We start from the raw sequence: 72089 nt of genomic DNA, 5'->3' as shown, positions 1-72089 counted from the left end.
GTAAAGGATAAACAGCACAAACTAGCATAGTGTGGTCTTCTTGGTACCAGTGAGAGTCGAAATCTTCCACAGATGCAGCCCCCCCCCCCCTTTGGCGCCGTTTAGGCGTCTCTCCATTGTGCTGGTAGCATTGTTACAAGATTTTTGAAGAAGCTTCTCTGAATTTAACTGGTAAAAAATAAATGGTTTTGTTAGGTTACATTCAAAATGTTCATCTTCTACTTGTTACCTTAAAAGCGACATTTCCTTTAGCAACTCTACATCTGTGTCCAGAATTTGGTACTTCAGTTTATTATTAATATAAATTGTAATGTAATTCAACTAAGCACAGAATTCCACCCCTACCTATATTCAATCAAGTGGACTGGAGGAATATGTTCATTGCTTTCAGGCTTTTTATTTCTCCAAGTCTGTGGTCTTGAATCAGGGCAACGGGCGTCATTGCAGTTAAAAATCAGCCGGACAAAATCTATATGATTTTTTAATGCGGTGACTTTTGATTGGTGTAACAGCCATGCCAGGCTGCCTGTTAGATCCATTTCGGTTTTTTGGACCCATCAGCGATGAGGAGTGTGACTTGACTATTCCCATTATTACTACCTGTTGATCTCCCAAAGGAGATGGCAATATTTTGCCCAGATGTCGCACCCTGTGGTGAGAAATGGAGATAAACTTGCCTGCATATTGTTTTTCTTTTTATTGTTTTTTGTGTTGATGTTAACTACCAAAGAAATGTTGTTATTTGTTTCTTGAGAAAGTGTGGAGCCTGTGCCGATATCAGGAGCATTTCTTCTTCTTCTTCTTCTGTTTTTTTCCTAGTGCACCACAAAATATTGTTTTTCTCCCAGCAGTAGTGATGATGACATGTGTCAGTTCTTGCTTGCGTGAAATTGTGGTTATGTGTCCGGTCTTTGTTTGGTAAGGGTCTGTTTTTGGACTTGAACTTCCAGGAGGGGAACACAGCTGTTTCACAAGGCAAACAACAACAGCGAAAGAATGAAAGAGAGAAAGAGACTTGTTTGGAATAAGTAGAGACATATTGCATTTGTCCCGTAGTGGTACATTGTGTCTCAACTTTGTCTAAAGAAGTTATATTTATTATCTATTCTGTGAACCTGCTACTCTGAGGGGTATCAGTGGCTTAATGTAATTATGAACAAAGTGTTATGATTATTACTCCTTAACGTCACTTTGATTTCATAGAAATTGGCTTGAAACTGGAGTAAGGAGTAATATGGCCCTGTATTAATTTTAATGCCACACATTTTCTCCAGATACTTTGTGAACAAAAGAAAGGCTTTCCTCTTTTAATTGATATTTGCCATGCTGATGAATTTGTGGCCACTGCCCAGTGTGTACTGTAACATGTGAGCTATTCACTGCACAGCCCAGTGTTTTCAGTGTGATTTACGGTTTAGTGCTCCACTGAAATTTACGGAGAGCATTCAGGAGAGGCGATAAAGGTGCGTGCGCGCACCGTAAATCAGGAGACTGGGATTCACCAGGCATTGAGGCTGTCTCTCGGCCATCTCATTCTTAGCTCTGCGACTGATCCTCTTTGCAGTGTGAATCCTGTGTAGCCGTGAGTGCCGATGCTCGTCAGTAAATCAGGGCTGAAGGAGCAGAGTGTAGAAGCTGAGCTTGCTCAGAGAAAGGAGCAACATCGGTATCACAAATTGGTCCACGCAACCACTTGTCTCCAAATGCTCTCCTGTGCATACTTTTAAACCTTCTAATGAACCATCATTATTTTGTTTGTTTTGTTTGTTTTACTAGCATTAAAAGCATCAACACGACTGAAATGATATCGACAAGACAGGTCTTCTTTCAGCATTGTTTTTCCCAATAAGTTCCCCACCCTGAAATAAAAGAAGTGACAATAATGCACTTGCATGCCCCATAATGCCTCAGCTATGCTTCAAAATGCCATGCCTAATATTTCCACTCCGTTGCTCAGTCTTTAAGCAAGCAAGCAAGCACTCTTCCATTATTGGCATTGGCTTTCACACCAACAGTGTGCTGCTATGTCTAGCATGGGAATTGAAGTTTAGTAAAACTTTCCTGACTGTCATGCATAATAAATGTCAAAAAAAAAAAAACCCTCATGCAGACAAAGCATTACAAACCCACTTACCTAACTTGCCTGGGACATCTGAAACTCATTATTGGGCATGTGATGTGAATGGGCTCCTGTCTACCAAAAGTATGGGACCTGTGCCCAAATGTACAGTCTGGCAAGTCAGAGAAATTTTGTGATTGTTTTGTTCAATGCTCACGTTGAAAAGAAAACTAACAAGCAAAAAACGTAAGGAGTTTAGCCCCGGGACTCTTAAAATGCAATCTTAATGCTCCATGTTGTATTATATCAGCCTTGGGTTTCCCTTCTATGTGCCTCCAGACATGCTGTATGTCCTCCATAGACAAGAATGAGAACAAGTCTGATAGTGAAGATGATCAGTTTGGCTGTTCATATTTGATTGCTTGCCGTAATCCCAAGGACAAATGATGCTCTAGGATTTCTCTCCTTCTTCCTCCTCTGATGCTCCTCTCCTCCCGGCACTTGGAGGTATCGGCATGGTAACAGGAAGACAGTGTTGGAAGCTGAAGAGTAGGAGAGAATTAGTCATTTTGTGTATTGTGGGTTGGATTGAGCAGGGGTGGGGGGGGGGATGGGGGTGTTCAGAGGAGATAGAGGCCAGTTAAGTACTGGAAAAGAAATCATTTCAAAGAAACAAGGAGGATGGAAGTTATGGGCACGAGTTTGGAGCTTATCTGATTCGACAGTGTTTGAGTGGAGAGGAAAAGAGATGGAGTTGCAACAAAGTGGCAGTACGTGATACAAGCAGGACTGACAAAAAGGGTGGGGGGTATAAGATGTGATCGATATCAGCAGGAAGGTCATTAATGGAATGGAATTATGAAATATGAGAAATTAGATAGCAGATAGGAGGTTGGAGATAATAGAGCAAGAGAGAAAAGTTGTGCAAGAGCTGGCCAGTGAGATTGCAGTTAGAGTGTGTGGAAAGTCTGGATGTAAAGAAAAAAAAAATTAAACATTGAATGCACATATTGTTCTTCCATTTCAGTAAAATGTTTGTTGTTGCTGTTTGTGTATCATTGCTCGATTCATAAAAATCAACTGCCATAAAGAATGAAGTGTTTCCTTTAACATTATCTTTCCAGATGATCACATGGTACTTTTTTAGATGATCACATTGCACTTTTTTTTTTAGCTCACCTGAGCCAAAGGCTCAAGTGAGCTATTGCGATCGCCCTTCGTCCGGCGTCCGTCGTGCGTCGTGCGTCGTGCGTCGTGCGTCGTCCATCGTCCGTCGTCCGTCGTCCGTCGTCCGTCGTCCGTCGTCCGTCGTCCGTCGTCCGTCGTGCGTCGTGCGTAAACTTTTTACATTTTCATCTTCTTCTTGAAAACCCCAGGACCGATTTTCATCAAACTTGGCAGGTAGCATCCCTAGGGGGTTAGGAACTCAATTTGTTAAAATGGGCACCATGCCCCACCCAGGGGGCCCCCAGGGGGGCCCAAACCCCCCAAAATTAAGGAATCTGTAAAAATCTTCTTCTCTAGAACCAGAAGTGATAGAGCTAAGTTAATACTATGAGTTAGTACATTGATGACTTTAGTTTTAAGTTTGTTCATGGCAGAATCAGGGGTGCCCCCCTTTGGGACCCAGGGGAGGGGGGTGGGGAAGGGTTCTAATGGGGCCTAAATTGTACATTTTCATCTTCTTCTTGAGAACCCCATGACCCATTTTCACAAAACTTGGCAGGTAGCATCCCTAGGGGGTTAAGAACTCAATTTGTTAAAATGGGCACCATGCCCCACCCAGGGGGCCCCAGGGGGGCCCAAACCCCCCAAAATGAAGGAATCCGCAAAAATCTTCTTCTCTAGAACCAGAAGTGATAGAGCTAAGTTAATACTATGAGTTAGTACATTGATGACTGTAGTTTCAAGTTTGTTCATGGCAGAATCAGGGGTGCCCCCTTGGGACCCAGGGGGGGGGGGGGGGGGGTGAGGAGGGGTCCTAATGGGTCCTAAATTGTACATTTTTATCTTCTTCTTGAGAACCCCATGACCCATTTTCACCAAACTTGGCAGGTAGCATCCCTAGGGGGTTAGGATCTCAATTTGTTAAAATGGGCACCATGCCACACCCAGGGGGCCCCCAGGGGTCCCAAACCCCCCAAATGAAGGAATCTTTATAAATCTTCTCTAGAATCAAAAGTTATAGAGCTGAGATAATACTACAAGTTTGTTCATAGGAGATCCAGGGGTGCCCCTCTTGGGTAGGGGGGGGGGGGGGAGGGGGGGGGGGGGAGGGGGGAGGGGGGTGGGGGGGTGGTTGGAAGGGTCCAAATGGGGGCCTGAATTGTACATTTTCATCTTCTTCCTGAAAACCTCATGATGGATTTTTGTCAAACTTGGCAGGTAGCATCCCTAGGGGTCAATATCTCAATTTATCAAAATGGGCACCATGCCCCACCCAGAGGGCCCCAGGGGGCCCCAATCCCCCCAAATTAAGGAATCTTAAAAAAATGGGCCCTTGATATTGTACATTTTCATCTTCTACTTGAGAATGCCTGGTCAAATTTTGGTAGAGCTGTGAATGATTTAGATTAGTGACTGCGTGAAAGGTGAACTTGCGATACTCAGGTGAGCGCTAGACCCGCGGGTCTCTTGTTTAGATAAAGAGAGAGATGTTGGAGAGAGGAGCAAGTGCAAATTTTGACTGAAGATTTGGAAGTTTGATGCAAAATGACAAGGGGGGAGGGAAAGAAAACTGTTCGCACAGATAATGATGGGAAGTATAAAGGTGTTTAACTGCAATTACTCATCCTACCCCACCCCCCAAGGAAATGGATGTTTGGAGTGTATGATCAAGAGGAGGGCTTAGAAGGTCAAGTTATTGCCTGGATCTATGTATGACTGTTTGGATGTTTCGTATGAAGTGCCGGCTGGTGCATAATTCTGCAAGATTCTACTTCTCTTCCCCCCCCCCCATGCTTTATCACATCCTCTCATTCAGTTTTTTCACTCTTTCTCCCCCATTATTTTGGCACTCATATTCTCACTCCCTGAGTTGCTTTCCTCCATTTTCCTTCTCCTGTATATGTCTTCATTCCACTTTTCTCTCCCTATCACCACTCGCCATGTCTCCCCATGCCTCCTCTATTCCAGCATCCATCTATCTCTCTTCTCTCTCCTTCTTTATTCCACAATCCATTCACCTCTCTCTCATTCCCTCTCTCATAGAGTGCTCTCAAGACTACCAACTCCACCACCTCCTCCTCCTCCTCTTCTCCATTCTCCTCTCTATTTGCCCACCACCGCTCGCTCCTTGTTCCTCCTCCTCCTCCTCCTTCTCCCCCGTCTCCTCTCCCAGCCCAGCCCCCGGGGCTCCGGCCCCCCTCTTTGATCCTGCCGCCTCTCCCCCGTGGCATCCAAATGTTAGCAAACATTTTCCACACAATGTATGCTGGTTTGGCACACTATTCCACCAAGGGGATAGGAGGAGGGAGGGGGGGGGGGGTGGGGGAGAGTGTTGGAAATTGTGGGAGGGGGGAACACTACCTAATACTCATGCTGAGCTCTTCTCCATGAACTCCCCACCCCCACCCCCAATAAAATGATGATTTCGTGAAGCATTTCTGAACAGACAACTGCTGTAGGGTCAGAGGAGTCAAAAGGGAAATGAACAAGGTAGAACTAGAAATGAAATATGACGAGATAATCTCTATTTGATTTCTGACTCACCACTCTCGGTAGCAAATGTGGCAAATTTTCAGCTAGTATGATGGGAAGTACTTCCTCATGTGTGGTTTTGTTTCTTGTTTCAACACAAGTGACGATTTCTTCAGGTGTATTCATTTTTCTTTCAAAAAGACAGAACACTTCTTCTGCACCACAATGATAAAATGTTGGACTTTATTTTGGTACTTTGATACTTCTTTAGCAAACCAGACACTCCCCTAATTCTAAGTAAGGGGATTAAAGAAGAAAGAAAACAACTCATCTCAGACTTGCTTTGAGTTGCCGAAATGGTTGAATACTAGCTAGCACCAAGCACTTACACACACATGGTGTAAGAAGGGATGGGTGTGTAGGGGTGACTTGGTCCCCACAATGCAAGCTCTGCAAATTAGTAACCTACCTACATGTATACTTTATACTATCTACTGTAAAAGTGGATATTTCCGCATGAGTAAATTTTCGTGCTCGGCAGGGTAAAATAGATTTTGTGTATTTTTAATTTTGTGGAATCAGGACATTCACTACTGGAACATATGGCATGCAAAAATATTCACTTGCTTTTATTTTCACGCTAGCGTCTGGTTGCACGAAAATGGGCGAAAATTTCCACACTGCGAAAAATTTCCACTTTTACAGTATTGTGTTGGTGACTGGCTCTTTTCTACTTTACTCTTATGTTGAGGTAACAGCAGGATCCTGCAAGGTATAATTTTGATGCAATGCCTAATGCAATGTGCTTTTTGCATTTGGAGGTGAAGATACATTTAACATACAATTCTGTGAAATTAGACATGGCTAAAGTAGATACATACATGTTCATCATTTAAGTCATATCTACAAATTACTGTTTCTGGAAGGAAACATTCCAAATGGTTCTTAGAAGGTTCAAAGGTTTTTGGACAAGTTGAAAATGATGGGATAAGTTGCGAAGCTGTGAGAAGGTTTCGTAGTTGGAGACTGTAGAAACAACTTTCATCATATTCATTTCCAAGTTGGGTATGTCAACATTGATATCTTGCTTACTTTTTGTCTATCATTTTTAACATGGCATGATATTTTGCTTTCCTCCCCCCCCCCCCTTTGTTTTAGCTGCATCATTCTGGAGATAGATGTTCCTATGGGCAAACATTGTTGGTTTCACTTGCCCATCGTCCTTCCTTGTCGGGCCATTTCAAAGTCGGAATTTCCGGAGTAAACATTAGCAGGGAAAGAAGTCGTACATTTCTCCATGGGGAAAAAGAGTTTCCCCTTCCATCTTCAGCGGTTTTTCCTGATTTTCTGTACACTGTGATCTGTCTTCTACCCTAGCACCAATGTGACATTCATGCAATATTATTTCATAATGTTTGTTTGTTTGTTTGTTTGTTTGTTTGTTTGTTCAGTGATGTAGTTTTACTTCAAGAAAGAAACAAAACCTTAAAAGAGCATGTTTCTGGATGATCTCTGCGTCTTTGACATAAGAAAGTGTATTTCTCTGTGCCTCTATCAGAATTTATTCATCGCATATTGATCCATTTCCCCGTGGATAAAATGCATTTTTGTGTGTATGTCTGTGTGTGTGTATGTGTATGTGTATGTGTAACCCTCTCTAGGTACTGACTAATCTTCTAGCCATAATATTGCTTTCCTTTCAATTGATTTTTGTTTTCTCTCTCTCTCTTTAAAAGAAAGGGAGAAAGTTGTGGAGTGGAATGGACTATATTGCACTTGAGGAACAGTATTGGTCCCTGGAAGTTTTACCCCCGTTTGTTGGGTTGGAAAGCACCCCTATCGCCCGGGGGCCTGCCTTCTCTGGTAGCCCCCTCAGAGCCTACCTGTCAGCCCCAGCAATTATGGCACCACATAATGGGAGCCAGGGTTTATTACCACCACAACTCTCTCTCACTTGAAAGGAGGAAGGGAGAGGTAAAAAAAAATAAAGGGGAAGGGGGCAAGAATCAAGATGAAAAAAAAAAGAGGGAGAGAGGATGAGAGAGGAGACTTGAAGTGGAAGGAGTAGAGTAAGTAAATCAGTAGAGAAAGCTTAGATGTGAAGTGGTAAACTTTTTCTCTGTGTAGTCTTGATTATGCAGTCCTCACTCCTCCCTCATGCATCTCTGTGTTTTGTACTGGACATAAGGCTCCCCTGTTATATTGTTACAGTCATTGAGTGTTCAGAAGTGCATAATCCAAGGTCTGCTTCCATCCTCCCTAAATGATTACAGAACTGTCAAGTTTGTGAGTTGATAGGAATGCCCATTCTTTTGTCTTGGTAGCTAATTTGTGCTCTTACAGCCATGGGGCGTGGCAAATGGCAGGACATTCTCACAAGCAAAATCTGTCCCTTCGACTTTGTAAAAGCTGTTATTTTTGTGAGGGTTTTACTTTCCCGAATTTTGCAAATCACTGTTGGCCCACGAATTTAACAACACGTGAAAATGTAACCACACGCTAGGGTATCATCGCACATACTGCAGCATTGGTGTCAACTGGCGGAAAAAAAAGCATTGCAAAAATGTCTGTGCCCTCCTCATATGCAAAAGTAACAACTTTTACAGTATGTCATTTATCTACAAAGGGGGAATGGCATTTTGGTCATGCATAGAATTACGAATCTTGAGCCCATGTACCCAACAGACCAATCACTCGAACCACAGGACCTCTATGCTCTGTGATCTTCAGATGACATTCAAGTCACTGATTTCCTGAAACGTTTTTATTTCTTGGTCACTGTAAAAGTGGTTTCTTTCACGGTGGTTTTATTTTCGCGCTTTTCACGCTTTGAGGTTGAACCGCAAATTTGACATCACGCGAAAATGTTTTGAAATCGTCGCTTGTTACAACGCTATCATTACCAACCACAAATTTAAACACACGCGAAAAAGTCGGCACCGATGGAAACCGCGAAAGTTTCTGTACGCAAAAGAAACCACTTTTACAGTATTGATTTGACATTTTCAGTAGAATACCAGTGTTTCTGTCAGAGATGTAAAAGGAATAGTGCACAATTAAAAACGACAAAATTGTGATACTGATGTTAATCCTTGGGCCAAGAGATGTCATGCAAGCCAGTTGGGCATCCTCTGGTGAATTTGTAGAACTGAGGAAGATCTGCTAAAGAGGGCTGGCTGCTGATTTTAGTAATTCACCTTGCTTGCATTCATGGGTGATGTTAGCAACCGGGACTAAGCCCAGAAGACTATGGTTGCTCATGTCTCTTGCTCTCTCTGTCTTTCTCTCTCCAACAAAAGTGTGCCTCGCTGCTGCGGCACGTTTTTTCAGCATGGAGGAACACTCGCAAAAACTCTCGTTCCAACGCCTCGCCAACGAGATGAGGCGCGAGGTGTTGGTTCAGGGACCGGTGTTGTCAGTGCCAAGAGAGACTTGGGCTCAAAAAACAGACCTGACCTCGTGTGACCCCCCCCCCCCCCCCCCCCCCCCCCCCAAGAGAGACTGAGAGAGAGAAAGAGAAGGAGTATGTGTTCATCCTCCCAGGTTTTGGACCCACAAACCCCCATGAGACTGGCGTTTAACCTCCTTCGTCTATTAGCAGAGAAAATACTGAGGTGTGAAGTTGGTTCACCCAGGGGATCAGTGTGTGACTTCAGTCTCCAAAGTTCTGTGCCTTGAGTGAGCTCCCTCACTTTCTCTTCCACCCAATCTTCCTCCTCCTTTTCCTCCATCTATCTTCTCTCTTTCTTTATCTTCCTTCCTTTTTTCTTTTCTTTATGCACCTTTATACCTTCTTTTATGTTTTTCTCTCCATTTTTGCATTGGCATGTATAAAGAAGGTATCTCTTCTCCATTACAACTCCCTTTCCTTCATACTTCATGTCGATCTTTTGCATGGCAGAAAACTATCTGTATCGCCTCTCCCCTCAAGGCTCTGTTGGTTGCCTCATTGAGGAACTCCTCAATCTCAAAGAGACCAAAAGGCAGGGATCTGGGACCCTAACCATCCCCTACCTGGCTGGTGAAGAAACATGGAATTGGTTAGACGTGGAATCAAACTTCTTCTCGACCCGTGGGGACGAAGGAAGGGTAGACAGGCCTGTTCAGGGCTTGGCTCTAGCCTGCTTCTCGCCATCATCTCATTGGGGGAGAGAGAGGCACCTGCCAATGGGTGGAAATGTTACCCCTTTCATGCTTACGAAATTTCCACCCCAGATTTTTCTAGGAAGTCGCGGGTGATGCTGTAGCATATGAAATGCATCGCGGGTAAATTCTCGGGTAAAATGCCAGGTGACTTTTCGTAAGTCTTGCCCTAGAACCATCCGTGGTAAACTTGCGGGTGTCCCCGCAAATTCCTGGGTGAGACTGTAGCATGAAAGTAATTGCGTGTAAACTGCCAGGTGAAATCAAAGGTCAGCCAACCAACAGCATCTTGCAAGCCATTTCACGCATGCGCCACAACATGTACTTGCACTGCGGAAGAGCGGGCGAGAGAAATTCAAGCAGGATCTCATTCGCTAGTTTGAAAGATATTTCTCCCGAGTATTCATTCCCCGTTTGATTCCCCGTCAGATCTCCCTGGTGATCACCCCAGCGACTAGCGTGAAAGGGGGATGTTTCTACCACATCCGTAGATCTCATGAAAGCGATGGAGTCTGGACTGCTCTACTTTCCTTATTAAGTGGGTTGTGAGTCCTTGACTAGGTCTCTGACCAAAGTTTTACCCACCATGCAGAAGAAGACTGACAGGTTTGAGTTTAAAATCCAGACCACGTGCCAAACCAGCCCCTCTGTTTTCTCTATTTCCCTCTCTAGATTTTTTTTTGTTCAAAAATCTGGTTTCTTATGCGCTCTTCAGAAAAAAAAAAGAAGAAAAGATTGAAGTACTCATATGGTTTTTACATTCACTCATATGGCCTCTTTCTGCCAACCTGAGGTTTTGCACGATCAAGCTTTTTTTCTCCCCCCTTTTTTTTTTCATATCATTTTGAAATTTCATATGAGAATAAGTTCAGAACTGGTCTTGGCTGTGTATCTTATCTTATCTGCCCTAAAAATCCCCTTTCCCAGCTCCATCGTAATCTATTCACTCTTATAATTAACAAATCTGTAGCATAACAGCTCACGTTTGGAACCCAACCTCAAAAGTCCCGTCAAATGATGATACCCCACTGATTGGTCAGTTTTGGCTTTGATAGTACTTTGCGTTTCCCTTTGTCCTTCAGGCTGTATGGATGGCATCAATTTGGTGGGAAAGAAACATTTCTTTTACCTTTTTATCTCTATTTCTTCTCTTTTTCGTCTAATTTTGTCATTGTTTGGTGCATTCCCCCCCCCCCCCCCCACCCCGACTCAGTTGGATTTGACCCAATTTTCACAAGAGTGGGAAAAACCTGTCACAGTTCGAATTTTTTGCCCAGCAGTATTGTGATGGATTAGATAAGAATCGTCCAGTTGATATCAATGGCACTTGCATTCATGATTTGAAAATACATGTATCTACTGTGAATGAGGTTGTATTAACCACACTATCTTCCCTGCTGAAACGGGTCAAAATTAAGGGTGTGGTTTATACACCATTGCAGGCTTTACCTACTACTAGTACTAGTCTACATGTCTGCATATAGTAGGCCCTATGCAGACAGTGTTCACTAATGTGTACAATCTACCATTCTTAGTGTGCCTGTGGATTGTTAAGGTCCTGTCACACCTTTCCGGGCAAGCCTTGCATGTGATTGGTGAAGAGCAGTCTTTGCTACCTGGAGATCCCCGCAAATGGTCAGCACATGACAGTACCAAGAACGTATCTTGTCCGTATTCACCCGGAGGTGCGCACGCAAATCCTATTTACCTGCAGCCATGTTTAGGCCCTGTCACACCTTTCCAGGCAAGCTACGCGGGCTTCTTCTTTGTGGGGATTTTCCAGCATACCGGGCAATTTCTGAGGGTGGACAAGGATTTTGGGCGAGTTTTGCATGCGTCTTACTCCCTGGACGTGTGCTACTCAATGAAGATGACGGAACTCAACATCTTTATTCCATTCTTTAGTGAAAATGAATTCCTCTTTTTTTACACAGTTATGACTAGAGAGCATTTAGCGTAGCTTGCATTCTCAACATGCTGGCAACTGACTTCAAATGGATATGAAATTCGGCAGTACAGTATTAGGGACATATTTCTCTGACACCTGTTCAGAGATAACACCAGAATGGATGGTATAGCTTGAAGAGGGCTGGCCCCTTGATTGAAGCACTGGTGGGTGGGAAGGCAGTCTATCTCAAGCCGAAAGAAGATTTGTTGTAGCTGCCTGCAGCGTTTGGCTTCATGATGCTGGTGGAGCATTTGTCCAATGAAGTCGATTGTTTCCTCTCAAGATGACCGGCTGATGCCTTTAAATAAGGATTCAAACATGAACAATATGTAGAAGGAATTCTGACGTTTTCTTAGTCGTCAGCACCCCTGTAGACAATTTCCACTGAGTGGTGTATTCTTCTGATATGGGATACAACTTTGAAAATGAAATATACTTCAGAAAAAAAACAAAAAAAAAACAAAAAACAGAAACCGTACAATGGGTACAGCTGGCAGACATATTCTTCTGGTATCAATTACAACTTTGAAAATGAACTTCGGTAGAGAAGAGAGCACGTAAAAAACAGGAAAGCTAGCTATCCCTTTTAATTGGTAGGAAGAGAATTCAGGAGGGAAGTTAGGGATGAAGAATTTGAAAACCTTCGTTGATTTCATTGAGGAGAGACCCTGGGTGTGCGCATAGCACTCCACTGTGGTATGCTACAACATTTGCTCTAGGTAAACATGGGGTATAGGAAAAATAGAGGAGATCGCTGAGAGAAGAGAGAAAGGGGGGCCGAAATTCAAACCTCTCCAATTCAGGCGCCCAGTGCACTCACCAGAAAGAGAGAGAGAGAGAGAGTGGGGGGGGGGGGGGGGGGGGGGGGAGAGGAAAATTCGGACAAAGCCCCTCTCATTTGCATATGAATTGTCCCAAATCTATGCTTGTCCTTTCAAGACTGTCCCTGTGTGCAGAGTCTGTGAAATGGCAGTGGATTGTTCATGAATTGGCAAAACAGTGTGGACCTTACAGCTTTGAATACAGACACTCACTCAAGGGGGGGGGGGGGGAACATAGAATGAAAAAGTGGTCCTCTTATGATGTACATTTGTGTTTGTTTGTTTGTGTGTGTGTGTGTGTCTGTGTGTGATGTGTTTGTGTTTTCTTTCTTATCCTGAAGTGGCTTGCTCTTGTATGCCAGTATTGATTTATTTATTGTTTGCTTGAGTGTTTTGTTGTTGCAGAAAGGTGAAGAGATTTTAAAAGGGTTGGTGAAAGGGAAGAGGGGAGTGAGGGGGGGGGGGGGGGGAGATTGGTTTGGGTAAGAAAGAGAAGAGGCGAGCTGACAAAAATTGGCCCGAGCTTAATGGAGCTTTTAACGAGGACAGGGTCTTCGCACATATCTATCAAAGGGTGGTGCTGAATGGAAGGAGAATAGGGTGCAATTAGGAGGTGAGGAATTTTTGAGGAATACCCGTGTTTGGTGGGCGTCCTCCCTAACACTTTCCAGAGCAGGCGCATCAGTAGTCGTTCGTTCAGATTGACAGGGTTTTTTTTTTTCTTTCTTCTCTTCTCCCGTCGAACTTATTTGATAAAAGCCCACCTAGAAGTAGTGAGCCCTCTGTTGATAGCTTTGGATGCAGACACACTCTCTTCTTTATTGTCTTTCAGTCTGATCTTGCATTTGCAAAGTTGTTTTCCATCTTGTGTCCCACGTGATTTATGACCATACTTAAATTCCTAAACTCTTGACTGGGTCAGTGATTCTTGGTATTAGATTACTTTGCTTAAAGAAAACAACAACCACTTCAGTTGAAAATAAAGATGACTTATAATGAATGTTAATTTGTGCATATCTTTCTGCCTTTTCTTGTAGAGCGTTCAAGCGATCCAGACCCAGAAACAGAAGTGGAAGAGCCAGAAGTGGACGAAGGAGTGGACCGACCAACAGCAGGAAGTAAGTATCGCCATGGCAACTAGCTACAGGGTGGAAGAGGGTGAACTATAGCCCTCATTTGGAGAAAGGGGATTTGTGTCGTGCCTGAAATATATCCACAAATTACTTTTCCATGGGGTGATGACAAAGAGTACTGTCACCTTAAAGGAGCTGGGGAAAGGTGAAAGTTTGTGGAAGGAGAAGGGCTGATCACATCTTCTTACATCGAGAGATGTGATCTTGAGTTTGCAGACCAGAGGACCCGATGAATATGATGAGAAGTGAAAAGATGCATGCCATCTTTGGTGAAGACACCTTCTGCCATTTGATTTGATGGAGAAGGAGCCCCCCAAAGAGATGGTCATTTTTCTACCTACCACAGAGGGCAGCACACACATATGACAATTTGAATGTATCTGGACAAGTGATTAGAAACTTCCCACCACTTCAGTCATTGAATAAAAAGATATCTTGGTTCGTGACTGTGATATTACTTGCATATTGGTCCTCTTATACTTTTGATAAAATCCAACTGGCAAATATGAATTATTGTCATATACTAGTAATGGAACCATTGTAGGAGGTGTTCCTAATTCATCTGGAGCAAAGTCACAAAGATACAGTTTTCCGATTAAGAAATGTATAGTAAAACTGAAGCTGGCTGGCAAATTTTAATCAAAAGAGTGACTCATTTTTGTTAGTCCTGATATGTGGGGCTTTAGATTGTGCAGTGGATTTCAATGCTCATATTTCAGGATGTTTTTCCAAGTTCACTTGGATTTTCATTGATCTGTTGCATATTAATGTCATCGCCTTTGCATAATATCTCTATACTTGTTGATGCTCCCCTGGGGGCAGCCTAGGTAGGGAAAGTGGGGGATGGATCATCACATCATAGACGATGGTCCACATTTGAGTGGACAGGGTGGCTACTGTCAGGTGGCACAAGTGATGACTGTTTCAGATTAAAAAGCTCTTGAAACTGGAGTGGCCGTTTGTGTCTGCTGCATGGCCTGTCTGTCTAGTATCGTAAGGGTGCAAAGTCTTTGGATTTTTTTTTTCTTCTTCCCTTCAAGATGTCTTTCTTGTTGAGTGTAGATCTTGCATTCTTGGTTGTTGTCATTGGTTTGATTTTTTTTTTCCTCATTAGTGGTGTACGACTATTGTTCCCATGAATGAAATCTTCACTCATTTCATTTACCCTTCCATACATACTCCACCCAGTCTGTTTTTTTTCCCCCTAACCTTCATATGAAACATTTAGTCTCATTTAATGTCCCCCGATCAAGCATAGAGAAATTCATACTTTTTAGTAAACTGTGCAGTTGTCACATTTGTTAGAAAACAAAAAAGACAAACTTTGTATCATTATTTCATTTCTCCCTCTCTTCTTTTCTGTTTTCTCTCTTTCTTTCATTTTATTTTTGTCTGTCTCCTGTGCATGTCTGTCTTGTCTGTCTGTCTGTCTGTCTGTCTGTCTGTCTGTCTATCATTTTTATTTCCACTTCTGTAGCAAAGCCTCAATTTTCTGAGACCGGCAAAATGACGAGAGCCCATAAGATAGTGAAGCCGCTGAACAGCTCAGTCAGGCTAAAGTGCAAGTCCACGGGACACCCTAGGCCCTTGGTGACATGGCTGAAGGACGACGCGGAAATTGTCAGTGCGGACGGCCAGCGCCCCCGCCAGTTCACTCTCAAGTTGAGCCACTTAAAACCGGAAGATAGCGGCACCTACCGGTGCATTGTGTCAAACGAGCATGGCCGCATAAACGCCACATATATTTTAGACGTTGTAGGTGAGTCGCAGGGGAGGGATTGTCGGGGGCAGGAGAAGGGGGTGGAATTGGTTGGAGGGGAAGAAGGAGGGGGTGCTCCTGGCATCTTCTGTGCCCCTCAAGCTTGGTTCACTTTCAGTAGCCCTTGATCATGGGAAGAGAGATAAAAGGGGAAGGGATATATTTGGGTGTGTGAGGTGGGCTTAGCAGGTCCCTTATAGTGGAGCTCAACCCCTGCAACTACTGAAGGGGCAGGGGTGGGGGAGGACAGTGTTGTAAATACACTCAACTCTTTTCATTTATTCTTGGTAAGGCAGTGGCATATTGTTGGCTAATATGCAACATGACCATAGATCTTTCTCTAGGCTCTCGATGTCAGGCATGTAAATCTACACTTTTAGGAGCTTACATCGGGTTCAATTCAAAATTTCTTTGCCTGGTACGTGTGAGAAGCAAGATATTTATTGGAAACCATTTGTTGATTTAATAAGAAAAGGGAGAAAAAGTTATAAACCGTAGTTCTGCCCTGAGTAGGGAAGGAATTGTGATTTTCTTTTTTAATCATCAATATCATGTGGAAAATTGATGAACCAAAGGGAAATGCACCTGCTTAGTCACTGAGTAGAAATACACTTTCAGCTATTCCTTTACTATGCATGATATTTCTTGCCCACTTGTGTGGAGTTGTCTGTATTTGTGTAAAACAACAGAAGAAAAAAAGCAACCCAACTCACGTTGAAGTCCCGCTGTGTGAAATTAATTTTGTTTCTTCATCTCAAAATATGGCATCGTCCCCTCTTAAATTTGATGTGTGTGCATCCCCCTTAACCTGTGGTTTGCAATGCGTATCCCGTCTCTTGTTTAGCTCTCAGTCTGTGTGGAGTAGATAGATGTAGTTAGCATGACTCTCTTATGTTTCTGTGTTTCTGTGTGTTGATTCTGGTTGCATGTAGTGATGACATAGCACCCAAACACCAGCTAGAAAAGTAGTCTTTGGTTTTGAGGTGGACTTTTGAAATGTGTCTGCCTTCCATGGTCATATATTTTGTATTCTGGTACAATTGCATGTCACGGGAAGTGTAACAATTTTGCATTGCAACTGGATTTTAGAAGAGGTTCAAGTTGTGGTTTGAAGCGTAAGACACACTGATGACACACCATGTGTCTTCATGATTTAGTAACCATTGCTCCATTTTTTCTGCCCCCATCCCTCCCCCCACCCTCTTACTCATTCCCATCCCGCCTTCTTTATTCCAGATAAAATCAATAAGAAACCCGACCTGGTTGGGGAGCACCCGGTCAACACGACGGTGGAGTTTGGCGGCACCACCTCGTTCCAGTGCCGGGTGCGCAGCGACATGACGCCCCACATCCAGTGGCTGAAGCAGGTGCCGAGCGGCGCCTCGGCCAAGCACGCCAACGCCACCATCCAGATGAACGGCCAGTACTTTGTGGTGCTACCCGCCGGGGACGTGCTGGTGCGCCCAGACGGCTCCTACCTCAACAAGCTGATGATCTCCTATGCCACGGCGGAGGATGCAGGCATGTACATCTGCCTGGGAGCCAACACCATGGGCTACAGCTTCAAGAGTGCATTCCTGGAGGTTCTGCCAGGTAGGTGTCCAGTTATGCCACCTCCTTTTAAGACCTGGTAGCGTGGGAAGAGAAGGTTTGCTGAGATGAATTGATCTTCGTCGCTCCTTGCTGCCCACCAGGGAACATTCGTTAATCACGAGTAGCACATGCCTGCTAGAATAGGATTGCCCATCAGTGAATATGCGCACCGAAGCATATGCTCATCAGTGACGTTTGCCTCTGGTTTAGATTTTTCAGCTGAAGAAACAGTTGAGATTCTTCGGCTGCGTGTGTGTTGCATTTTAAGCTGTACATAATTCATTACTGTGATTGTAGAATTTGTCCAAGTTTGGGCTAGCCTTCCCGTTGGCTCGGTCTCCCCATTCTACCAAGTCCTTTTAACCTCTCTCATGACCACCAACCACAACGCAAAGATGGTTTGCTTGATGCATAATAGGCTTGTACTCACAACAGTCACAAGTTTTATTGGAGTTTGCCAATCCTGAAAGATCAGGAGCAGTGAGATCACAGACCATCAGGATTTTGTATTCTTTCTGAAAGTCGGGGAATTGAGATAATTGCAGTAAATGACCTTACTTTGGCAGTTGTGAAAAGGTCAACTCAGACCCCCCTTTTCTCATACTGTGCAAACAAACCCAAGCAGGGCACTAGGTTTCTTGTCAATTAATGAAGTACAGTGTGGGAATGCATGTTTGTAACCTGATACTATCATAGGCATCCTGTAGAAAAACTCTATGTAACTTTTACTCTAAACCAATCCACCCCTCTCATGTTATTCTCTGCCTCAGACCCCAACCTGAATATGGTGGACCCGAGTCAGCACCAGACACCGCGGAGCCACCACATCAACCAGGGCAGTTGGGGCCAGACGGAACAGGGTCTCCTCATCGGCATCCCGGTCGGACTCGCCCTGGTCTTCGTCGTGGCCGTCATCGTCTGCATGGTCAGTCGCAACAAGGCCGGCGAGCGGCGGCGCACCCCACCCCCGCCCCCTCAGCTCCCAAACCACCACGTGGCCAAGAAGGACTATGGCAGAGAGTACCTTCACCACGCTAGCCTCTCCTCCCACCACCATCCCCACGGCTTGGACATTGAGCAGTGCGCTCCGCTCACGGGCGGGCCGCAGTGCCCGCCCATCGCCTCCCAACAGACTCTGCACATATACCCCGTGCCAAGCCGGGAGAACGCCCTCAATCGCTACCAGGACGTCCACTCACCGAGCAGCTTCTCGGACACGATGAAGAGCAACAACAGCTTGACGAGTAGCCGGGCCAACATGCACCATCATTTACACCAGCACACAATCCTGCACTGCTAGCAGCTCATTTGCCTTTTAATTTATTCCCAAACATTCACTGTTTCTTTTTTCTTTTTATTTTCAACTTTTTTTTTTTTTTTATAGATAGTGAATAGATATATATCTATATATATATGAACACTTGTACATACCATAGACAGAATATAGAATTTGTACAATCATCCCATTGTGTTGGGATGGCTCACAAACCAAGACGAGGAATGCAAGACAATCTGTAATCGTCTCCGGCTCGGTAACAATGACTAGTACCCAGCTGCCTGTTAATGTGGCAGTAAAGTGCCTGCTTCCGTAGACTTTACCCCAGTGCATGGCACATGGTGTAATGCAACACTTGTACAGGGAGAAGCTCCACGCAAGTCTGTCAATTTATGCTCCATATGTGTACATGATGTCATATATATTTGATTCCTTGAATGTAACATATGTCAGTAAAATGTGTACAGAGAGAGAGAGAGAAGAGAGAAGAATAAAATCTAGTGCCTGTAGGTACTCTTGTAAATGTATATAGTATAAATAAGTACAGATATTTATATATAAGTATATGATTGAAAGAAAGAGAAAGAGAGAGGGTGAGAGAAATAAGAGAGAGAGAGAGAGAAAGAGATAAGGTGTAAGAGTGGGAGAGAGAGATAGAAGGAGAGTGCTTCATAGCAAGAAATTAGGAGAGAAAGATAGAGCTAGGCGTATCGTCGGTATATTTCTCTCACATAGTGTTTAGATGTCTGCAAAATGAGACCGACGTGAGATATAGGAATGTTATCAAAAACAGTATTAGAGGTCACGTCGAACAATGCAGGGAGATATCAGATGGACAAAACTTCTTTTTTTTTCATATGTATGTTCGCTTGTCGTTGAGGACCTGTTAGAAGCAGTGACCAAACTAAGACTGGAAATAATGTGGACAACTCATGTGAAGCATTTATGAAGTGTTGTGTATTGTGAACTGTTTCTTGATGTTTCATTTCATTTCTGTCTTACTGGGTTTGTAAGCACTTCTGAGCCCCCTCCCCCATGCAATACACACTTTAACAAGATAAGGACATACATTGTATACCACAAAGCACAATCTTAATATCGTTTGATTCCATGTCATTTATTCAAACCAGAGTGTGGCTGTTGGAAAAGCCAAAAAATACAAAACCACACACAATGTTTTGCATGCACTTGACATTATTTTCATACCCCCATGGGGAAAAAAAAAATCACATGACATACGTGCAAGTGAAGTTTTGACAAGAAATGGAAGGACATAAAATAAAAGTGCATTGACTGCCATCTGTAGTCTCTTTGGTCTTTCCCATACACTCTTTTTTTATGTTTGCACTTTTTTCCTTTCTTTTTTTTCTTCAAATGCGTGATTGTTACTATGCATGGTTGTCTCATTTGTCTCATAGATTTTTGTTCTACAAACAATTGCACCAGATTTGCATATGAGAAATTTCATTCTTGGAAATGATGTGTGTGAGTTTGGAAAGGAAAGAGAAGAAGACATAGCCAAACACAAGACCTCTTCCATAGCGTTTGTTCCATTAGTTCATTTTGAAGTGTTAGCAGATGTGGTTTTGAGATTCTGTCTGCCCGTAGTAAAAATTGAGGTGGGTTGTCACATTCCCATCTTCAGATTGATTAGACTCGTCGAATGAATCAGAATCCTGCAGATTTTCGAAACCCTTACACCATTTTAGGACAAGAGAAGGAAAAAACAAAACAAAAACGTACCGTCTTCCAGATGTATCTTATTTTTTATTCCAAGGATATGCTGTTTGCCTGTTTTTAGTGGTAGGAAAGGTCAGCTTGTGCAAATTCATACTTTTACATTGTCAAAAAGTGACACAGGAATAATAGCACGCTTTTTATTGTCAATTCTTAATTTAAAAGAGGTAATAACCTATTATTATTTCAGCTAGATACAACGTTGCATGTGTATGCTGACATTTTTTATTCGTAGAGGATTTTGAATGTGCAACATAGACATTTTTGTTTGTTACTCTTTGTCAATTTTTTCTTGTTAAATAACTTGATCGCCTCCATTAATTCTAAATTGTGTAGCATACTATACAATGACGGACAACAGTGATTATTATGATATTTCGTGTGCTGCTCTGTATCAGAAATGGCAAAGCCAGACAAGTAGAATGAACAGTGTCAATGTGTATTTTTTAAAACATCTTTTTTTTTAGAGAGAGAGTTTTAGAGTGCAAAATTTTCCACTTGTTGATTGGTGAGAAATAAAATTTGCCACAATTATTTTTAGAAATTTCCCTAGGTTACCTCAATCTTTCTAACCCTTTCAGTACCAGAGTCAAACTGGACGTGGACAATGTCGATGATACTTACAACTCTGTGTTCGAAGAGAGTTTTGACTATCGTGAAGAAGACGTGTACTTATGCTCTGCAGATTCAGTAACTCTATGAGATGTAGATAGGAAAAGAAATGTTATCCTTTCGTTGTCTCCACCTTTGCCGGCAGTTTGTTACCATTTCCTGTGGCACCTTTTTGATATATATTTATATTTTTACCCTTCTGATAATTACTTTGTGAAATAAACCATTAAACCCCATTGGTCAGTACTGGACGTTTCTCTTTCGGTGAGCTTGACACTAGTGTTTAGGCTGGAGTGCCTTCTCTCAAAGAGCACACAAAATTCCTGGCCCCTATGTGACTTGCTGTTCTCTGTGCAATAGCAGAGACCATGAAAAAGAAAAAAGAAAAAAGGAGGGTGTTAGTGGTGTATTCCTCAGATTTAGCCCTAAAATTCCAAATAATTATATTCACCACATTTTATCAGGGGGAACACAGCCGTTATATAATTGTGTGGTTATCATTTTTTTTGTTTTGTTTTGTTTTTTTCACTGAGATGATGATTTGAATCCAGCAGCATGGAATAAATCTGTATCAGCTCAGAGTTTGATATTTCCTACCACTTCATAGAGTTGTTTGTCATATGTTAGTTGGAAGTTTCATCGTTTTCGCTTTTGGTAAGGCCATTGTTTAGTTTTGCAGTGCTCCATTCTGATGTTTTTCTCTCAAAGTAGACGTCCTTGGGAGTGGTGACTGGTTGCAACAGCCATAGTTGGACATCGAGAGCAATGTTCTATCTCTCTAAAAAATTCATTAATGTTGAACAAAGCAAACCAGCGGATAAATAGATACCACTTGTTTGTAGGCGTCGATTTTGTAGAGTTTCTGTGTTTGTTTCTAGAAGACTTGTAAGCATAAAATGATATGTTCTGCCTTTTTTCCCCCTGCGTATCAAACTTGTAAAGTCACATCCTTTTTGTTGAACAGTTTTCAGAAAATTGATCTCACCTTCAAATAATTTGCCACCCCCAATTAAAAAGGGGCGAGTCCTGACTTCATCACAACACCGTGGAAAGTAACATGAACTTCACTTTGTACCCAACTAGCACAAAGATAATGGCGCATGGGTAATTTTTTTGGGAGATACTGGATTATGTGCGGAATATTTTCCCCTGCAGAATTTTGAATGTTAAAAGTGAGAAGTCGGCTGAATTGGTCCTGCCAGAGAAATCAAACTCCACAAATGTTTTCCCCCTTTTACAACACTAGCTTATGACTCATTTTCAACCCCATTCCCTTATTCCCTTATCTCTCCGCTGGAGAATGAAATGAGAAAATCTTGACTGGAGACATGCACTTCTGGTGTATGGTAATGTGCAGTTCATTTTCATTGTAGTCGTAATTTTTTTTTCCCTAGTCAAAATGACATAGATGTTGTTCAGTATTTCCCGTTGGAGTTCATCGCGTACACTTGCACAGAATGTTCCAGTGTTTTTGCTTCTCTGTTTTAGTGGCAATTCTCTCTTGTCATTATTATCATTATTATTTTTAAAGCAAATCTTTGGAAAGAGAGAAGTTGTCTTGGAGTTTGTTGTGAAAGGAGATGATGCTATGTATGAACACTTTTTGTTAACTTAATTCACCAGTACAAAAATGATTAAAAGAAAAGATGAGGAGAGTGGTCTCCATCAATCTTTATAGAAACTTGACAAAAAAAATGGCACTCTGTGTTTTTTTGTGTGTGTTTAGTTTGTATGGATTGTGTGATTGATCTTGCCTCTTGTGAATAATTTTTGGATTAAAGTGACAGAAATGAAAGCACAAAAAGTTATTATGTACAGTAATTTTCAATACTTTGCAAGGGCAGATTTGATCTTCTCCAAAATGAACAGTTTAAATAAAAGTGAAAATAATGATTATGAAGAATCAGCAAATACTTGTGATCCTATGTGCGTGTGTCCCTATGTTTGTGTTAGGAGGTGTGTGGTCATTTGTATTCAAGATATTGCTATGTTAATTTGAAATCTAAATGTGCCTCCAATTACATACAGTCATTTCTGGGCTTCCTCAAATACACCATGAGAAACTAAAGTTAGTTACATGGCCGGCGTAGCCGTGGGGGCCGTGGGGGCCATGGGGGCTCGGGCCCCCACACTTTTTGTGCACCTTACAAAGGAATACATAAGGTGTCATCACTTTGGCCCCCCACACTTTTTTCAACCCGGAAGTACGAAAGTGGCAATAAAATAGAAATAGATAGAGATCTTGAAGTATGGCGGCGGTAAGGTTATGTTTTTTCTCTGAAGACCTTTTTTTATAACACCCGGAAATGGGAGGGGAGAGAATGAGCTGAGGACCTTTATTTTTTATTTTTGCTTGTCAGCTGAAGAAACCCGGAAGTAGACGGGGAGAGATGAGCCGAGGACCTTTCTTTTTTTTTTTTTTTTTTTGCTTGTCAGCTCATGAAACCCGGAAGTGGGCCCCCACCCTTTTGAAAATGCTGCGCCGGCCCCGAGTTATGCATGCAAAGGCAGAGAAGTCCAGGGGCACTGCCCAAATTTGAAGTGCACAGATTGTAGCTAATAGAAAGACATGCACATTTCCATCAGTTTGAGCAAGGTCAAGTTATGGGTGACCTCTGTTTGTGACCTTTGTCTTTTCCCCTATCTATCAGCTCAAAAAAGTAAACTTGAGCCCTTCCATCCACATGGCATAAGTAAACCAGGGATGGTATAGTATTGGTTGAGGTGAGGATGCAGCTATTAACTTTTTGCAAGATACTAAGAAACCACTTTATGAAAGGTTTAAAGGCATATCGTAAGAGGAATTCAAAGTTTATTTGATGAAAATCAGTTTTGAAATGGCCGAGATATCCAAAAACAAAATAAAACAAAGAGATCCTAATAAAAGGTGGGTCCCACTTTTATCAAGATTGCTTTGTTTTGGATATCTCAGCCATTTCAAAACCAATTTTCATTAAATAAACTTTGTATTCCTATTAGAATTATATGCTCTTTCATATTTCATAAGATATTTCTCATTATCTCGAACACACACAAAAAAATAATCATAATAAAATGTTGAAATCCTGAAGCCCCGTCTCAACCGATACTGTACCATCCCTTTAGTCTACATACATTGAAAGTTATGCCTAGGACTGAGAAGACCGCATCACTGTATTCACAAATAACTTGCAGTATTGCAGTGGAGGTCGTGGTATCTTGAGAAGACTTTGTGTGGTAGCATGACATAGTAATGCGAGTGTTGCCGATGTTATTTCTTTTGAAGGAATTCTGTTGCAAATGCATGTTGACTAGTGTTAATACCCTCAACATCACTTTTGTGGCCAAATGAATATCTAAATATGAGCCACATATTTCTTAATAACTTTTCTACTATTTTCTCCAGAGTACTTGGATATGCCTATAAAAAGCCTTCAAAATCGCGACTCTGCCAGTGATAAAGTACTACTAAGATTGACAAAAGACTTTGGAATGCACCTTCCCCTATTAAACTGAGCATAACTTGCATGTTTCTGTATTCGTCATATGATTAAAAAATACATTGCAGGGAAACACGCAAGTTATGCCTCGTAAAATCCTTTAGGAAAAAAAAAATTATGGTACTCTGTGAAGTTCTGCATGCTTTCACTCGGTACATTCAGGAAATGGTAATACTCCAAAAGTGGACATTTTCACACACGGCATTTTTTCGTGCTCGGCCGACAAAGAAGAATTTCATCCCGCAGAATCAAAAAATTGAATAGTGCGACATCTCATAAGCAAAACAATTTTGCATGCTTTTAGTTTTCACACTTGTTGCTTGTTGCACAAAAATGCGTAAAAATTTCTACTACTACGGATATTCCCACCTTTGCAGAATATATCTCTACTCAGGGCCATGTCTCCTTTGACCAATCACCAACTCTCTCACTCTCACTGTTGCTTTGAAATACTCATCATGCTTTCACGTGAACACAATAAAACAGATAAGAAAAGTGACATTATTGGACACCTTTTCTTGGTTTTGTTTTCATCTTGTTCCAAACAATTATTTTATTATGATACATATGGAACAAACAAGCAATTAAACACATGAAAAGCAATGTTTCATATGCACTTTTTTTTTCTCCCTTTCAATGACAATGCACACAATATTAGTATCCATTCATGTATGCGAAAATCACAAGGTGCTGCTAAGATACAACCATAATAATATCTTTTTTTCAAGGAAGGTAATTAAAAGAAAGAAAAATATGCAGGGAAATTTGCAGCTCAAAGAGAGGGCAGCAATGTAACTTCCTGCTTCATTTGATTCTTGGGAATATCCCAAAGCAAAACAGATGCTAACAGTCCATGATATATGCAGTAAAGACAAGTCATCAAATGTGAAATACAATTTCATCAAAAACCTTTTTGTATTAAGTACATTATCACGATTACTTTTTCCGGGTAACAAAATAAAAACTCAGCACCATGGCAAATTATTGATACATTTTAAAAACATAATTGACTCCCAACCCCCCTCCCCCCAAAAAAGAAAATATATAAGAACAATTCAAAGTAACATAGGGCAAAAGAGTTTTAACATACACACAGTAAGACTGAGTACAGGCTCGAGAAGTATAATGATGTAGAAACAATCCTAGGAAATAACCAAACGTCGTAAAAAAAAAACCCATTCTTTAATACTACTGTGCAGGAGCATCTCTTTTTGTTTGCTTTTCTTTTCAAGGGAAAAGGTCTGGAGTTACACAAATGAATACACAATGCTGCGTGACTTACAAACTACGTTGACACCTACAGTACTTTCCATCGTGAAAAAAAAAAAAAGAAAAGAAGAAGAAATGACTAGTAAACATGAGCAAGTGGAGGAGAATGTACTAGGATAAGATGGATATGACGATTGCTAATTATGATGGGGAGATGTCGACATTTTCCCTGCTACTTTGGTTGATCTAATTGTGGGACTGTGCGTGAGGGGACTCCCCACGAACGGGGCCCCAGAGTGCGTGGAGGGGTGTGTACGCATCCACAATGAATCAATGTCTGGAAATCTCACGGCTGTCTGCTGTTTCGTAATAGCTTCAACCGTTTTGATACAAAGCAAATATATATATTTAGGTAATAGTATGCCACCCATGAAGCCATTTCTCATTGCTTTTCCTATAGGTCCTTAACAGTTCCTGATATTTGACATGAAAATGTTAGTTCAAATTTACCCTTATTACATGTATTCACCATTTCTGTATTGCTGTTTACTTCAACTTCAAATCGTTTGACTGTTTGCTTTTTGACACACACAAGATTTTGCTCTGCTGGGCCCTCTTGACATATAAATCTCCTTTTACTAATTATTGCGGTGTACCCCTGAAACTGGAAAATAGTGCCCTCTGTTCACAATCTATGGTTATGGAAATGAACACATCATTTGGTTGCATTGTATCAATTTACACACTCAAGTGTTTTTATATCTCCTGTACCCCCAAATCATCAGAGTATAGTTTGTAAAACACACTCACCAACGTCAAAGCATGAGAAGCCTAAAGTAGGGATTTGTGTCACCGAAACTCAATGTTACTTATCTAAATTTACAACACACCATAGTCAAGGGAGTGTTCCTTGCTATTCTGGGACTTCCATTAGTTTCATGCTTGATCTCGTTTGATCTTTTCATGTGCTGGGTTTCATAGCAACTTATGAATACGTACTCAAATGGCAAAAAAGAAATGAATACAGAACATAGAATTCTCAGTACACATCCCAGCATGGGAACACACAAATATTCAAGGCATGGGCGATATTTACTGTACGGAAATGAATACGTAAAATAGGCACTGAAATACACCAAGAACTGATTTCCTCTTTCAAAAGTAAGATAAGCTCAAGGCATACTTAAAAATAATGATCTCATACAAGATCTTACCCCAACATGTATGTACACAATCCACAATCGAATCATCATGGTCTTTAGATTTCAGCAGCATTTATACACACATTTTAAATAGGATTTTTGAGAAGTTGAATGGGTGGACAAAAACCAAGAAAAATATTACAAAATGCTGATTTAAAAAAAACCCCAAACAACTAAAAAACAAATCTGCGGTCTCTGCAAATAAAAATTGTCATGCATTCTTGACAGTGGGAAAAGAATGCTTTATCTTCACATGATGCCATACACATTGACATTAAAAATGTTTCAACATTTCAAGATGAAGTTCATCAAAAATGGATTACCTAACAAGTTTTTTCTTTTCCCTTCAAGAAAAAGCAATTTCATTATCTGCTTATTTACAGTAAATTTTTTGTTTAGTTGCAATGCAATGAGACTCGTCCAAGAAACCTTACTTCTATCAAAATATATATATGTAAAAAAAAGAAAAGGGCAGGGAAGGGGAAATTTGTTCAACAAAGTTAATGTTGGTTGCACTAAACAATTATCAGTAACCTGAAAGCATATCTATAATTGTGCAAATGATCATGACAAGCTCGTCAACTTTTTTACTTCATGGACATGCTGTTTTTCTCATGGAAGATTACAAAAAAAAGGGGGGGGGGGAAAGAAGTGAAATACGAAAATGATAATAGTATTAGTAAGGATGATAAATGAAATGATCATGAAAATGCCACTGGCACCCACTGGGTGCAGGCACAAGAAATATTTCAAAAAGCTTTTTGATGAAAGACTGCATTTCACTGAGGAGCACGCTACTACAGACTAAAGTAAGCGCACTTTTAAGTCCCCTAAAGCACACGGCTTCCAGTTCTGAACGCATCTCAACTACCAGGATACTATTTCATGTAAAGGAGTTGAATACAGATTGCTGAGGTCTCTGCCTTACCCTACAACAACGCAAAAAAAAAACAGAACATCGCGAAGAGTCACCCTGATGGTACTGCAGTGAGATATTCTCACCTGTTTCGCTTCCACAGAATCGAGGTAAGAAGCGACAAACCAGCAGGAACATTGAAATTCCCTTCATCTTAATAGCACAAGCATTTGTTTTCCCCGCTTTTGTTTTTTCAGCTACGTACAAAGACTTTGTCTATGCTGAGGTTGCTCCCCTCCCCCAATTATAATAATAATAATAATAATAATGATAATAAAATAAAGTAAATGAATGAATAAAAAATGAAGGCAAAATCACTATAATCATAGCACAATCCGTGGGCACTGGTAGTCCATCCATACAATTACAATCCTGAGTACATCTGTACAGACAAATGAGAGATCTTTGAAAGAAAAATGAAATCCAGTTCACTGTGAAGTACTTTGTCAAATCTCTCTACGTACATAATTTGGGGCTTTAAATTGGCTTCCTGATCCCTCCTCCTTCTATCAAGACATAGGCACTGTGACACCCATATTATGATTTACGTCTCCAGCATTTGTACTGGACTGAAAAGAAGGTCATTTTCAAAGTATTTTCATCACCATTATTTGGTTCTCTTTTCAACACAATTTCAGATACAACACATTTTTCTTTAATTTTTTTTGGTTTTTTGTTCCACATCAAGAAACTTATCGCAAAAATCAGCTTTCTCTGAAAGACCTAAATACAACGAAACAGATTCATTTAAATTTCGGTAGACATTATTCAAGAAGAAGACAAGATTTTCTGACTTTATCTAAGCAAAATAAAAATGAAAAGCTTCCAGAAGAAGCACGAGGCAGTCTTATAATGATAGAGTACCCAGTGTGACGATACAAATGGATGGTTTCGTATCTTGCATAGAAACATAACATAGCTTGTTCGACCATTTACTGATTCGTTCATATGAGTGCATTCACATTTACTTGCGATTCTCGCCCACTAAGGCGACTATACTGTACAATCCCTGCTGAGTTCAAATTTCCTCCACTTTCTTCACTCCGTCAGATTCCACGCAAGTCAAATTGGAATCTGATTCACAATTTACATCTGTCCATTACTGTGGCATACAGGAGGGCCTTGGGAACGAGAGTGTTTCAAGGCAATAACGGAAACACGACAAAATAGCAAAGAGGCCAAAAGTCCTCCAAATCTACGTATCTTCATGCCCTTCTAGTAAGAACAAATCAGCTACTTACAACAAAAAAATAATAAATAATTCTACTGCGATTACGATATCTGTCGACACCTTGTCTAATATTCTTTAAAAATGGTGACATGCTTACAAACTCAAAGAGTACAATTCTAGTACAAAATATGGCAGTGCTACTTCAAAAACATAATGCTCCAGCATTGGAGATAGTATGTTTCCATAAAAGTAAGGTCAGTATGACGACAATGAAAATGTTAAGATACCATGTCTACGCCAGACACATTTTGTTCATAGTACACAAAACACAACATGATCCTGAAAACCGGGTAGTATAGTATGTGGACTTGATTTCTTGTATCCCTGGTACTAATTGGGGTAAACCAAACAAATTCCCTTTCGGAAATATGTACATCACATTCAATGAACCCTATACTGTTCCGTTTGTCATTACGCTGTGTACCCGGAAAATATCACAGCGATATGAACAGATATTTTGCACACATGCCTATTTGCTTCCCCTCACAAAATCAACAAACAGAACACAAGAAAATGTAACTTTGTAACTTCAAATTACAATCAGCCAATTTATCATAATCATAATCGGGCCAATATCCTTGAGTGTAAAACAGCGATAAAACTTCAAAAAGACATCTGGATGGGGACGGCTGGTGCTGGACACACAGTGGCCAGGGTCAAGTTTCACAGGAACAGGGAAATCACTAAAATTTTGTGCAAAACTGCTTGGAGCAATAAGGAACTTTGCCACAAAGAGGCAAAACTGCTCCCGTATTTCACAATGAATTCCTACGGTACATGAAACACACTTTGACTTAACAGTATGTAACAGGAGTCCATTCAATTCTGAAACTGGCAATGTACACATATGATCATATCACAGAAGAATTAATCAAAATAGCTCTTTTGGAGAATTTTCTCATTACTTCTCTTTTGGTCAAGACAAATACAATGGCGTTGAACACTTCTCAAATGCATTGGAATTTCATATTCACTTTTTTAAAAATAACACTACTTCTGTATTTATTTGGTCATATAAGGTCACAATTCGATATATTCTTCAAAACTGCACTTAACTACATGATACTATAATTCTGTCTGTTTTGTTGTAGTTGTATTTTTTTTTCAAACATCTACCACGATGTTCACATACTTTGAGCTTGTTTGCATATAGGCGAATAATTCCATTACAGAAAATAAATAGGGCTACTCAGGCCAACATCTGATCCTTTCAAATTCTCATCTCGCACAAAAATTCAAAACAATCCAAGCATCAGACAAACACTTATGATCTTCAAATGTAAATGATGCGTGCCTCTTAATGCTAGCGTAAATGAAATGCAGTTGTGGGTTCACATCAGCACTTGTAAAATAGTACCAAGTGTGAGACAACACTATTTGGAACCTACCACAATACACAATTCTGTCCTTCAGAGTACTTTCGGGTTTTTTTTTTTAAAGAAAAAAGAAAGAGAAATAGAACTACAGGCTCACACTCACATATTCCGGAGGTTTTGTACACATTAAGAGATAGATATGAGGGCTACGTTATATTGATCCAGAAAATGAGTTACTTTGAATGCACACAGAGGCAAAGAAAGTGAAAGATCAGAGAAAATCATCGAATAATCTGACAAATAACCAGAAATTTACATCCACTAGAATGTCAGCTAGCCATCTCGTGAGGCAAATCAAAGAGCCATCATAGCCCTTCAACTGGGAAGTATCTGTTGCGTAGTTTTCTTTTCCGGCTTTGTATACATCAACTATTTCTTTTTCAAATTAAGATGTTTTTTTTTTCCTTTCTATCTCTCACTCACTCTTTCTTTTTCATAGGTGAAGTACAACTTCCCACATATTCATGTGCTAGAAAAAAACGCCTTGCTTGGCGTCAAGAGCCGATTGTGAACGTACTGTCAGAGTTAAGGAGAAAGATGAAAAGGGCGACTACCAGAAATGTGTTTGAAGAGACTGGTTGGCACACGGGATACATGTCACCTGACCAACATCGAGTCACATGACCAGTCTCACTGGGACGCCAACCTCCATGACTGACCGACATTCACATGAACGTTACTTTCTTATCGATCTTCCGATCTAGCGTATCGATTTCTTATCAACCTGTTGTGCGTTATCTAATCACTGACGTTACAGGCAACACTCCCTCTATGGGTTATGCTCTCTTTCCAGAAAGAGGGGACAAAATATACAACTCTGGCAGTGCACAAATGGCAAGTTTTATAACACAGGTCTTCCTCCGTTCCTTTTGTCACCAACTTACATTGAAATTCAATACGAACATATATAATATTCACCAAATACACAATATAATTATATATTTCTCTATATATGTTCCACATTTTGCAATCACTGTATCATACTATTTTTGAACTCTTTTTTTTTTAGTTTGTTTACCACATTACAACATGAGAATACAATGACTCGTCTGATATCATAAAACGTACTAGGGCAGCATTAACCATATTTTGTGACCAGAATTTGCAGCTTTTCAAAGCCGATAGTTCTGCAAGTGTTCATATCAAGGTCACAGCATCCATAAGGATTTGCTGACTTGAAATTTTCTACCTCCAGTCTGATTTGGAGATAAGAGAGAAAATGCAAAACGTCAGCTGTGAGGCCTGCAGACAAGATACCAACACTCGATAGAGTCGAAACGAATCTCCACATGTCCAACACAGCGCAGCCTTCCCAAAGCAATCATACACTTTTCTAATTCGAGCACCGGCCATCCGTGCCACTGATCATGCAGCGTTGTTGAAAGAGAACGTGTTCGGGTTCACATCCTTCCAGGTTCGAACTGATGTCGGTGTGAATCGACATTCGTGCTCTGAACGAATCATGTATATACAATGTGACTAACAGCATTCTCCCCTGTAGAGGCAACATTTTTTAGTCTAGCCTGGTGGCATCCATTTGCAGTTCGATCATTCATTCCCGAATATACCACATGATCACTTTTACTGACAATCCACTGCAGCGAAGAAGCCTCGTCGATAATATTACTTCTTCTTCAGCTACCACAATCTCCTATTTATCGCTCTACACTCACTTTCTTCCCCCTTTTTTTTTTAAACTTACGACCCGTCTTCACAAATGTCCATTTCAATAGCTCCTGTTCTGTTGATCAACTCCAATCCTTGGTTTCCCATCAATGTTTAGCACCAGATAAAAAAGAAGAAGTAATTCCATAAAAAAAAAAAGGGGGTACAACTGGTGCACACAGGCTAAAGCTTGGTCTCCAAGGCGCGTCCAGCAAGTTGAGTGCAAGTGTCATGCCCGCTTATTTTTTTTCCACTGTGTTTTTACATCCTCTTTCATTTTGGTCAGTTTGCGTACGGGCAACAGTCCCGACTTTGCGGCACTTTGTAATAAACCTGCGGTGACAGCGGCGCTCGGAATCCCATGAAAGCCATCCGCTGGAGGGGACACAAGACCAAAAGATATTTCAACTTTAGTATACGGCGGTGCCCCCGAGGGAGGGTAGGAGAGTTCTGCTACAACATGACATTCATGAATGGCCTCTTCATCCGCCTTCTTTTAATGCATCTCTCCCCCTTCATTAACTCTTGTTCTCTTGCCGTCCGTGCTTTCACGAGTGGAGATCACCCAATAAGTGGCATATACTGGACCACAGTTTCCATAGTCATTTGACTTGGACACAATTCGTTAGTCCACTGCGGTCAAAGGTAGCTCAAATCTTGACCTTTTTTTTCTCTCTTCCTTACTCATTTTTCTTCTCTACTTAAATTTCTATATTTTTTATTTTTTTTTGTCTTATGACAGTTCTTGAAGATAACTTGTTTATACAAAAGAATAGTGTCAGAACAGCAACACTGCTGTGTACTTGAGGTAGGGGTGGGCAGTGCGTAGTGTGCATGAGGGGGTATTTGGGGCAGGTTGGTGGGGGAGGGGTTTGATAGGGGTGGAGGAGGGGAAAGGTTAGAGGGATGTGCTCATAGGGTGGGGGAATAGTGGGGAGGGGTGCCCAGTTGTAGCTTCCATCCCTCATATTTACACTCTTTTTAAGAGAGAGCCAGAGCATTTGAACGCACCAGAACTGGGAGCGAAATAGATTCAAGGGAGGGGCAGGGAAAAGGCATGGCAGTTGGCTAGGACAGGGACAGGGACTGGGGTGGGGATGGGGAAGGGGCAGGGGGAGGGACAGGAAGGATGCCTATACTGTTGATTCACTACTGTGTCTACTGTGTTGGCTGGCGTAGCCTGAGTCTACCTCGCTCTCCTGAAACGTTTTGACAGGGGCGTCGCCCACGGCTTCAAGGTCCAGATAGTCCTGGAAAGATATAAGGTGATCAAGAAAAAACAGTATGAGTGTCAGACTTGTGGTTGTGATATTGACTATGCATCACCACCACCATCACCACCATCACCACCACCACCATCATCACCATCATCACCACCACCATCAGCACATTGTCATCATCACCATCACCACCGCCACCACCACCATACCCATCACCATCACCATCACCATCACCATCACCATCACCATCACCATCACCATCACCATCACCATCACCATCACCATCACCATCACCATCACCATCACCATCACCATCACCATCACCATCACCATCACCATCATCATCATCATTTTCATCATCATTGTGGGAAAGACACCACATCACATCTCAGACAGAACACAGAACGATGCCAGTCTGAAACCCTCAGGTCCCTACACAAGCTCATTTCGATGAGAATTTGCTGTCAGGCAACAGAGCACAATACTTAGACATACCGGCTAACAAGAAGTCAGAACATCATTTCTTTTACAAAAGGAAGGTAATTAAAAAACAACCTTTAACCAAGTAGCAACTAACTGAACGTACATCAAACATTCCAACAACTTGAACAAGGAATCCTCTAAAAATCTTGGTTAGCCAACGGACAAATATCCTGAAAGAACTTGCTCACATCAGAATTTTGTTCTGTTCATTAACCTATTTAGACACATATCCCAACATACAACATCCCAATATCGCTTCGAAGCAAACTTAGACATTTTTAGTACATTCAACTTTATCACGATGTCAAAAATCCTTCATTTTGCTTTTCAAGGCACTATAGGGAGACGTTTCATATCTCTCTAAGTATCCTTGCCAACATGTTCATCTCAAAGAAGATGACATTTTGAGGTAGAGGTGATTCTTGCAGGCAGGGCCAACACATAATTCTTAACATCTATTCTCCAAAGCATGATTTAACCAGGTGACTCCTATTGTAAGGAACTCTTTGGGTCTGGCTAGTTTTCTTAAGTCATATCAAAACTTTAATTACTGAGTGTTTAAAGGGGCATTCCAGACGATTTTCATAATTTCACATCATGTAGTACATAAATCAACAAGCTGAAGTATAGATTCGTGGAATTTATTGTGATACTCGAACAGAGAAACCAATACTCTGAAAAATCTTAAACAAATTACACTGAACAGTGTTGATGACATAGGAGCCTCACATATTTCAGAAATGCAGCAGTGTAATTTCATTACAATACCGCTTGCTAACAAATTCACCTGTGTAGAATCTATGCATGCCTTCTTCTTTTGCTCTGCATCCTTGAGCCCCAACTCATGCATTCTTATGGTGAGGCTGCCATGTTATCATCCTTGTTTATTGCAATTTGTTATAAATTTTGAAAACATTCTTATTCCTCATCCCAATCACTATAAATTCTGAAACTCGGTACTCAGTATAAATAATTTATAGTTGTTCAAATATAAAAGTCTGAAAATCATTTGGAGGTCTCCTTTAATTCTCTGTAACTGCATTTGTTATAATGAGAGTGCACTGAATCTGGCTTCCAAAGTTGCCCTTGGCCTACCTGATTTGATGAGACTGAGATGATGCGATCTAAGTCCTCCACCAGCTCGCTGAACGTTGGTCTCTGGCCCGGCGACGTCCGCCAGCATTCACACATTATGTGATAGCTAAGGATGGGGACACACAAAATAACAAGATCTCATTATGAGTCACTTGCAATGAAGCGAAAAAAAAAAAGCTGGAACATGTTAGCTGCTTTCGAAAAAGTATTGACTCAGTTATATTTGCAAACAGCGTTACAGTAGCAGACATGCACTTCAAGGAAGTTTGAAGCTACATATTAATAGTTATGCAATTGCATTGAATGTCCTGAGAATTATTTCACCTGCTTTGCATTCAGATGTAGTCAGAAATTAGATTTGGTCAAGCAATTGTGGCTATTACACTTGGCTTCTCCATGCTCAACAGAGTTTTAATACATCCCACATGCGAGCCCAGTAGGAAGACACACACATAAAAATTCATCCATTTTTCAGAGCAATAAACATGAGAAATCAACCACGGAGTAGCACAGGAAAGAATACAGAAAAATATTATATTTTAAAACTTTCTCCAAACTTGAATATTGCATCAAGAACAGACGATGTACTGTTAATCAGGAGCTCAAAGTAATGACAATAATTTCTGCACTGATTTTTGTTTTCTTTTACCCACCAAATGTCTTCATATTCATTACTCCATCACCAAAGTATCACAGACCTATGCATATAAATATTGATACCGAAATGCAAGTAGGATGCTCAAGTCCAACATGATTAAAAGACATTGGGGCTGATTCTGATGAAAAGTAATGTGCATCGAGATCAATCAAACAGGAAGTTTAGAAGAGCTTTTGACACCTAACCCCCTTGGATCTCATTCTCAAGGAGATCATAAGTACAACAAATCCCTACAAAAACTGAGTTAAACGCAGCACGCCCATGGTAATGGCAACGGCTCCTTACATTTCCAGCGATGTATTTTGTGGCTTCTCTAACCGCTTGCCAGAGCGGAGGTAGTCGAACATCTGCTCCACGGGAACGCTGGGGTAAGGCGTGCCTCCGAGGGTCATGATCTCCCACAGGAGGATGCCGAAGGACCAGACGTCGCTCTGGGTCGTGAACATCCGATCAAAGAGCGCCTCGGGAGCCATCCACTTTACTGGTAGCCGGCCCTGGAAGGTTTTTTTTTTTTATTCGGGGAGAAGGTTGAAGTGTTGATTCATTGTAATGATCGATTCAAAGTTGTTCGAAGTCTTTTCAGCTACATCAGGAAGAGTTCGCAAAATTATCTAAAATAATTACAATATGGACATACAAAACCTTTATTTTCAGTAAGTCATGAGTGAAATATTGTCACTTTCATTAAATTACATTTTTTATTTATACAGGAACTCAATAAAATGATTCTAAACATTGTGGATCAAGAAAACCCATATACACATGCCAACATCATATTATCCTACTCAACTTGAAGATCAGATATTATCAATGCGATCACACAGTATGCATGCTCAAGACTTCCTTGGACATTTTGACCAAAGGCAGAGCTGGCAACTGCCATTTGCATTGGGAATGTCTTACGTCTGTCGTCTTGCGGTAGAAATCAATGTAGTGGATGTCGCGGGCGAGACCGAAGTCGCAAATCTTCATCTCAAAGTCCTCGGTGACCAAGACGTTGCGGGCTGCGAGATCACGGTGAATGCACTGTGGGGTGGGATGGGGGTTTGGGGTCAGAGGGGAAAGAGAGTATTTAGTTGACCACCACGCAAGAGAATTCCTTAAGTTTCCCTTTCTCTATGGGACAAACGATTGGGTGTGGGCACTTGAGGAAACTCGGGCAACACCACTGCTGTCAATCAATGAACCAAAAATTTAGCAACAAAGAGCATATCAATGTGTATGCTTGCGGATAATGCCTTCTTCTTGTCCATTATAGCAATTGACATCAGCAAGAAATACTCTGAACTGGTCATGAGAGATTATTGATATTGTTGGGGTTGTTACACTTTTGGCAATGTACATGCCTACTTCACATTTTCCAAGTTAAGCTTGGATGTGGTAAATATGATGCTGATAGAGAACTTTTCATTAAACACCAATCTCTCCACACTGTATAGAGAAAACTTTCAGGATCGAAATGGATATGCCTCAGTCCTGACAAACTCAAACCCTGACTACAAAGAGAAATTCATTTGGTATTCAAAAGTGGATGAGTAAATCTGTGTTTTCACTCTCTAGAGCAGGAGTATGGGGGAAATGTGCTGGGTTTCTCACCCTCTTGGAGGCCAGGAATTCCATGCCACGAGACACCTGGTAGGCCATGGACATGAGATCCTTGTTCGTCAGGGTCTCGGGTACAGAGAGGAGCACCGACTTCTCGTACTCGTCCGGCGGTCGCCGCGTCCGCAAGAAGTCGCGGAGGTTGCCGTGGTGAGCGAACTCAACGATGACGAATGGTGGACCTACATTAAAGAAAAAAAACATCCAGTGAGTGATACCCATAACTACACACTCAGCCAAGCATACTAGAAGTTCTCACATCCCATGGCATCAAAGAACTCATCACACTGGTGGCAAATGTAACTCTCATCTACTTTTAATTTTCGTATCAACAGCTGATGGTTCATACGGTTGTTAAAACTGACTCAAATTCTAATGCCATGGAAGCAGAACCGACAGCTATATAAGTTCCCTCAGAAGGACCATGCAATGTGAATAAAGTGCCTCACCTAGGGGCACAACTAGATTTGAACCAGGGACCTTGTGGTTGATGGTCTGTGGTTGCATCCACTGAGCCATAAATCAATCCATCATAGACTTTCCACAACTGTGAGTTCGTCTTTTTTTGTCTTTTTTTTTTAAACCCTGAGATTTAATTTTGGCGTAACTGGTGGCAGAGGGAGGAAGGGTAAGTTCTCCTACCTTCTTGTGTGCAGCATCCCAGGAGGTTGATGATGTTCGGGTGCTTCCCGATCAGCTTCATCATCGACAGCTCGGAGATGAGGTCGGACAGCTCACGGTCCATGGCGTTGGCTACAGAGTGAATTGAATTCAAAATCAATTTAAGGCATACACACACACACACACACACACACCATAGCACTGCATCATCTGCTTACAGCAACAGCTTCTTCCTTGCCTAGTAACTGGCAGGGTGTACAGGACAACTACCTCATGGTATGGTAAAGCGAGTTCATTACAACTTAAAACAGTTTATAAATGAGAGCAGGCAAAGCCCAAATTTCCTAACCAGGGCCTGCTTCAATTTTGTCCCATTTAGTCTTCCCCTCTTGTATTCCTTTCTTTCTTTGCAATCCTGTCTCAGATGAACACTGATTCTGAACTTGGTAAAAAGCTATTTTTTCACAAAAATTTCATGAAGCACCATTTTGGTTCATTTGACAGGTTAGTAAATACTCTGGCAAGAGAATGCCACTCTGTTTGTTCTCCTTCAATCAACATAAACACGATACTCTTAAGAGACTGAAATTATGATTCATTGAGCCAAAGAGTTCAGGGTTAAGGTATCATTGGTTCAACTCATTTTCCAGGAAAGGCTTCTTTAAACTATAAAAGTTTGCGCTGCAATTTTGATAGTAACTACTTCTGCTTCTGAAAGTGCACAAGTTCTCTCAATGATATTTTGTGTTACAAGCTAAAAGGCAGTGTGGGAATGAGCATATCCATCAAGTGCAGATTCTTGAGGAAAGAGAGTGTATTATATTCCATTTTTTTCTCCTCACCTTTCAACATCTTCACGGCTACGGTGGACGTCTTCTCCTGACACACGATGCCTACGGCCTCACCAATCACCACTTTACCAAAGGCACCCTCGCCTATCGTCTTACCAAGCGTCAGCCTGTATCAGAGAAACAGACGGCAAGATTTGGTTAAAACTTCTGGTATGTCTCCCTCTTCAATTGATGATTACTGGTTTGTGCTTATATGTTCCAAGTTCTAATGTTGCAACTTCAGAGAAGGAACTGTCAAATTTCCAAAGCAATGAAGGTTTGGATGGTACATATTTCCTTGTGTTCCTAGTTCTAATGTTGCAACTGTAGAGAAGTGTTCCTAGTTTTACAGGGTTCTCGCCAGGAATTTCTTCACGCTTGTCGGCATTTATGCACGCTGTTCTGGGGGTGGGTACGGGAGGGGGGTTCCCCCTCCCGCGCGAAGCGCGGAAGCCTTCGCTAATGCTCAATACAACACAGATAAATCGCCGCTAAAATGCCACTAAATGCGACATTTTCACGGAGATGCAATGAACGTTGTGAGGGGCATATTCTCACAGAAACAATGCAGAAACTCCATACCTTTAGTTTGTTAGCGGCAGTTCCTAAATAATAAATGAAAGAGAAGTAGGTGCCGATGGTGGAGGTTCCGATTTCTTTTAGGCCTTTCCTGTTTCACTGTTATAATAATTAGCCGCCTCTGCATCGCAACAACGCGCGCCGTGTTGCTTTCTCGCCGTCTGCTCGACCACGTGGTAGGCCTATTGCATGCAGATGCGCGAGAAGCGATCGAGAACTTTCGGGACATCGTTGCACTTTCATTTCTGGGTATACTGCGGTAGTTTGGCTGTGACATCAAAGAGATATCATACAAAAATGTAATGATGGTCATTATTCCGAAGGTTTAAAAAATGAAACGATTCATTACTGAGTACTTCGAAGGTTTGTAATCGAAAACAACAACAACACCAAAGGTCGGTACTACAGATGAATGTTCAAAATAAAACTGATTTCGTTCGAAGATTAACAAGCATTTTTTCTTTATTATTTTCCGATCAACGAACCTTCAGAAAGGAATCTATCATCTATCATCGTTATTGTTTCAGAATAACAAACCTTCAGAATAAGAAAACACCCTTTTGGGGCCGTTGTTGTATTCCGAAATTATACTGGCAGAACATTCGAAATAACAAAACTGATTTCGTTTGGATATAAACGAATATTTTCTCCTTTATAATTTTTCTATTAACGATCATTCAGAATTAAGAATGTAGAGTATTATTTTGCCATTATTCTTTCGGAGTAACGAACCCTGAGGGTAAGAAAACTGTAACCGTTTTCATTTCTTCTTTATCGTTTTCCGATTAACGATCGTTCAGAATTAAGAATCTAAAGTATTATATCGTTATTCTTTCGCAGTAACGAACCTTCAGAGTAAAAGAAAACTGTAACCGTTTTGGGGCCGTCGTTTTATTCTGAAATTTCAATGACGGAAACGTTCGAAATAACAAAACTGATTTCATTGTGAAATGAACGGACATTTTTTAAAATCATTTTTGGATTAACGAACCTTCAGAATAAGGAATATAGTATTATTTTTTCATTAATCTGTCGGAGTAACGAACCCTAAGAGTAAGAAAAGTGCAACTGTTTTTTGGGCAGTTTTATTCCAAATTTCACTGGCAAAACGTTCGAAATGACGCACTGATTTCGTTTTGAAATTTACGGACATTTTTCTTTATTCAATTTTCGGTTAACGAACCTTCAGAATAAAGAATCTATTATTATTTCATCATTACTACTTCTGTCGGAATAACAGACCCTTATAGAGTACGAAAACACGCTGTTTTGTGCCGTCGTTTTATTCCGAAATTTCACTGACAGAAACGTTCGAAATAACAAAACTGATTTCGTTGTGAAATGAACGGACATTTTTTCTAATCATTTTTTGGATTAACGAACCTTCAGAATAGGGAATCTAGCATTATTTTATCATTAATCTGTCGGAGTAACGAACCCTCAGAGTAAGAAAACTGCAACTGTTTTGGGGCAGTCGTTTTATTCCAAAATTTCACTGGCAAAACGTTTGAAATGACGCACTGATTTCGTTTTGAAATTTACGGACATTTTTCTTTATTCAATTTTCGGTTAACGAACTTTCAGAATAAAGAATCTACAATTTATCATTTCATCATTACTACTTCTGTCGGAATAACAGACCCTTAGAGTACGAAAACACGCTGTTTTGTGCCGTCGTTTTATTCCGAAATTTCACTGGCAGAACGTTCGAAATAACAAAACTGATTTCGTCGTGAAATGAACGGACATTTTTTCTTAATCATTCTTGGATTAACGAACCTTCAGAATAAAGAATCTAGCATCATTTTATCATTAATCTGGCGGAGTAACGAAAAAAAACTAGAAATGTCGCTATGGCGACTGGTATGCCTCCGCCATAATGCATGATTCTCCTAATAGGTCTATACTCAGTAGTACATGTGGACAATGTGTGATTACATTTTCACAAAATTGGCAAATTATTAAAATGACATGTTTGTCACAAATGTATTGAATGTTTACCTTCCTTGACCTATGTTTAATTGGATGAATAGGAGAGCATGTATTTGGGGATTTAAGAACTTTAACTTGACTTTGACCATTTCATAAGTTTATGCACTGAGTAATTTTCAAGGTATGGAGAAAAAGCGCAATTTCTGTATTGAACAGTAAATTGTTATCATTTTCATCTGGCCTTTGATTTATAAGAGAAGCACTGTCAGGCAGAACATACATAAATTCAGCATGTACTAAGTTTCAAGATAACTTGAGCCACTTCCGAGATATGGAGAAAAAAGTAAGTTCAGCACTTTCACTTGATCTTTGACCTTTTGACCTTTGACCTTCTTGGCAAAAAAAAAAATCCCAGAGAATCTCTATTGGGTTAGACATGCATACATCAAGTTTAAAAAAAAATATATCCTGCTGGCATTGCATAAATATAAGGAAAATAGTAAGATTTTGAAGTATTGCCCTTGACCTTTGACCCCTGACCTTTGACCCCATGAACCCTAAATTCCCTAGATAACCACTGCCAGTCAGTAGATGCATATACACTATGTTCCATGAAGATACCTTGAACAATTTCCAAGATACAGAGAAAAAAAGTGAAATTTTAACATTTTACTTGACCTTTTGACCTTTGACCTTTTGACCTCATGACCCCAAACTTTCACCAGAGAATCTTAATTGGGTAGTACATGTATACACTAAGTTTCAAGAAAATATCTTCAGGCATTGCATAGATATGGGGGAAATAGTAAAATTTTAAGCATTTGACCTTGACCTTTTGACCTTTGACCTTGAGCATGTGCACCCAAAAGTTGATAGGCACAACTTCACCCCCTAATACACATACATGCCAAGTTTCATTAGGATACCTCAAAAGGTTTTGGTAGTTACCCTGTCCACAAAATTCATTACGGACGGAAGGACGGACGGACGGAAGGACGGACGGACGGACGGAAGGACGGACGGACGGACGGACAACCCGAAAACATAATGCCTCCGGCACCACTTCGTGGCGGAGGCATAAAAATGAATCCTGGTGGCGATAACTGATGCTGGTGTAGAGAAAAACAAAGACAGCTCGCTCAAAAGATGCTTCCTTCTTTGCAGTTTATTTTCTCCCCAGTCATTCCTATCGTTCTCCTCCCATGAACCCCTGCCATGCACGGACGATGAACAAAACAAAATGTTACCGATGCTGCAATGAAAAAAAAAGAAAGAAACACCCCTCAAAGCAAATTATCTACACTTTTCAAGTTGAACAAATTGATGTTCGTAATGAAGAATAAAAAAAAAAAGCACGACCTCAAGCAGTGGGGAAACTTGATATCATGGCTTGTGGAAATTTCCATGATATTTCCACGAAAGCCAGGTGTCAGATAAAGAATGTCGCGCGTACTGCCACCTTGCTTCAGTGGTCGTAAACAGCGTGTACATAGCATGTAAACCAACTGGGAACATGGATGAATGATCATCATTTATTTTCTGCCCATGAAGGCCCCCTAACCCACCTTTTAACAAACCAAGCCAGAAGCACGTGGAGCATTACGTATACGTTGAACTTGAAAGACCATCATGACAGAATTACTATAAATTTCGGCCCGGAGAAGGAAAATGGAATATTCACGAATGACGTTTACAAATCCATAGAAATTGAAAAGGCTAAAATGGAACGCATGGCTTTTTAGATTTAAAAAAAATAACCCACTGAAACTACCAAAACCTAAATAACAATTTGCATTTGCTTACTCCATCGCACGTTCTTTTTTTCTTTTCTTTTTTTAACGAAAAATGGAGTTAATTTTCTCTCTGCGGCAATGCTTTGAACGCATCTAATTTTGCGTCATTGCCGATGGCCAGCTTCCTAAAGAATTGATACGAATCCTTTCAAATATACGAAACAGTCTAAAGATCCTGGATCCTGGCGGTGTATTTCGGTGGTATTATAAATCCTGCTCACTATCAAAATTTAATCATCTATTCCTTGCGCCATTTTACCAACCAACTGTTCCTGAAAATTTCATCCTAATCTGTTCCCAAATTTTGACTTATTTTGCGAATAGAGAGACAGACAGGCAGACAAACTAACAAACAAACCAAAGCAGCCAAAAAAAAAAAAAAAAATACAACCTTTGGCGGAGGGGGGCATGCATTTAATATCGTTTGTTTTTTGCGTAACCCGACAACAAGCGTGACAACAAGCGAGCACGTGTCAGCCTTCCTCAGCCTCGCTCGGCCTCCGACCCTCTCTTCCCGTCCTCTCTCTCCCTCTCACAATACACTGTAGCGTTGTACACGCAGGCGGCTGGATAAGTGGCCGGCTGGGTGCTTGTGCATGTGTGTGTGGATCCCAAATCAGAGCGCATGTGAGTGAGCAAGTATGTGATGTGTTGTGTATCAGCAGGGAGGTGAGACCTCCCTGGTATCGGCTAGTACGTCGCTCTGTTGAGCCGCGTTGTTGGTGACTGCGTGGGTAAATTTTTGCGCTTGTATAAGTATGTAAACTGCAGCTGCTTTCAACATCTAGCTTCTTTTCTAGCCAGATAATAAAGACTGAAAAAGGCGAGAAATTGGTCCGAACTTAGCTCGTCAAGCAAGTTACCCTTGTCGGCAAGTTCACGCGTGGTGTTACCCTTGTCGGCAAGTTTTACCCTTGTCGGCAATTGCTTCTTCAAACCGCACGCTTGTCGGGGCCGACAAGGGTGATATACGCTGGCGAGATCCCTGTTTTAATGTTGCAACTGTAGAGAAGTAACTGTCAAATTTCAAAAGCAATGAAGGCTTGGATGGTACATCTTTCCACGTGTTCTGAGAACAGCGTTTTCAATTCCATTGCATGAATAAAGCTGTGAGAAAATTTCACTGCTGTGCATAACCTGTGATACAAGTCTCGTCCACACAAACAACCCCAAATCACTACGGCTTCCAAAATATCTCTATGATGATTCGTCTCAGCTGAAGATTATCTTGTTGCAATGGCATCATTCCTCGTAATCAGGCATGTTGTGTGCTGAGAGACAAAGTACCAAAAACTATACTGCCTGATGTGACCATCATCAACACTTCTGGCTCCCGCAAGATTTTCACACTGTCGCATGTCAAACGAGTGGGAATGCAATAAAGAGCCTCGAGAAGTTATCCTTTCAGAGATATAAAACCGAGGCTTCTGTTTGGACAGCAAAGTGGACAGGCTAAAAAAAAAAAAAGAAAAAAGAAGAAGAAAAGACCCAACGTACCTGTCGCGGGGGAATTCCCACTCGGGATCGAGCGGAATCTCGTACTCCGAGACGACGGTAAGCGAGGAGGTGAGGCGGGTGCGTCCTATCTGGCAGAGTGGAGCGGTTGACTTGCTTGAGTGGGTGGAGTCAGTTGACATCTAGACAAGGGAAAATATACAGGAAATGAAAACGTTAGGCTTGACAGAGAGGTTGTTAACAACAGACACTTGCTGACCCATTCCCATGTAACTATTCACCTTCCCCCCCCTTTTTTTTTGGGGGGGGGGGGGGTGACCACTGCTTTATAATGACTGATTTTCTCAGACTAGACTACAGTCGAATCGCCATTCATAATTGTAAAACTGAGAGAATTTTCTAAATATCCTATCCTCTACTGGGGGAGGAATTTATCTTATCCACACATGAATGCTCTCTTGCAAGGTATACTCAGTTTTCACAAAACCCTTCCATGCAGTTCTTTCCAAGGAAATAAAAGGCACAGCAAATAATTGGCTCTGACATGTATATAAACACAGTTTATACTAAATTGAATTGCGTGAAGACTTTTCTCTCTCTTAGTAATATAGATTAACACTAGTTACACATCGTATGTGTGAAAAGGATTTGTAATAACAGCCTCTTGGCCTAGTGTCATTTTTCAGTGATTCAAATACGCATATTTTCTGCAAAAAAAAATGTCAGCACGGGCAAACTTTCAATTGTCTCATCACCGAGATATCTCTCCATGATACAACTTTAGACCAGAGGTAATTCTTGCCCAGATTTACTGCATGCCGCATCAACAGTTCCATCACAACTCTCCAATAATGTACCCTGTACACTATTGGCATCATTCTGCACAGACTAAAAAGAACTCCTTGAATTGATGCAGAAGAAAGTCAACGGATTAATCAATCTTGTGTTTGTTTGAAAGGGTAAAGACTGAGACCCCTACCTGTCTGTAGGCCAACGGCTTGCTGATTCCAGGGATGACCTTGTCGTTGGCGGGCCGTTGGTGGCGCACTTTGTTCTGGCAGCACAGGATGGCGATGCAGGTGATCAGCATGAGGATGACCAGGCTGCCGACCACGGCGATGACCGTCAGCGGCATGTTCATGGTGTCCCGCTTCGGGTTCACGATCTGGATGACCGCCGGCGGCTTGGTGGTCACCACCGCTGTGCAGGCAAAGAAAAGAGGGTTTGGGGGGGGGGGGGGGGGGAGAGGAGATCCATTACAGAGAACTTCCCTTAAAGCACAAAACATTGCGAGTTTATTTACTTCATTCCTGTATTGAGCTACTTCTGATGGAACAACCCATTCATCATGAAAGCAGACAGATACAATGAATACTTTACACAACTTTGAGCAAGGAATAGATAAATCAACACATGACTTGATGGTTTGTCAAACCATCGTGCCATTGATCTGTGCACTGCCCTTTTTTCCTTTTTTTCTTTTTTTAAAGACATCTGAAATGAGTAAATGTCCAAACACCATGAAAGACACCAGCTGACCGCCTTTCGTTCACAGAGAGAGCTCGACCATCACTTACGATCTATGACATTGAGGTAGGCTCCCTCCCAGCTCGTCCCGTAGTAGTTTCCCGTCATGCAGATGTACTTCCCTTCGTCCGCGTGCGTCACATTGTACAGCTTCAACTGGTTCACCTCCTCCATATTCTTGTCCGAATGCAGCTGTTGTTCATCGTAAGTGACGGGGGAGGAATGTGGGTAGGGTATATGGTCAGTTTGGAATGCAATGCAAGTGCATAAAACAAACACTGATGCCTATCTATCAATTTATCCATCAATTTTTCTCCCTCAATACAAATTCTCATCCCCCTGCTCATCCCGTCAAGAGTGCAAATGCAATAGGCCATAGGCACAAAATAGTTACCCCAGTAAAATTGAATTTTAGTTTTTTGGTTCAGTGTCATCAGTAATATTATTGAAAGTGAATATGCATGCAATCTGTTCTGCAAATTCTCCATGAGGCAAAAAACAATAACACAAAAATTTGGTACTGCTAAAATTCACAACTCATATGTATAAATCCAAATATTTCAGAGAACCATAAGACAAGCAGTTGCCATTGAAATCATTTGGCAGCTTTGAAATATAGCTTTTTTCTTTCAATGTAACAAAATCTCATAAACCGGTCTTAATGGTGCATTCTACGTTCAAATATCAATCAAACTTTCGAATCATAACATTTTATCTAGTCATTTTAATCTTAGGCAAAACAAGAGGTGCAAATCTGTCAAAGTGCTTTTCACTTTTTATACAAAGAGCAGAAAGCAAGTACTTTTAAAAAAAAGAGAATAAGAAAGACAGACAGAAAGAGAAATAGCACACTTAAGAAGTATCTATCTGTGAGAGACAATGGTAGAAGGGATAGCATAAATATATTCTTTAAGAAAACCATTTGAAAGAGCAGAAATAAGCTGTGAAATACAATGAGCAATAGACAATTTGAAAAAAAGTGCGAGAAGTGATTCAAGAATTTCAAACACTCATTTTTTTTTTGCATATATAAGAAACAAGGAAAATATTCAAACATGGAGCTAGAAGTACAGAAATGTGCAAGAAGAACAATAGCATAAGATAATCTGATATATCAAAGTCAAGATTGGAAATGATGAATGAATGAAAAGATGAACACAACATGAACTCGTCGAAACTGAGTATTACAGAAATACAATGTATACGCTCAATATTCTTCAAAATGTGATTCTTCAATATGAAAGTGTTAGAATAGGGTTTGTTAGAATCATGCTCATGTATATCCTCTTCAATATCATCACTTTTGTTTATTTGTTTGTGTTTTTGGTCAGTATTGTCATGCAGCATGCAAATTAAGAATTAGTTCAGAGTGAAACCATGTGTGGTATCATGCAAAGGAAGTCGTGCACGGAAAGAAATTTGCTTATCCTAGAGAGACGACATAGAGATCGTTATGTGCAGATCCCAAGGTTTCCTGGAGATCAAAACAAAAGAGCCGAGTTCAATATCACAGAGGAGACTTCCTTTTATTTTTATTTTTTTGACAGTTGATAGCAAATAGACTCACAAGGACTTGACACGAGACTACACAGAGAAATATTCTTAGGCGAGATAGGCTCATTCACCAGACTTCAGTACAAAACACTACATGAAATTGAACACAAAAAAGAACATGAGAGAAAGTGAGGTTTCATTGAGAAGACTGAATCATGACGATATGAGCAAAAGATAAAGCTACAGACACTTGGAAAAGAGAAATAGAGTTACGGACAAAGAAGACAGTACAAGTAAATGAATCTATGAAGAAAATGAACAAAGGGTTGCATACTGTTTGTTTTGAACGACTTTTCCTGTTCACTTCTTACTACAAATGATTACAATTCTATTGCACTGCATGTGCTCACAGCTTTCAAAACATGATAACAGGTATATTGTTGAGAGAAATGAGTCATTCAAATTAGGGTTGTACCAAAATTTGTATTTTTTATCCCTTACCTGGTAACAAACAAATGAAAAAAAAAGTTTGGGGATGGAAAATGACCTTTTTCTCTTTCTTTTTTTTACTGAGAAAAAAACAAACAAACATGTTTTATAGAAACTATTTTTAATTTCAGTTTTCTTATATAGCATGTTGTTAACTGTCATGGCCAGAGATAATACGGTCAGTGTACCATGACAATGAAATATACTTCACCCATAGAGAAAGAACACAACAGAAAAAGAATGATATTGTAAGAAAGAGAACGTGATCGAAAATAACACAATAAATATTCCGAATATGGAAGGAACTTGAGCATAAAAGGAGAACATCAAACAGACAACATGAAGAAGAAGAAAAGAAGAAGAAGAAGAAGCTGAAAAGTTTTGGAATGGCAGAAAGCTACAGTCGGCTGCAAACCGTCAAATACCTGGATGAGTCGGAGGCACTTCAGCTTCCGATGAAGGGAGTTGTTGTAGAAGATGTCGAGAAACTCTTCGCATGACATCATCGGTTCTTCCACCCATTTCTTCTACTCCGCCACACACACATGCAGCCACCACGAGGTGGGTTATTTTAACAAAAAAAAAGAAGAAAAAAAGGACCCAGTGGTGGAGCGCAAAGGAGAACCAAAAAATTTGGTCCAACGTCACGTGTGGCAGAGTCCAGGCCGGAAGCCCATGGCATTGTGGGTGGAAATGGTGAATGGTTGAACGATGGGTATTGTGGATTGATGGGGGGAAGGCAGGCATGCACGTTGGGCGGGGAGAAAAAAAAATCATGGAGAAAAAAAGGGGAAGGAATAAAAATGGAATGTTGTTGGTTAGTTTCATTGCAAATCTCTTAGTAAAATGGTCATAATCATGTCATGAATAACAAAATGACACCACCATGCAACCTCATACAGCCCACAGAAACTTATTCTTTCCGTTGTTTCTATTCACAAACATATCCTCAACAAGCCAGATCTAGATAATCCCAATGTCCATTGGTACAGCACCATGAATGCACACACATTCACACACAAACATATGCACACACAACATACCTATATATATTATTTTGCCTGGACCTTTCAGCGTGGAACTTATCCATGGTTGCTCCTGGCATTAGGCTGGTAAATCACATATTAACAGCTGATGCATACAGTTGCAGATATATGTCCCACTATCCATTGAACCTTTTAACGTAGTCTACATTGATGGGTGCCCCCCCCCCCCCCTCAAAAAAAAGAAATATGGATAAAACCATCAACACGAGAGACAATAAGTATTTCAATCTGGTGTTCTGAAAATGAAGCAATTTTGCCCAGGAATGAAATTGCACCTGTTTGGGCAGTTAGAGGGTTGGCATTTCTGATGCTATGACATATATGTTGAATACATGAAGTACCACCTCTGTGCAAAATAAGGGCTGTGTTGCATTCACAGAAATGAAATGTGTGTTTGTTTGTTTTTTGTCACTTTTGAAAATGTGTATCCCTTCCAACATTTGGCATGCATGTACACATGAACTCTCACCTTGTACACTTCCTGAATTTATGTGGCGAAAACGTCCAATTTTGTAATTGTTTTAAAAGATGAATTTAAAAGAAACAGAAATAACCATTCCGTTAAGCAGGAGAGAATGAATAAGAATCATTGCTTTTTTTTTTTTTTTTTTAATCAAGAGAACTTGATAACCAAGTATCCATGCCACAATAAACCACATACACAGTAAAGTGCACTTGACATCGAATGGTGTGGAATGGGTGTATCGGAGTAGAACCTAAACTTGAAAGCATTCTGCATGCACTAACAGCTATCAGTACAGATTACTTTATGTATATTCACAATGTCACTTTCACAAGGTGGACACAGAGAGAAAAAAACAAAAACAAAACATAATTGACTTGAAAAGAGAAATATCACAGAGACATTGAGGAAATCAGAGTGTACAGACATCGATCTAAGGTGCAACAGTCTATGAATTTAGATTTAACCTCCAGTGGCAAGTATCATACAACATCCTGACCCCACCATTTCCTACCATCCCCCCCCCCAAAAAAAAAAAAACCAAACAAACAAACAAACAAAATTACTGACCCTGACACTAAATGAAAGAAAACAGATAGAAAAACAAAATTGAACAAAAAAAAAATCCAATGAATATTAGAACTCTTCTATACTTCTGTATAATAATAGATAATTTAAAAAGTGACAGTTGTATTTTGCACATCTCTATCATTTCTTCTTTTTTTTCTTTTTCTGAAGGTGACAGAAAGATTTTTACTGAATTTGAAGGAAATGGAAGAAATATGTTCACTATAATTGCACAGAAAACTTTTCTGATATCTTTTATTTCCTGCAGTCCATACCAAAGTTAAAAAGAAAACACTGGATACCAGCTAGATTTGTTGATACAAATTCGTGCCTCCATAAAGGGATAATTGTTCTTCCTAAATAACAATTCTGTCAACAAAAATAAATGTCAAATTAAATGAAAAACATTAACAAACAAAGTCCTCTTTTCTCAAATTTCCATTCTTTTATAAATCTATTTATATCTTTGGACTGTAAAGTCCCCCCATTGGAAATTGGCATATATGTCGCTTTCAAAGGAACACAGTATACTAAGATTTTGTTCCTGAGGCATTGCTCTTTGCCAACACATGAGGGCAGCAGCAGTATCCATGCTAATAAATGGGTCAGAACAACGTCTCGTAAAGAAGTCGTGAAATCATGTCCACAGTGAACAGCTAATCATGAATGAAGTTGTTTCTCCATGCATATACACGTCACAATATCATCTCCATAATACAACAGAGGGTAGGCAACTAATTACAGAGGAGCAGAGTACTTGCATAGAATAGACTTCTCGAAAATAAAATAAAAGCCAAAAATCACGTGCTTGACCTTGGAATTTTTCAGATGTGAGAATATAGCCAATGGCCGTGGGGGTTTGTTAACAGAAGCCTCTTATTAAAACACATGGGACGAGTCAGAAACTCAACTCAGATACTATTTTCATTCTGAATAGGAACTCATCAATGCACACAAATGTTTGCTCCACAAATCTGACATTAACCTTGGGCATATATATATTGAATGACTTTAATCTCTCACAAAATCACAGAAATAAAATCATACAAATGTATGTGAATAAAGGAATATCGTCACAACATGGGATGACAATGAAATTTTCACACTATCAGCCACACAGTTAGCACGTACCAAAATCAAATGTCAATCCACTAAAATGCACACACAACAACAAAAGTAAAACATGCAGTTTAAATCATGCACATGCACTAGGAATAATGCCTACTTTGACATCATAAATGGCATATATAAAAACAATTTTTTGACATTTCAAAATGTTAATATCTACAAACGACATTCCATTATTATCAGGTCACATCTCTATCACAAAGAATTTCATTTTAAAAGAGTTTGAGTCGCATGACAATAAACCAAATTCCTCTTCTATCAGTACTCAAGACAGACTTCCATCTGTCATTTGGAAAATTCTGCTGAAATAGTGTCTCTCATTAATTCCGCATGGTTAGGATGATTAAAGAAACATGCATGGAACAATATTCAATCTGTTGCAGATAGGTCTCAAATTTCTTCAGTACGCAACAAGTCGGGACAAAGATAAGTCTGCGGTACATATATTTGCACACACTTGTCAGCAGCTAGCTGTTGGGTTAATCTGATTGGAATCAGGCATGGCACACGCAACACATGCTTCCCCGAAAAAGGGCCATAATCCTACAAAGTTCAATTCCATTCCCTACATTTCACGTGGAACAAATTTTCCATTTTCTGTTCCTGTTGAAGTTTATTCACAGACCTTCAGAACGGCCCAAACCCCTCCCAAGGGGGGTGGGTACTCCCACTCTTATATGCCCTACCTCCAGAATTTTGATGTGGTCGTCGATGTCCTTGATGTGGGTCTGGTTGTCCTCATGGTAGTACCGTAGCCAGACGAAGTGGGGGGTGAGGTCGCTGACGACGCGGCACTCGAAGGTGGCTGTGCTGCCCACCACGGCCGTCATGTTCTTCATCTGCGTCATGATGGGCTTGACCGCTAGCCGCTCTGTGGGAAGAGTTACGCACAGAGGGATCGCTGTCAATAATTTACCGCTTTAAATGCCATAGCCGACAGCTTCTCTCATCAAGTTCTACCACAAAACCTCACAAAGCCGATATGCTGCAGAACACCCTACACTATACAACTTTTTTTTTTTCTCACAACATAGTATTGACAGACTTGGCAAATATCTCCCATGTCAACCTTTCCTTTTGTTTATTAGATATATCTTCAATAGTATAGTAATATCAAGGAGTCTTTAGATTTTACATAACATCGCTCCTATATAATGGTCTACTTAATTAGCACATTTACTAGTACTCTAAGAGACTGTTTCTAAGGTATGTGTGTGTGTTGCGAGTGTGTGTGTGTGTGCATGATTGTGTAAAAATATTCTGATGCAGAGTTTCATACTAGATGTTTGCACCTACAATTTCTTCATTCATATGTGGTACATTTGAAAGTGATTCCCTCTCTGTTTCCTTACTGCGTACTAACTACGGTTGGTTTGAAAGCTGTTTTATGTTATTTGTGCACAAGAGGGTAATATTTTGACATAACTTAATACCATTCAAAACTTTATAAGAAGAGACATGGAAACAAGAAGCAGAAAAAAAAAATAAACACTGACTTCAGTTAGAAAGTTCTCTTTTAATGCTAACACAACACACCTCTGACATTGACCGAATAGGTGAACTGAATTGTGCCGTATTCGTTGGACACGATGCATGTGTATTCGCCCGAGTCTGAGGGGATGGATTTCCTCACTGTCAGGAATAGCCCTTCAGTTCCACCTGTCAAAGAGGGCGAAAAAATGACAAGACGTTGAGTTTGGTTAGTATCAGAGGAGAAGATCAAATCTGTCTGCTAGAGGCAACTGCTATCAAAGCCATGCTACACTTGGGAGGTGGGGATCTATTATTTTGACACTCCACACCAAAATCATCACTTTGCATGAGAGATTTTACCCAGATCAAATCACCAATGTCAAATATGAGGAATTAAGGGACACGATTACAGTTTCTAAATGCCCTATTAGTAAACTGGGCAATTTTCTCACAAAATTGCAATTATCGGCGCAAGTATGTCCCTTCCATAGCATTTAGATCAGAATAAATTCCTTTCATTTACATTTAAAAAACATATTTTGCATCTCTTTCTGTGTGCCCATAAATTGCTAAAAACGCCATACTTGTCAGAAATAAATGACATGCTGTTCTGTAGAGCCCTGCCCCTAATCCCACCCCCTTCCCCCTTCCCCTTTCCTCCTACTCTTCCTCCTTCTCCTCTTCCTTTTCTGTCTATCTCACCCTGGTCTTTCGAATGGTGTTGTCCAACCACTTCGGCTCGTTGTCCTTGATCCACGTGATGTTTGGGGCTGGCACGCCTTGGCTGGGCAGCGCAGCTTGACGCGGGTCTTGCTCGGCACAGGCTTCTCTGGCTGCATCCGGTCAGCCTCGATGAACCTGGGTGCGTATCCCTGGAGGTCGCTGTCGCCATAGTCGGACAGGTTGCCGGCGTTGACGCTCTCCTCCATAAATGAGATTGACGAGTCGGCCATACTGGAATCGAGGGATTCTTCATCCGGAGGGTCTATACAAAACAATGATAAAACAATAAACAATCAGCCAAACGACATTAGAAGTATGCGTGCCTTTTATATTCTTCCTCAAAATATATTGTACACATTAGTGGAGAATTCATTAACGTAGTATTATCAAAATGTGTCATTGCTTGGTTTGTGAAATCAATAATGTCAGTCTAAAATTCATCTATTGTGTATACTACACAAATATTATCTAGATTTTGTAAAATTTGTTAAGACATGTTTGGCATTTGTTAAAAAAATAACTAAAAAAAATACAGACTGTGAGCAAACATTGAAATCAATAGAGAAATCATAACCAGTACATAGAAAACTGTATGAAGATATCATTATCTAAAATGGTATTTCACTGTGACAACTGTGTTAAAAATTACACAACTATGAGGAATTATATAGGAAGAATAGTGTATTAACTACAAACAGTTCTAGAATCATTCTAGTGTTGTACCTCTAGAACTCAAAATCCTCACTCCTGAATATCTATATGGGTAGGCTTTTTGGTAATACTGTATTGACATCTAAGATTAACCTCACTGAGCCTCATATACTTATTTTAAATGACCTGCTTTGATCCAAACCGGGGAAAGCTATGCCAAGAGCCTGTGACTCAATAGGTGCAGTCAGACTGGCAAAAGATCGAGAAGTTTGGGCCATTGGTACGCGCGCAAGAAAGAGTGCGCCGTCCGATGGTTAGTGATTGTGACGTAACAAAGCACATCTGTACATGACAATGGCCTCGTGCTTCGGAGACACCGCCCGCAAACAGAACGAGAAGTTTCGCGGGAAGTTTGCGGTCACAGTGGCAAAACTTAGAGATCTTAAAGAACGCGATCTTAAAGTTCGCGATCTTTTGCCAGTCTGACCGCGCCTATACTTCTTTTACTGAAAATATGGGATACTTGTATTTCAGTGGTGTGTAAACTTTAACAAATTGGACGCTACACTGCCCAATCATAAAATTTACACAACGAGCCAATAATTTGGAAATGCAAACTTTTATGAGATACTTTCATCCTAAATATCATGTAAAGAATAAAGTTTATTGAAATTGGTCCAGTGCAAAAGAAACATAAAATTGATGGGTTTTACAGCACTTTGCTTCTTTTTGAGAAGACAGCAGCAGAGTGCACTTCTAGGCTTCCGCTCTGAGTAGAATTTTAGCTCGCTGCAGTCCAGATATGGTCAGTTTTAGAGGAGGCTGCACACTAAAAGGAGAGTTCAGGCTATCAATAGACTTTGGACTTCTCAGAAAAAGGAGCTCTCTGTCTACTATTCATCATCCTCGCTGACAGCTAATGGCCAGGTTGGATTTGATGCTCCTGCCAGCAGAATTTACCACAGTTTGAGGGGAATAGAATGTGCAAAAGGGACAAAGAAAACGAAAACGGAAATAAAAAGAAAGAGTAGAGGGAAAAATGAAAGATGGAGAGAGAGAGAGAGAGAAGATTAACCACTACCATAAACTCCATTAGAAGCTGTAAAACACCCTTTAGTACAAATGCTATTCAGTTCAGTTTTTCATGTTTCTTATGTTGGGTTAGAGCTGTAAATTAGATAAGAGCATACACATGTTTGCTCAAGACAGCACTCTTGGTTTTCCCCCCATGCTGATCAACAGTTCATCATGTGTCCCTTAACATGCTGAGGGCGGACTGATTTTGCTAAAACACGCATTTCCCATAGACACCTGCCCGAGTATTCTCGGGACTCGTCTTCAACGGGTTAATCAATATTTGTGTGACCTTCGTGCAGCATCTCAACAATTTTTGCATTTCTTCTTTCTTATCGGAAGTTGCTATTAAACAATAGATACACATAAAATGTGCCAAGTGTGTGTGAAACATCATACAGAATATGCCATTTATACATCACAAGCATTGTTGGTAAAGCCATTCCTAGGCTCTCAAGTTTCAATAGAAACTGGTGCTTTCTGTGTAATGCCATGAATTCCTGCACACACTTCATTGGATGTTGTTTTCATCCTAGCAGCTCTTCCAGGAAAACGGATGAAGGGCATGAATACAATGACCATTAAATCAATCATCGAATAAACCTTCTTCACCATCACAACAGTAATGTCAAATCTAAACGTCCTCACGATTGACAGGGGCAAGAAAGGGCAAGGAGTGTCATCTTTCCCTGATCACCTACCTATCGCTTTGAGGGTGAAGTTCACGTAGAGGGTGGGGCCGAAGGCATTGGAGGCGATGCAGGTGTACTCGCCCTCATCCTCCATGGCCAGATCTTGGAAGACGATGGCCGTCTTGGTGAAGGAGATGCGTCCGTCATTGTCAGGCACCAGCTCCTCCCCATCTTTCTTCCATCTGGTATACGGACGAGGGTCAGCTCTCACGGGGCACGGTATCCTGTGGCTTGTCCCAAGGTGCTTCTCTACAACTGGGTGAAAGTTGCGCTTCACCACTGGCGGCACTGTGGACACATCATGCAAACAAACAAAAACTGAGTTAGGAATTTTTTTTTTATAAAGAATTCATACACTCATGTACATTTCCTGAGGGGAAAAAAAAATCCAATAATCAATCATTCCCTTCATTCAAGACAAAGATTCACAATAACACGCAGTGATTATTCTGTCAACTTCTGGCTACAGATGTACAACTATTGCCATAACAACTGGTGGGCAGTCACATCACCAGTACCTACGCAACAACCATACCATGAAGTCATGAATGGGAGTAGGGGAGGAAAGTAATACAGGTTGAACAATGCTGAGAAATAAGAGAGCTACTACAATCATAAATGGTGGAAAAAAATCAATCCCCTGAAAGCTGTAAACAACAGCAAAACCTATGACACTAAAATTATTATCAGTCTCTTTTCCCACAAGTAATTACAATTTTACTGACAGAAAGGAAAACAAAGATATGGCACTACAGTGCAAGATTTGTCCCCCTTTTTGCCCTCTCCAATCCTCCATCCATTCATTTAATTTCCCCCTTAGATGGCTTTCAAAAGATGCAATTCTAAAATGGAGATGGGATGAAAAGACTATAGGGGAAGAAAAGGGAAATTTTGGTATTTACTAGTTCCAGTCAGCATCATCTTCTTGCACATTTTTCCTTTGTTGATCATCGAAAGAAGTACATAACATCCAAACCCACATAAAAAAATGCAGAAACTAACAAACAAACATGTGCACACATACACATGGTTTCACACTCATGTAGACAGGGCTAACAACATTCCCACATCATAATCACAGAAATTCCAGAGAGCGATCAGAAAGATGCTTGTTAATTACACACAACTCACAAGGCCAAAATAAGACTCTAATTAGGGGGGGCTTTCATATTCCACTTCAGTTTGCAGAGGCCCTCATGTGGAATCTGGTAGACTCGGATGCTCTGCATATAAAGCATTACCACATTCGCATCTGTAGTCTAAAATTGAAACATGTTTAGATCACGTGCCTCAGTTGATTTCCACTTCCCAAGTCACACAGCGCAAAGCAGCGTCAGTGGCAACCCCTGTACCATGATTATTGTAAGACGAGGAATGTTCGCGTGCATTTTAATTTCGCGAATTTCCCCGAGAGCCAAGATTCGCGAAATAAAAATGCAGGTAAAAGTTCCTGTCTACACTATATGCATTGAATGTTAGAGGCCACTTGCGAAAATTTCATGCCACGGAAAAGGCTGTCCGCTCCAATTCGCGAAAATTTCATGTCGCGAAATATTGTGTTTTACTAAGCACGGCACCCCAAGAAACACATTTCGAATTACACTCGTAAACAGCTTTCAAAACATTTTGAAACATGGTTCTAACTATCAAGTCAGATGAATGCAGCCTTAATCTCCTATAAAGATTGAGAAGAGAATAACTTTTTCTTGAGAAACTTAATGCCTTAATGACATTTCTTTTGTCTTCTTTAGTCTTTATACGGGACTAAACATAAAACATTTGCATGTTTCATTCTACTCTATGCCTATCCTTGACATAGCTACTTCCTGTGTTCGATTGCTGAGAGACCGCTAACCTTATCATAATAGTCAATCAATTATCACTAAATCGTTGTTGTTATTCTTACGAAAGCAAATGCCTGTGAGGATGATGACCCACTGCAAGATCTGAAGTGTCCAACTAACGACAGCATAATGGCTACTGAATCTCTTGGTCAAAAAAGATGAGTGAAGGGAGTCTATTATTGATGGCTATTTATGCTTTCCCCTTTTCCTTCCCCAACTGAGTAGGTTCTCTAACCATCATGACGCCACAGCCTCATTTTGCAGCTATATTGAAGGCTTTAGAGAAAATGCCAAAAGACCATAAATATCAGAAATGGTGACATAAATGGTGATTCAAAGCACTGAAAAATATAATCAGGGTACTCAATCTTCTCTCTAGATATGATACAATACAGGAGTTGAGCTATAATTCTCCCATAGTTATGAGACAGCGCAAATATAAGTCTTTTTTTTCCATTTTCCCTTTTTTTTTTTAACCCCAAGAAAGAAATTTTGTTGCCACAATGCTATTTGGCATCATTAGCTGAATGATCTCACAAATTACCAAACTAACCGCACTTCACCATTGCGCGAGGCAATTACTGCCCACAAAAAACAATCAAACAGATTGTCATGCACCTGTACACAGAGTCACTTGCAGTTCGGTCTGATGGTCGAGCTAAGTCTGTCAGTCCCATGAGCAACACATTAGTATACAATACCAATACGATTTTAGGATGATGATTAAGAGGGGGTTTAATAAAGGTCATCAACTCGCTCAGAATGGACTGTAGGATGGTTAGAGATTAGAGAGCTACAATTTGTACTCGGCATTTGATGATTAACAACCATTTGCTAATGTTATAGAAGCTTGAAGGTCAAAGGGTTATGGTGAGGATTCAGCTTTTAACTTTTTGCACGATACTCAGAAACAACTTTATAAAATGTTAGAGAGCACACTATTTTTAGAGGAATCCAAGGTTTATTTGATGAATATTGGTTTTGAAATGGCCGAGATAGCCCAAACGAAGTAAAATAAAGTGATCCTGATAAAAGATGGGTCCCATCTTTTATTAAGATCATTTTGTTTTGGATAACTCAGCCTTTTCAAAATCAATGATCTTCATATTTCATGAGGTTTCTTATTAACTTTTTAAAAAGTCATCATAAAAAAAACTTGGAAACTTGAAGCTCAATCTCAACAGAAACTGTACCATCCCTATAAGTGAAAATAGCTTTCTCCATATTTAAAATCCAATCCTTAGCCCTTCTAGCAAAGTGCCCCATAGCAGTTTAACCTTTGGTACATGTAAATTTGTTCACAGAAAAGCACAGAGGGGAAAAAGTTGCTGGTGCTCTTACTATTACGATTACATCAGAAACTTTAATACAGCATTTTTTTTAGTAAGGTAAAGACACGTTTTGAATAGACTGATCAAGTTTTGATAGTGTGCTACGTCATTTTGTTTATGAATTGTCCCTTCACGTTTCCATCAACGCTCCTCATTTTTAATGTTGGTGGTCAGCACACGAGTCTCTCAAGATCCCTCTTGCATCTGAATGGTCGATGCAATCAGGATGACATTAACATGGTATGCAAATTTACAATACATTAGGTTGTTGTGTGGGTGGCAATGATGCGAGATTGGAAATTCCGGACAAACTTGATCCCCTTCAGCTCCATTAATAACAGCAGCGTGCCGAACTCCGGATGTTTTTGACTGCGGAGCACTTCCGCCTCCGGAGACGATGTCCACTCATGAGTGGCCGAGTATGACACATTTAGGTAATTAATCAAACTACAAGATTATGAGCCAAAAGTCGGAAGAGTCCGAGCGGAGCAAATTGTCTTTGTCGGCGTGACAGTGTATAATGACCAAACCAACTTATTGTGTGACATATCAAGGAAAGCATAAAAGCATGACAATTGCTGGTAGTTTCTCTGTCATTTACATAAAGCTTATCTACCATTTTTCTTCTTTTTTTTTTGGGGGGGGGGGAGGGGGCAGAGGAATAGTGAGGTACATACTGATACTAGACATCAATGAATACTTGAGTTCCTCACATTGTTTTACCCTTTTCCTTGAGGTTCATTGGCTATGGGAACACCATAGTTTCGCCTATTCCTATGGGTAATTCCTGTCAAGTTAGGTTGAAATCAATGGTGTACTTACAAGGAGAGGATGACAATGTTTTAGTCACTATAGCACCCACCCTGAACTTGGTACCTCCTCCTAATTGGCCAATTGGGCCACACCTCCGCCAAAGAAAAGTGCAACATGACCCAGCTGTCCTACTTTTGGAGGTATAGAAATTCCACGATTTAGGCTCTCAAGGTCACTAACATGTATGAACAACTGTTTATCCCCTAGTTAGGAAAAAACAAACAAAAGACAAAACAAAACAAATATGCAAACAAACAAACAAACAAACAAACAAACAAACAAACAAACAAACACTCAAAAATATATAATAATGCTCTCAGGTGGGGTCAAAATCTGATATTGTACTTCAACGTGGATGAGAGTTAACTCTGCTCCGAGACAGCATGATGTATGAGCTGGATTGACCAATCGGGAGTGAAATGTAAACTAAACTATAATAATGAAGGATGGCTGATGCACACTGCTGAACAGATCATACACGACAGACATTTGCTCACTTGAGCCCTCGCCCACTCGGCTCAGGTGAGCTAAGCCTCCCCCGCCCCCCCCCCCCCCCACACACACACACATGTGCGTGCACACACACGCACACACACGCACACACACACACACACACACGCATGCACACACACACACACACACACACACACACACACAACTTTTTAAGTGTGGAGATAGATTTGGCAGGAGGTATGGTCCATAAACTAGCACTGTCTGTTCCACTGTCTGACAGATCATCATTGGCGGGAGCTTTCAGGCAGGCAGGAGAAACCAGCGGACTACACAGAACTCGAAAGAGCCTTGCGTGCGGAAACGGGGGATGATCAAAGGGATGTGGTAGGCGGCGAAATATTCCAGCAATGGTGGCGACAGTGGTGGCAGGAAGCGGCAATGACAACTACGAAACATTTCAGTCACCATCAACGGGTGCAGCATTCCACTTCTTGCCTCCTCTGTACTAAGGGGAAGGGGGAACAGGAAATTTGAATGGCCAACTGGTAGTTCAAGGTCGGAGCAGTTGAACACCACTTTTAATAGTTGAAAGGATAGCTATTTCCCTACTATCTCTCCGCCCCCACCCATTCCACCTAAACAGACCTATTTTTGGACTAGTGTATACAACAGTTTCTCTTTTAATCAAGGTTCTATACCGTAGCCTGCTCATCAATTATGCAAATGTGAAAAATAAAATAGGTATACTAACCAATAAAATACCTATGGAGGATATTTGGTCCATCAGACTTATTTTACATACTTGCTGACCAGCAATCACAGCAATTTTTGGAGAAGGGGTGCTGCTGCATTACTAGGTTGTCTTACGACCGCATCTCTTTGTTAATCTCAACACGACAAGTGTTTCATGCAGTTTCCTTCACATTATATCCTATTATTAAACCACCTCAAAAGCCCTTGTGGCACATGCCTATCAACTCTAAATATTTCTTCACAACCATGCAAAAAAAAAAAAACTTTCACTTCGAAAGAAAAATTGAAGTAATAAATAAACAAAAATAAAACACCCATATCACCTTGAGACGGTTCTTCCAAATCTCATCCAATCAATTCCTAGATGCCCAGCGCATATTTACATTAATCACTGTTTGAACAACAGCCTCGAGTGAAGGACAAATCACATAGATAGACATAAACATCTCTGGCTAACTCATTTTGTGATTGGAAAAGTCTTCGTACAATCATCCAGATAAACAACGGCAGCACATCCTGAATTGAGTAACGATTGCGGCCGGCGGGAATGATTGCTTTCAATAGGCAGGTGAGAACGGTGGGTGAAGTCGTACATACAGTGTTGTACGAGTAAAGAAAATAATACATACTTGTGAGGAAAAAGAGACAGCCATCACTCCATGCAGAAAAACTAAATGTGTGCAAACTCTGGAAACACCTTATACATCAAATCGCCCAAATTTGCAAAATCCTGCCACTTATTGAAATGTGTCAACAAAGTTGTCACAATGCCAATCTCAAAGTCAGGGGGAAAAAATAAACTGGGTCTGAAAACAAGGCCACCTACCCTCGTGCCTTAAGCACTGGAGGTTAGAATTAACACCATCAGGCTTGGAGAAATATGATCTGTCTTTTTGGAGAAAAAAAAAAGCAACCTCAAAAATTGAGGGTTGTGAATACATCCATTCAAAGCTGTAAAAATGGGTCATACTTGCATCTTCTGAGACTTCAACAAGAAAAAATGACAAAGAAGAAAAAAAAAAATAAGGTGGCTAAACCAATGTGAGGGATACAAAATCTTTGACTACTTCAAGAGATCGAAAGATTTCTAGAGTGAGTGCAAGGGAGAACGTTTATTCTGGACAAATACAACGCATGATGTGCGAATTCAATGTGTTGAGTCAACAGAAAATACATGTATGCTACAAATACACACTCTCCCATTGTATGCCTCAACAGGGATTGTCCCCACGGAGTCCCAAGACACATACAAAGTAGTGTATACAGGTGAGTGTGTGTGTGTGTGTGTATGCTTCCATGATTTCTATGTTTATGTCTTTCATCTATTACCATTTCACCTTTATCTGTATGATTTGACGACAGTTTGGTCAACACTTTTTTTTCACTAAAGTTTGCTGCTGCACTGAATAAACAGAGGACTCTGCATCCTACCACTATTGGACTCATCATTAGTATACTCTGACTCCTCCGGGATATCAGAGTAAATACATAAATCATAAAGGCCCTGGTTTATCTGTGAAAAAAGAAAAAAAAAATACTATGGGGGAAGGGGGGAGTTCATTATGGTTGTTAGCGTCATCCGATTTTGGCGGTAAACTGGAGTGGGTCCAATGTTCGGCACTTGTGGAGAGATAACCAATTTATAATTTTCTCTGCACTGTCACACCATCAAGACATTAATTAGCCCTGATAAATGGTCCTGGTTGAAGGAGAAGAAAACATTGAACTACAGTTCCCCAGTCACCTCAAAGATGTTCTTGAAGTTTGATTTGTTTGTCCCACCCAAGTTGAGTCAAACCGTTGAACCCAATCATCACCCTGAAACATGAAAAACAGAGCGCCGCATATATTTCAAACACACACATACACACACACACACCAAAACAGGCGCTGGCACACACGCACATGCGCGCACACACACACACTCACTCACACAAATGGTCTAAGCAGGATATCTCTGTGTACAAGAACTCCTTGGAGATTATATTCAAAGATAGAAATATTTCAGAGAAGTAGGTCCCTGGACCATGATGGGGGGGGGGGGGGGGGGTTGGTCCCTGGATGAAGAAAACATAACCCAGTCATCATAAACATAAACAAAAACATAAAATAAAACAAACAGAAACTCTGGGCGTCAAGATCAAGTCATAGGCCTTCAACATGAATAATGACCATGCCTCCCTATTTTATTCTGTAGCTAATGCATGACAAAGAATTGTATTGAAAACAAAAATGTGATGTTGGGAATAAAATATGATTTGAATAGGGAAAAAAAGGTTGAATTATTGCAGTAGTAAGACAAAGCAAGAGCATTACATTGTTGTATGTGTGATACAACAGTCCTCTGGATTACTCCTAAATAGGAAACAAATAATGCATTTTTGTCTATTGACATTTTAAGCAAGCATAACCTTTGGCGGTAACTTAATAATCTGCAGCATTTTTGCCATTGCAACAAGAAACTGTTAAAAGGGAAGGCTAGTAACTGATCAGTGGGAATCAGTGGAAATGCTGGGAGATGATTGTTCCAATCCTTATGGGATTCATTCAAGAGTACATTGTATATCTATTGTTGTGTGAAAAATATTTGCTTCAGAATGGGCTCATATTCAAGTAATGTGCAGTTTAATGCCCCGTCACTGACCAGGGACGCTTACCTGGAAACATTAAACTGCACATTACTTGAATATGAGACCATTCTGAAGCAAATAATTTTCACACAACAATAGATATATAATGTACTCTTGAATGAATCCCATAAGGATTGGAACAATCATCTCCCAGCATTTCCACTGATTCCCACTGACCAGTTACTAGCCTTCCCCTTTAAGGCCAGTGAGGCATCTTTCATCTGTGATCAAGCACAGTTATAACAAGATCGGAAAGTTGTGCCTCATTTGGACTTGCAATGTGACTGCCTTCAGTCATGCAGGCAGGAAAAGCTCACAGGAAAATGCTCCGTTTATCTTTCATCCAGAAAGAGGTGTGAGCGATCCTACAAATGTTGGCCACAGCCTTGATCTTTCTGGTGCCAACACCCTACACCTGTTGGCCCTATTTAGCAAACCACAAACATCTATTGTCATCGGATACTCCCCGTTGCAAATTGCTTTCTTTGGCTGTAATTGGCAAAGGGAACATGAATGACAGGTCACATATCAATGCGGCTTGCGCATCACACGCATGCTTATTCACTTCTGTGGAAAGCTCGGGAAAAAGAAACGAAGAGCTGTAAACACGATCATTAAAGAATTCCCAGGTACATCTCTGACGGGCACGACAGGCACCAGTTTGCATGAAACACATTACTGAAGAAGAGAGGCGTACGACTCCAGTGGGCTGTCAACACAATTCATACTGTTTTCAGTCACAATGGCACATGGTGATGTGCCACATAAAAGGGATAACGATATTTGATGTCAAATACTTGTTATCTCTTCTCTTTGTCCGCCATCCAACTTTTTGGCAGTTGCTGGCTTTCTTTTATCTGTCTTGAATGAGGCAGCGGCCGAGTTGTCAGACAACCCTGGGTTTGCAAAAGTTTGAAGCCTGGGCCCCTGGGCCCACCTATGCTCCCTCATTATTAATGCTGATGTCTGATTTGGAGTGGCAATAACCCCCAAGTGGCGATGAGAGTGTCAAACGACTGGCCTGGGAGGATCTGATCTGTATGTTCTGTTTGTGTTTTTGTGCCGCTTGTCAGAACAAATAAAATGTTCGCATTTAGAGGCAGGCAGAGAAGGGTGTGCTAATGCCTCATCAGTCTTTGGAAGAGCAGCATCTTTCATTATCAGGCCTATCATTCATTCAATAACGGCAAATGTCAAACAGGTTTACATTCACCTTGTCTACCAGTCCCTGCACCGACTGCACTGCACCAACATAACAATTTTACATTGGCTGGTGAACCAATTTTCAAAGACTCCTCTAAACTTCCAGACTCTCTCCAGCACCATAGAATATGCCAGGATCCACAAACATCACCCAGTATGGAGAGCCATTGGCAACACATGGACAGCACAACTTCACATGCCAGGAAAAACTTACCATCAAAAATTTCTGGTTACATTGCAAAAATATCATAACTATCTTAGTTGCTTTTTGATGAGCACAGAGTGAACTTGGTGAGCTCAGATAATATTCACAGTCTAATACAAGCCAACTCTTGTAACGTATTCATTTCGAGAATAGTAAGCTGGGGGAGGGGTAGCGACAAGCTGGTGAACTTCTAGTCTGCCGCAATTCATTTGCTTGAGGCAGAGACTGACGTTGGTATAGAAGAGCATGTGCTATTTTGTCATATGGATAATGCAAAGTTCAAGCAACTTCTATCCCAAATCCTGATGAATGAGGGGTAGGTGCTGGGAGCCCATGAAACTTTAACTTTATCACAAACATATATAACGACAGCACAACTCTAAAAGGGCCAATCGGACATATCCAATGCAGGGGTAGGGAGGGAATAGTGGAAGAATGAGAAAAAGATTAATTGGCACAGCTGGATTGAGAAGCATTTTCCTTATCCCTCCTACTCTTATACAGTATATAAATTTACAGAGGTTGAAGGGTCTGTTAGAAGCATGAGAAGCATCATGTTCCTTATACCCACAAACTAATGTATCAGCAAGAATTACAATCAAGTTGCAGATTTAACTGGTTAAAGCATACGATCATATTTGAAAACCAACAGGTTTGGTTTAAAAAAAAAATTAAGTTCCAACTGTCGTACGTCACATTCTGTGCTACACCAATGAAACTTGGTAATGATAATGGCGAAAGGGTTGTCATATACCAGCTGAAAGGCTGCAAAACAAACATGTGTATGGTATTTCTTTCATCATTACATGACAGGAAACAGCATAAAACATATAGTGCAGGCTGCTAAAAGTGACGTTAAAAGCAAGCAGGATTTATGGCATGAAATGGCTGGAAGGTCTTCTTACAACAAACAGCCAGTACCGTAGGATAAAACAGGAAAGGGGTGAGGGAGGGGAAAGGTAGAACTCCTCTACAGGGAACCATTGTGAAATCAAACTGCGATATATCTGCACAGAAAATCCCATCAACTTCTGACACAACAAACATAGGGGAGATTTACATCACATCAGTCGCTAATTCTTCATAAGTGTCAACCCAGCAGCTCTCTGAAGAAAACTGCATGTTCCTCGAGACACACGGTGGCTTTAATTCATCACGTTGGTATATCCCTCACATTGACAGTGGAATAGTATACTTGACAGCAGTGTTGCCTGGCAATTGTCTGCTGTCAATGATCAAACACAGGGACAGCTACAAATATATATCCCAGTTTTCAACCAGTCTCGACATTTGTTTTGGTTTTTGATTTTCCTCCCATTCCCCCCCCCCCCCCCCCTTCAATCTTTCTCCATCCCTCTCTTTCTAACTCCCTATGGAAGTACAGACATGGTTCTGGGTGGAACAACTCTCAAAGGGGTACCTACCACTACCAATATTTAACCCTTTTCTCTCTGTCTCATGCCAACCAATCCCCCCCCCCCCCCCAACAACAACAACAAAATTTGACTGTCCAAGCCACAATAACATCATCATCAACAAAAGACACTTTTCCCGCTCATGAAAGCTAGCTTGGGAAAGGGACAGGAAACCCGTTTCTTGCTATAAATTTCTTACTCCATAGGTCTCCATATACAACGCTGCACACTGGCACTGGTCCGATGGTCCCTGACCGTCCCTGACCAGTAAAAATCACTATCGGACAAGTACCTTTTTCAGGAATAGACCAGAAAAACATGAAAAACTAGGTATCTACTGGTCTGACAGACATTCTTCAGAACAAAACCCAGTAATTAGCCATATAGCTCAGTGAACTTTTTTTTTTAATGAAACAGAGCCAGTCAATTATCAATGATCCAAAAATAATAAAAAGAGAAGAAACTAAAGCAAGAAAGGAAAGTATGAAGGTTTTGAATACATAATAGGGCTAATATTGAGTGCATAACACCAGTCACTCATGTGATGCTGACACAATGTGACTACTTGTCCATTTTAAAGGACAAGTTCACCTTCATAGACATGTGAGTTGAGTGAATGCAGCAATATTAGTACAGCACATCAGTGAGAGTTTGAGGAAAATCGGTCAATCAGTTCAAAAGCTATGAATTTTTGAAGTTTCTGCTCAGTCACAGCTGGATGAGAAGACTACTACAGCTTGTGATGTCACATGTGTACAACGATATTAAGAAAGTAGGCCTATAAAAAAAATTCAACATATTTTCACTTTTCTTGTATAACAAAAGAACACTCGACTTCTCTCTTTCAGAAGGCAAGGGGAATAATATTACCCTTAACATACGTCAGTAACAAGTCGAAAAAATGTGCACTTTACTCAAAAAGTCAAGTTTTGTGAAATTCTCTTTTTATTTTCCTCATATCGCTGTACACATGTGACATCATACACTGTAGTAGTCTTCTCATAGAGCAGTGATTGCACAGATACTTTAAAAATTCATAACTTTTGAACGGATTGCCGGATTTTCCTCAAACTTTCACTGAAGTGTTCTACTAATATTGTTGCATTCATTCAATCCACATGTACATGAAGGTGGACTTGTCCTTTAAGGAACATAACATAAATAGCATGTGACCCAAAACTGATCACAACACCTTCAAAACTGCTCATGCAACAAGGTATTACCAAACCAAATAAGAGGGAAGAAGATCGATTAAGAAGAAGAAGAAAAAAGTAAGCGAGAAAAATGAAATGTACAATTCATTCAGAGGAGGGAGGGGGGATCATAGCTGGAGAATTAATATTTGAATTCACTTGCCACCTGTTTGTTTGCGATGCATACACTTCTTGGCATTGAGCCCAGCCACAAACAGCTCTATTGAGAAAACTGAATATTAGTTGTACAACTTGGTTCTGTGGGGAGAGGGATAGAAAGAGAGAGCGAGTAAAAACAAAGCAAAACAAAAAATAAAGAGAGAGAGGAAAATGGAGTAATATCCTTTTTTTGTCCATGGAAGAGGCAGCCTTGAACTTAACCCTCTGCCCTTGTGTTCAGGGCCAGCCAAAACTGAAAAGGATGCGTGTGATTCCTCACAGCCCAGTAAGCTGTTGCCACAGCCAAGTTAATATTTGCATGATGAAGTTTACTTCTGCTCTTCCAACAAGAGGATAGAATAAACATAAAGAAGAGTATACCCTCTCCCTCTCTTTTCTCTCCCCCCCCCCCCCCCACAAAGGGAAAACACATGTACACACATAAAACAGACTTAGAAAGGAAAAGAAACTGGAAGATAAACTTGAATGCATCATTCAAATTGAGAGTATTGAGTGATGGTCGCAACAAATGCATACCACATCAAGCAGGGATGATATCTTAATTAATGGTTCGAGCGAAATGGCCCCATCAGTTGTACTGAATGTGATCTTGTTCAGTTTTGCATACCATATTTTCACAAATGTATAGCCAGTAATAAGTATGAAAAGCACATGGTGGCCACCTCAGATTAGCCACTGATGCAAATCGATTAAAGGTACCAAAAGTGGCTCACACAGTTCACTACCCAAGGGTCCTGGGCAGTGCCCCCCCCCCCCATACCCATTCTCCATTCCTGCCCCAAATTATAGGATAGATATCAGTATGAAATTGAGAGACATGTATGCAAACTTTTACACAGCTTAGGCTCATCCTACGTGGGCAACGCTTCATTGGACACAGAGGCGCATTGCAAGGGCAGGGTCATCCGAGCATGACCCCCGAGTGTGACGGACAGGCGGAAGGGAAGACGACGGAGGTGGAAGCAGCGTGCCGAAAACAAAAACGCCACCACCGCTGCGCTGCTTGCTGCTGAGGGGCGGCATCTCTGCAAAATCGAACCCAGGATTGAGTACGACGCCCAAGAAAGTTGGTTCCTCGCACCTCATCTAGCCTTCTGCGTGGGATGCCCATTTCAAAACTTCCACCAGCCCCCGCCTCTCACCTCTCAATGGAATTGAAAGGTCTTCCTAGATCTGCTCTTTATCTCTCTCTACATCATGCATGATAGGATATATGCTCAGATATGCTCAGGGGGACTTTTTACAGTTCATTTGATCCAAGAGCACATTGAAAGAATAATATCAATATTCTCACTGAAGACTTGTTGCTTCTAGAAACTTTTATTTACATTTTAAGAACTTACTCTATGACAAATTCTTCTCGGTTATAATACAATTAAACTACTTTCACTAACAGAGATATTTTTGCTATGTTACACAGGGGCAACCCACAGAAAGGAGAATGCCAATAATTCTGTATATTACGGTGCACATTTTGTATTACACTGATTTGGTGTAGTTGTCATATCTGATATATATTGTGATATTGGAAATCAAATTCAATTTGAATTGGAGTTGAATAATTTGTATACCAATCAACTGCACTAATGCATATGTATGTCACGGTATCTATCGGCTTCGAAACATTTTAAGGAGTATGGCACAAGTTACAGATTTTCAAATTTTTCTCTCCCAACCTTCTATCTGTTGCTACTAAACTTTCTTTTTATTCCCTCCCTCTCTCTCTCTCTTCCCTCTTTATCCTATCTCTCTTCCTTTCTCACCCACGAAGAAGCCACGAAGTCTGAAAAAAATATATATAACTGCTCCTGCCAGTTGAGTGAGAGCACGAAAGCAGAGAAGTGGAAACACTATGCAATCATAACACTCAGGTGTCAAGGGAGAAAGAGGGTGTGCTTTGTGGACTGGAGTTGACACTAAGCTTCATCAACAGACAGACACACGTACACACACACACACGCACACACACACACACACACACACACATGAGGGAAGAAGAGAACGAGAGAGAAACAGAAATGAGAAACAAAGGCTGAGGAGAGAGAAAGAGAGCAGAAAAAAGAACCGTGAAAATACTGCACTGTCTGCTTTTCTTTCAGTTCGGGTTTGAACCCACAATACAAGTCCAAGGCCTGCACGCAACAAAGGTGGAAAAAGAAAAAAAATTCCACAACAACTTAACAATGCTGATTTGTTGGAAAAAGAAATAGCTCAGTGTGACAAGCCTATGAGCTCACATTCTCAAAGGCCCTTCAAAGTCCAAGGTTTTAGGCCGTTACGCCAACAGCAGTCCCAAATACGTGTGCATGTTGTCGATACAAAGCTATTTTCGTACCCTGCTTTTGTCTAAAAAAAAAAAAAAAAAAACACTCCAGGAAAAAAATGCAAAATTCATACGTAAACAGCTGAGTGTGGCACACGAAAACCAGAGGCACAAACAACATTCCATTTTAAAGGTTGGAATGATCCTAGCAGACAAAGTTGCCCAGATGCAGTCAAGATTAAAGGGTAATAAAATGTTAAAGCTCGGTTGAATTTAAAAGCAATAAGGAAAATGAACATAATCCATGATCATCCCTATTTACTTCCCAATTCAAAAACATAAATGGTTCTGCGCGTCTAGACTGGCAACTAAAGTATTGGCCAGCTCGTGCTAGTGATTTTGACCACTTTTCTAAGTCTCATTTATTTAGCAAAAGGAAGTCGCATGTTTTCCAAACCATTGATGATCTTTCCTACACTAGCTAGGAGAGATGAACACTGATGTGGTGGGGCCATTGTCAAACAATCTATTTGAGAGAGTAATGAGCAGTGGCAATAGAAGAGTATTTCATAATCTTCTATAATTTCACATATTCAGCAATATGATACCATGTACCACAGGATGACTTAATAGTACATAGCCCTAAACAGTAGTATACCAAGTTCTGATGAAGGGTTGCACCATTTAGTTACAATACAGTGTATTTTCTGCATCAATTGCAATGATGACTTGAGACTATTTCAAACAAGAGACCCGCGGGTCACGCGCTCACCTGAGTATCGCAATTTCCCTTTCCATGCATTCTTGCACACTCTTACCTGAGAACATTGGAAACTTAGGTCTGCATATGGACCCCCCCCCCCAACTCCAGGGCAGGGGGGGGGGGGGGGGAAACAGCCCTGGATCTACAATGAACAAACTTGGAACTAAAGTCATCAATGTACAAACTCATGGTATTAACTATGCTTTATCATTTCTGGTTCTAGAGTAGAAGATTTTAAATATTCCTTAACGTGGGGGGAGGGGTGGGCCCCCTAGGGGCCCCCAAGAGGGACATGGTGCCCATTTGAAGGAATTGAGATTCTATCCCCCTAGGGATGCTACCTGCTAAGTTTGGTCAAAATTCATCATGAGGTTTTCAAGAAGTAGATGAACATGTACAATTCAGGCCCTATTACAACTGTAGTGTAGGACTTCTCTCCATCCCCTCTCCTGGGTCCCAAGGGGGGGGGGGGGGGTACCCCTGATTCCGCCAATCCCATGAATAAACTTGAAACTACAGTCATCAATGTACTAACTCATAGTGTTATCTAAGCCCTATCACTTCTGGTTCTAGAAGATTTTTAAAGATTCCTTAATTTTAGGGGTTTGGGTCCCCCTGGGGGGCCCTCCAGGTGGGCCATGGTGCCCATTTGAACAAATTGAGATCCTATCCCCCTAGGGATGCTACCTACCAAGTTTGGTGAAAATCAGACATGGGGATATCAAAGTGAAGATGAAAATGTACAATTTAGGCCCCATTAGGGCCTCTCCCCATCTCCCTCCCCTGGGTCCCAAGGGGGGCACCCCTGATTCCCTCATGAACAAACTTGAAACTACAGTCATCAATGTACTAACTCATAGTATTAACTAAGCTCTATCACTTCTGGTTCTAGAGAAGAAGATTTTTAAAGATTCCTTAATTTTAGGGTGTTTGGGCCCCCCTGGGGCCCCCCAGGTGGGCCATGGTGCCCATTTGAACAAATTGAGATCCTATCCCCCTAGGGATGCTACCTGCCAAGTTTGGTGAAAATCGGTCGTGGGGTTCTCAAGAAGAAGATGAAAATGTAAAAAGTTTACGCACGACGGACGACGGACGACGGACGACGCACGACGCACGACGCACGACGCACGACGGACGCCGGACGAAGAGCGATCGCAATAGCTCACTTGAGCCTTCGGCTCAGGTGAGCTAATAATAGGAGAAGAGGCAGCTCTAAATGTGTTCTTTCTATGTCTTTTAATGTTCTCCACTATACTGTATGACATGAAAAGTTTGGCACAGAACAGCCACTATGCCCTCTGTAGAGCAGCCTGAACACCTGGGTCCATTGAATGTCCCTCCTGCATTAGAACTCCCGTGATTGGGATGGCAAATCAAAGTACAGGATCAAGCTTCTGTTGACCAACTCCAAACCACTCTAGGATCCCTGATGCTGTGGGCAAACAGTTTGCTCAAAGAAAAGCTCATTATCTTGATGTTTTTACCAAAATAAATGGGGATGTAAATGAAAAAAGGAGAAAACACCTTGTGTGTTCTTTGTTCCTGTGTTGTTCCTTGTCCTTTTCTCTTTGGCCCTATAATCTGCTGATAGAAATACGGATTTAAGCTCCTTGTACATTCAAGATCTTAAGAACAGGAAAGGAGTGAGGA

The 72089-nt window shown here is 40.8% G+C and overlaps 2 protein-coding genes across 2 annotated transcripts in view; one reads left to right on the top strand and one right to left on the bottom strand.

Moving 5' to 3' along the window:
• LOC139714874 (fibroblast growth factor receptor-like 1) overlaps window positions 1-20412 on the top strand; it is a gene marked incomplete at its 5' end in the record, with an annotated part of 21934 nt that extends 1522 nt beyond the window's left edge. Inside the window, 4 exons of the mRNA XM_071626523.1 lie at window positions 13648-13728; window positions 15221-15502; window positions 16739-17095; window positions 17866-20412. Coding sequence (XP_071482624.1) covers window positions 13648-13728; window positions 15221-15502; window positions 16739-17095; window positions 17866-18395 — 1250 coding nt within the window. The remainder of the gene's footprint in view (window positions 1-13647; window positions 13729-15220; window positions 15503-16738; window positions 17096-17865) is intronic.
• Window positions 20413-30193: 9781 nt separating this feature from the next.
• Window positions 30194-55724, bottom strand: LOC139714875 (fibroblast growth factor receptor-like; the record flags this gene model as incomplete). The annotated part of the gene is given in 17 exon segments (XM_071626524.1): window positions 30194-32173; window positions 32989-33048; window positions 34597-34702; window positions 35540-35748; window positions 36158-36280; window positions 36851-37038; window positions 37499-37609; window positions 38320-38435; window positions 44109-44248; window positions 45046-45266; window positions 45644-45785; window positions 48002-48103; window positions 51467-51651; window positions 52317-52432; window positions 52951-53041; window positions 53044-53238; window positions 55403-55724. Coding segments are annotated over 17 exon segments (2520 nt in total), but the record flags the coding sequence as incomplete, so codon positions are not given.
• Window positions 55725-72089: the final 16365 nt, after the last annotated feature.

This window comes from Diadema antillarum, unplaced genomic scaffold (genome assembly GCF_040938485.1).
Source record: "Diadema antillarum isolate AM-2024a unplaced genomic scaffold, OU_Dant_1.0 seq00002490_RagTag, whole genome shotgun sequence".
In the NCBI taxonomy this organism is placed as follows: domain Eukaryota; kingdom Metazoa; phylum Echinodermata; class Echinoidea; order Diadematoida; family Diadematidae; genus Diadema; species Diadema antillarum.
Note: the sequence above shows the minus strand (reverse complement) of the source record. Positions and strands in the feature narration are given on the sequence as shown.